Source organism: Apteryx rowi, unplaced genomic scaffold (assembly GCF_003343035.1).
Source record: "Apteryx rowi isolate R43461 unplaced genomic scaffold, aptRow1 scaffold_200, whole genome shotgun sequence".
NCBI classification, from domain to species: domain Eukaryota; kingdom Metazoa; phylum Chordata; class Aves; order Apterygiformes; family Apterygidae; genus Apteryx; species Apteryx rowi.
The window spans coordinates 536,713-605,279 of NW_020448309.1; the positions used below are offsets into that span (position 1 = coordinate 536,713).

The window sequence follows — 68,567 nt, forward strand, 5'->3', positions numbered from 1 at the left end:
GTTCCTAATACCGCAGTCTGAACTGATGCGATTGTGTTGAAACAGCTGTGCTAAATTCCAGAGGAGGAGGCTCTCTACCCCAGGTTGGCAGGAGCTTCTGGAGCTTCAAGGTGCATTGCAGCTTGCCAGGCAGCATCACTCTGGGGAGGGCAGAGGCCTCCTGCACTACACCATGTGCTGGAGAATGCAAGCCCAGCTTTGCACCCACTGGCACTCCACACCTCACCACAGCTCCTGCCAATGCCGCTGTATAGCAACACTGTCCTGGAGTCCCATATTGCACTGGCTGCATGGATACAACCTGGAACCTGTAGGGTGCTTTGGCTGAGGCAGCAGAAGGGCACCCTAGAGGACACTGGTTTCCTATGTTGTGTTCGAGAGCAGTGCTGCACAAGGAAATGTTCCTCAAAGGACCACAGCATGTTTGCAAGACACTGGTCCCCTGTGCACTGGCTAGATCCTGGGAAGGGACAGGAAGCCCCCACTAGGGAAGAACAGAGCTCTCTACCCCTCTCGTACCATACTCCAGAGGATGCTGGTGCTTTGACTCAGCATCTGGAGGCCCTGTAGCAAATGTAGGCATTGGGACCACACAACAGCATTGCAGGAAACCTCCCCAATGGCACGGCCTCGAGAGGCTGTTTGTGCCCTGCCCAGCCCTCTGAAGGTTGCAGTCATGGGATCCCTCACTCTGCAGTGCATGGCGGTGTGGCAGGCCCCGGCCCACTGCGCTACCCTGGGAGCCCCAATGGCATCATCCCCACGCAAAACTCCTGGCGGTCTCCATGCATGCCAAGGATGGGGACAGTTAGACAGGACATGAGAGATGCTCAGCAGCATGCAGCACCCCGCACCACGCTCCAGCGAAACTTGACACAACGTACTGCAGCCATGCAACCATACAACACTGTGGAAGATGCCAGCACCCTATAACACCCTGAAGGAGATGCAGTGGGCTCTTCTGTGTCCCGCAAGATACCTGCATCCGGCACTCTGCCGTGCCTGAGTACGGCAGCCAGCTTGCTCAGGGAGGAAGGCCACAGATGCTGGCGGGAGCCGGAGAATGGGAAGGGGTCCATGGCAAGATGCCCCGCACACGCTGACTCAGCTGCTGCCGTGCGGCTCAGCGACGAAGCGCTCCGCACAGGTAGGGAGGTGCTGGGTGGGGAGGGGCACGCAGGTGTGTCAGCCCCAGCACGAATGGAGCCAGGCCTGGCGGGGGGCCAGCCGTGCTGCCGAGACAGGCCACGTTGTGGGAAGCAGGGAGTGCCTCCGTACCCCCACCCTGGGCGCAGCCGCGCCGCGGGAGCAGAGAGAGCAGCTGCAGCGCCTCTGTGCGGCAACATGCACCGGCATTTGCAGCGCCCTGCCTTCGCCTGCCAAAAATGGGGATGGTTTTCAGGAAGAACCACCCAAGCCCCGGAGAAGGGTATTTTCCCAGGCCAGACATACCTTTCTTCATTGAGTGCTCCTCTCTCCTAGGGGCCATATACCAAGGAAGAGTGGAAATGTCACTCTCTGGCCCTTCACTTAGTCACCATCTGGGGATTTAGTGCCCTTAGCATTGCCATTCACTCCAGCCCAGCTTTCCCCTTTCTCCCCACTAAGGGCTCAGACCAATCCCTCCACCTTGGGTTTTGATGAGGCTAGTGCTGGGGGTGAGGGTTTCTCTCCACTTGCTGCCTCCCTGAAGCTGAGGCCTCCCAGATATTTGCTCCCCCAAAACTGATGGCTCTTCTTGAAGCAGGCAAAATAAGTCCTCATCCAACAGGCAGCACAAGGGAGAAATCTGCAGGATGCCCTATCACTCAGCCTGGGATGGGGGAGGACAGGCAGCCATGGCAATAAGGGAGAGGGAATTTCTTGCCAAGATACAAAAAGCTCTTCAAGATTCACCATTCTGGGTGTCCATCCCTCCTCTGCTACTCTGAGGACAGCCTCGCTGCCTGGACATTGCTGACCTAGAACAAGGGACAGCTTGCACTAGGAAATAGTCATGCAACCTTGGTGTCTTCTGCTGGTCCAGGGCCAGACCTATGTGCCAGGAACACTTAGGATTATGCAGCAAATGTGCTTGCAAGGGCACCATGTGGTGGAGTGTGTTACAGAGATGCCGACAGCTAGAAGAAAGATGCAGGCTATCTGCATCCTTGAAAGGACAGATGGTTGGTCACTCCACACTGGCTCCTTCTCACATCTTCATTGCAAGCTGTCAGAAACATGCAGAGGAGGCAAACAAAGTCTCCCTGGGCCCTTCAGGCAGATGTGGAAATAGGGACAAAAGTGGCCTGACTTCCAACTAATCCAGGGAGCAGGGGGCTTGAAAAAGACTCGCCAGACACTGCCCCTATCCATGCTGCACCACAGGGCAGGCCCTGACATGGAGAGGAGTGAGGGGGCTCTAATACAGTACAGCAGGAACAGAAGTGGCCATAACTAGGATTACCCCAGACTGCCGCAGGAAAAGCAGGTCAGACCACTGAGGTCTGTTACAGAAACCTCCCAAGGAATTCAGGTGTGAGAGGCTGCAAGGCAAGGGGACATGTTATTCAGGAAGTCTGCTGAGATACCCTAATGGTCACTGAATCCCCTTGTACCCCAGCACTGGGAGGGGGTTCTGCAATTGTGCTTGCTCAGTAGAGCACTGCTAGGACTGTCTGGTGCCTGTTTCCTCTGCTCTCAGAGCTTCAACATGGAGACAACACCCGCACCCCCTCACCGTTCTCTTTATTTACAGACACAACATCATCTGGGGGTGTAGAAATGAGAAACAGCACCTCACAAAGGATCTGTCCACCCAGACAGTGGTGCGTCTGCAGCAAGGTCCTTGTAAGCACTATGCAGTTTTACGGCAGGGGAGAGATGGATGCAGGCTCCATGACCTAGGGAAACCAGCTGGTTGACCAAAAGGTAATATGCCTCTCCATGGCTGAGCCTCACCTTTGCCTTCTAAGCCATCTATTTCCACCGGCCACCCACCATGGTCTTCCCACGGGCAGCCTTTGACCTGGAAGGGAAGCAGAAATGCATGTGCAGAAAGGCATTAGTGAATGTGAAAGGAGAGAAGAAGTGGGCTCCATCTGAGGAGAACTGGAGTCCCTGCAAAGGGTCTCATGGGACCAGTCTGTCTCTGGCTGATGCTCACTGCCCATCAGGGAAGGAGGTCCTCAGTAGCATCTTCCTCAGGTCAGACCTTGGGACTCAAATCGGACTGTGCTTTGGGACTGTATGGGAGCAAACTCATGCATTCCACCAGGTGTTTCTAAATATCCCTGATTCCCTTCCCATGTTCCTCCCTCTCAAGGATCCTTCAGAGAAGAAATGAAGGATTCAGATCTCTGGCTACATAGGGCTAATAACAACTGCACAATCTCTCTCTCAAGAACCAGAAGCTGTGGGAGTGTGTTAGCCAAGACCCACTGCACCACTCTCCTTAACCAGCATCAGGGGAACAGCTGCTGCTTTGCACATAGGTTAGCAGAGAGGAGGAGGAGGAGGAGGAGGAGGAGGAGGCTCAGATGGTTGGTGAAGAATGTTTCTGGCCAGACATTTTATCCCAAGAGTCACCGACCCTGCTCTGTCTGCCAGTCACCAGAATTGCCTCCTCCCCTCAGCCCTACTTCTAACTTCATTTCAGCCCTGCGTGTCCATGCAGCTCACTTGCAGTGGGAGACACACAGCACTCAGGAAATGCCTGTACTCACCCTTTACTGCAGGAACAGGCCATGTTAGGGCAGAAAAGAAGAGAGACTTGGTGTAAGCAAGAGGGAAACGGCTAACTGGCACACAGTGCAGACTAAGCACATCTCATCTGAGAGGACAGGGCAGGATGGGGTTGTGAGAGCAGCATGGTGCTCCCGAGGGTGGGGTGTTAAATAACAACCCCTGCCCTGCGAATGTTATGAAGGGTCCRCGAATCCTGTGCAAGGGACACAGAGACAGGCTCCCTCTCCTTGCAGAGCTGCACTGCTCTGACAGCCCAAGAGATTTCCCTTCCCATACAAGGCAGGATCTCCAGTGTCTTCTCTGAGGTACTGGGCAGAGACATCACCCATTCAGGTACTGAGACCGCTGCAGGCTGGTAAGTCCTCTAAAGGACACGAGGCTCCATGCCAGAGCCTCATGCAGAGACTCAGAGATCTCTGCGTGGGATTCATCCCTAGCCAAGACCTGGAGGGAGAAGCTGATGGAAGTGGGAGGCAACGGGGGCCTCAAAGGGAACAGAGCAGCATGGACCAAGGCTGCTGGACCAGACCTGCAGGTATCAGTGAGACCAGGGGCAGGAGCAGGAAGAAAAGCAGGAGGGTCTGCAAGAGTGATAGACACCAGGAGAAACACAGGGAGGGAATTGTGATAAGCAGAGCAGGGCACCTGGAAGGGCAGGAAGAGGGGAGGAAGGATGCTTGGCCTGCCCAGTTACTTACACCTTCTGGTGATCACTAACGCGGTTTCGGAGAACGTTGATCTGCAAGAGAAACACAGGTGGATGGTGAGGCTTGGGAGGATGCCTCATGTCTGGCTGGGGACAGGGATTGGGGTGAAGGTGGACCACTGCTCTTTCCCTTCCCTAGGGGTTCTTGTTTGGCTGCATAGGGTTTAGCAGGGGCAGCCACAAGCCCCATCCACTACTGCTGGGTCGAAGCCAGGACATGGAGCCTCAGGCACTGCCATGGATGAAGCTGGGCCTGAAGCAGAGCTGAGTACTAGACTACTAGACTACTAGAGTACTGCTTGTTTAAGGTAAATGCAGTACAGTGAATCAGTGCAGTGGGAAGCCCATCATGGCGTGAGGGCATGTGTCCCCAGGAGCTGGGAACCCACCAGGCCACCATGCAGCCCATCTCTCAAGCTATAAGCCCTGGCTTTACAGGGCAGGGGTTGAACGGAGGTCATTTTCTCACCCCCGAGGCTCCCAGACATCCTCCAGCATTTCATAGCTTTGTGCTCAGCCTTGCCAGGATGTCGGGGCACATGGCTGGCAACTGTTGGGGTTGAATTTTGGGAAGGCTGGGTTCAGTCCTGGGTCATGTCCAAAAGAGAGGCCAGTGTGGCTCACTTCTTGATGGTGCAGAGCCTCTCAGGCATTTGCTACCCTCTTCCCAAGGAAAGTACAGGCCTTTTTTCTAATGCAGTCAGCTTTCCTGCAACAGCACCATCAGCCAAACGACCCACCTTGTCTCCCAAATGGGGAAGCAAACAGATGGACAAGACAGGCATAGAAAGGGCAAGCTCGGATGGCTTTGCAGCTCACCTCATATTTCTGCCGCTTGAACTTTTCCTGCAGGTCAAATTTCTCAGCCTCCAGATCACGGATGCTTTGCCACAGCTCCTTGGCCTTGTCTCTGTGGGAAGAGATGGCTGGCATGAGTGCAAAAAGGGCACATGGCACATAGGAGGTCACTGCAGGAGGACAGGACAGGGACGCCACCCCCTCCAGGGCATGAACCATCTCACCTCCTCCCCCAGGATGGGTCTTTCTGCAGACCACCTGACCAGCCAGGGGGATGTTGGCAAGGAGGTAATGCCAGTCCCACGCATGTGCTGAGCCATGGGTGAGGTCAGGACACACAGGGGACACACATGTCCCACGCATGTGAGTGTGGCTCCCTCTGACGACCAGCACTGGCAGTAGCAGCCCAGCAGCGGTGGCCCTGCAGAGCCACAGGTGCCGATGCCCTGGTTGGGATTTTGTGGCCCATCGCCCAGCCGTGCCATCACCCTGTGGTCCAAACTGCAAGCTCAGGGCAGCCCACCCAGGCCCCTGGGTGGTGCTCCAGGAGGTGGGAGTTGGAGCAGGTGGGCCCTCTCTTGGATGCCCCTCCTGCAGTCCATCCTCACCTTAGCTTGTCTTCATTGAGGTGGTCAATGTTGAGGGGCTTCCGCCGTTCACTGAGGATCTTTTTCTTCTTCTCCCGCTCTGTTTGCTTCTTCCCACCCTTTTTCTCTGTCTGAGGAAACCAGCAGTTGATCACAAGGAAGGAAATCTGCCCAGCCATTCCTTCTCCTGCCCTGCCTGGCCCCAGCTTCCCCTGCCCATCCCTGGCTCTACCCCAATGTCCATCACTTGCTTTGCCCTCCAGTGCCCTCTGCTTTGGGGACATGAGAAGCACATGAGTTCTTCAAGGAAATTTTGGCAACACTGGACAAGACAACCCCCCACAACACATCTGGACCTTTAACAAGTCACCTTTCTCCCCACTCTTGCTCTCCCATGCCCCTTTTGCACCTCTTCCCTATCCCTGGGGAAAGGGCTGGACTCCCCTAGCATGTGGGCTTGGCTGGCATGTGCAAAGCAGGGATATAAACTCAATTTGGCCTTCTGACCACTGCTGTGACCTCACTGCAGTAGCTTGCCTTGTTCAGCTTGTAGAAACCACTGTCCACCAGGAGTGAGAAAGCTGAGTATGCGCAGCACTGTGTGGCCAGCCCACAGTCGAGCCCTTCCTGAGGGCACCAGCAACTTCATATAAAGCCCCCCTGGGGCAGAATCAAACCTTCTGCATGTAGCCTCCAAAATGCAGCATGTTGGAGAAAGCTTTCTTCTTCCGGGCTTCCTCTTCAGCCCTCTTTCTGGCCTCCTCTTCCTCTTTGCGAGCTTTCTCTTCCTGCCAGGGTTAGAAGTGGATTAGGAGAGGATGGGCAGAGACCTCGGAGACAGGGGTACTGGCTTGCAAGCAACCTTACAGCTTGTGCTCCTGTGCGCTCCATGGCTGGACTTGTGCTACTAGGCCAGCCGTGGGGAGGAAGGCTTGAGCAGGCTGCATGCATTGGCAGACTAATAACACTGTCCAAAACTGCAGGATGCCAGACCCCAAGCCAAGGAGCCCATTCCTGTGGTCAGAGACCACTGCTGCAGCTGGAGCAGCCCTTGTGGGACCCCACTCCTGAACCTCTGACTCAGAGGGATGCTGGCACACTGCTGCTGCTTCAGTGGATTTCAGTCTCCCTCATGGTTGCTTATACAGTCCCACTCTCCTCAGCACAGGCCAGGGCTATGCAAAGCAGCTGGCCAGGCCAAGCCCTGGGGATGCTGGAGGAGCTGCTGCAGCGGGGCTGGATGCACAGAGACGCTCAGCGAGGGAGCATTGCCACAGCACAGGAACAGGGAACGGCAGCTGCTCCAGAGAGGTCTGGTGAAGGGCAAAGTCAGCCTTGGGGGTACAGTCAATCCTCCCTGGCCCCAGGAGAGAAACTCACAGCCATGCGGGCTTGGCGCTCCTTCTCCCTCTCACTGCGAATCCGCTGCTGCTCTGCTCTCTCTGCTCGTCGTTGTTCCTGGGGAAGGAGAGGACATTGGCCTGGACATGTCAGGGAATTTGCATCCTCTTTGTCCCTAGGAACACATCTCTGACCCTAAAAGCCAGGGCTCTTTGAGCTCCAAGGACAGATCTCCTGCTCCCACTTCTTCCAGGGGAGTGCGTGGACTGGAGTCCACCATGGAAGGTGCCTCTGGGGTAGGCCTGCAGCATTGCATTGGCCAGACAAGGGAATTTCCAGGCACCAGGACACAAAGACCTGGCTCAGACCTCAGGCCATCTCTTGCAGGGACACAGGATGCCTCAGGTCCTGCTGTCAGGACTGTGGGGAAAAGATCGTGCCTCTTTGCCCACTGGGGAGAGGGTGGCAATAGTGATAAAGGGACAGGGCTGCAAACATACAATCCTGTCTTTGAGGGAGATCAGCTCCTCTTCCTCCTTCTTCCTGCTCTCAAAGTGGGCTTCGATGAGGGCCTGCAGTTCATTCAGGTCCTTCTCCATGCGCTTGCGGTGGATATCCTGTACCAGAGAGAGAAAAGTGGTGGTTGTGACATTCACACAAGTAAAACCCTCTGGGAGCCGCAAGAGCTGCTGGGCATGGTGTGGAGGAGGGATAGCAGGGGAACACCCCATGGGATGGACGCAGGGTGTACTACTCACATCAAAATCCACTCTCTCCCCATCTGGGATTTTAGGGGGCACCAAGTTTGTCATGAAGAGCCTGCAATCGAAGGTTAGCAGGAGGACAGTGAGCCAGATGACCTGGGGCAGGATGGACCTATCATCTGTGCACTGATCCAATCAGCCCATGTCTCTGAGCTTCACAGTCCCCAGGGATGCAGAATGAGCATGTTTTGAGGACAGTGAAGTACAATGCTGCTAGCTAGAGGCTGCCAGCTGGACAGCCTGAGAGGAAGACCTCTGTCATTCCTGGGAAGCACTCCAAGGTGCCTGCATGGCTGGAATAACTCCGCAAGCAGCAGGGAAGTTCATTGGCCATGTCCCTTTGCTAGGCACCCCAGGGCTGGCAGCCACCCATATCGCTCATTCGTAAGAGTATGGAAGAGCTGTATGCTCCAGCATAACCTGACACACAACACTGGTACCCATCCTCTCATCCCCTACGGGATTGAGGAAGGGCAGGAGACCCTCAGTAGGGACACATAAAGACGCCAAGGTATGAGGAGATCACAGCTGAGGACAGATCTTCCTCCCAAACCGCAGCATCCAGATGCTCTGTGAGGACATCCTAGGTTCCTGGGAATGGCTCACGGTCCCTTTTCTTCAGGCAGGTGGTCCTGTCTCAGGGATGCCCGTGCTTCTGCAAAGCCCTGCCCCACTCCAACCATGGCTGGAAGTATAACGGGGAGGAGAGACCCTAGCTATTCCAAGGAGTATGTACCCCAGGCTGCATGGAGGAGCACACAAATGTTTTCCAGCTGCAAAACCAAATGATGGCTGTACCTCCTCCAACAAACACATAAAATGCTTCAAAACTGCCAGTCATGACCCAGTCTCAGGATTCCCTTCATATTCCCTGTTCGTCTATCTGTTCCTCTCCCTTTTTCTACCTATGTCCCAGTTCCTCTCTGCTTTCAGGCTTCTGAGGCCTCAGTATCCCACGTCCTTTACAGATCTCAACTACATGGTACTAAGCACTTCACACGGAGCCTCTAGCCTGGCACCAGACAACTCATAATTCACACCTGGAACCGGAAAAAATGCACCAACACTTACTTGGGCTTTGGCTTCAATTCACCTGCAAGTCCACAGGAACCAGACAGAAAGAGAACATTAGTGGAACAGAGGCATTTGCTTTCTCACCTCAACCCAAAGCCCATAAAACTGAGCCAAGCTGCCTCTTTCCTGGCAGCACAGGCTGTGTGACAGATTGCTCTCCAGTGGAGAGGCACATACAGAGGTATCCAGCTATGAGTCTTGTTCAGACTCCCAACTGCCTGCTCCATCCAGGTAAGCCAGCCTACTGCGAGCATGGGCCCAGCTTGAGGCAATGTGCATGAGCATCCCAGCAAGCCAGTGGCTTGCTCAGTCTCTCTGCCAGCCTCCTTGCCTGGACGTGGCTGTCCCCACCGCAAGTGAAAACCGCAGTGATCCTGGGACTCATGATCTGTCAGGGATCAGCCCCAGGCAGGAAMGCAACAGTGACATCAGCCTGTGTTTGGTTGCTCCTGTCCTGTTCCAGTTGAGCTCTCCTTGCTCAGCTGCCCTCCAGGGGAGGTGCCAGACCAAAGGGAGGACCTAGGTGATGGATGGGGAGCCTGACGGTGGCCGGTACCTCCTTACGTAGGTGTAGGGACACTCCCTCTCCCCCCTCCCCCCAGGAATGAGGATGGATACTTCACCTTCCCCAGGCTCCTGCTCTCTGTCCCCCTCTTCACCTGTGGAAAACATGCTGCTTTGGCTCCAGGATGCCAGCCCTGCTGTCCATCCAGCCCAAGCATGGCAGCAGGGTGGTTCAGCCAGGCTGTTCCCTCCCCTCTGCCCCATGACCATACTTATTCCCACCGGAAAACCCATCAAGGAGTCCAGGGCCTTGGAGAAGATCTGCATGGTTGCTGTGGGAGGCAATCCAGGTGCCAGGACCACAAATTGAGGTGCCAGGGCAGAGCTGGCCTCACCAAGGCCCTGAGGAGGCTGGGCAGGAGGGCTGAGGGGCTCCAGGATGAGTGGGGCTAGAGCAGATCCCTTATGGATGCTGCTTTCCCCCAAACAGGCTGAGAGCACCCCAAAACCCCTCAGAAGGAAAATAGACACATCTTGCAAGAACTCGGGCTGGGAAAGTAGGAACACTGCCCTTTCCTTCTTCATTTTGGGTGAATTTCTTACCTAGGCAGCACAAAGCTATCACTCTTGCCTCCTGCAGGCCTCCTGTTGCCCTCCAGCACTGGCAAAAGAAGGGGCCAAAGGCAGCTCTACCGCATTTACTTCACTTTCTCTATCATCATCAGCAGCTGAATTTGACACTGAAAATCCCCATGATAAGGGGCTAGCATCTTGTGGGTTTGGGATCAGGACTGAAATGACCAAAAGTGGACCCTTCTCCACTCCTGTTTTACCTTCTCCTGGTGCTTTATTTTCATCTTCTTGTTCTGTTTCAAAAGCAACAAAGAGAATACAAYCAGAGCATCCGCAGACAAGTACATCCCCATCCAGCATGGAGTGGTCCCAGCACCCTGCGTTCCCCACCATGTTTTCCACATCAGATCTGGTCCTGCCCCACCAGAATTTTCAGAYCAGGGACATACATGAGACAATCCAGTCTACCCCAAAGAGGTCTCACGAAGTCCAGAGCTCTTTGGATGGTGAGACACATCAAAGCATGACACCACCAGTGGATTCCCCAGTTTGAGGCAAAAGTGACCTCTTGGTGGAACAGGCTTAACTCTTTTTGGGCACTATTTCAGTGTGCCAGAAACGAACGTTTTGGAAACAGGTCAACAACCAGCAGAAAATACTGTTATCCTCTTGCTTGCACACCCAAAGGTCTCAGCATGTGGTAAGATCAGGAAAGGGCAGCTCAGTTTTGCCACCCATTCATGGAAAGCCACAGATAAGGGGGAAAGAAGCTGGGTCTGATGTTGACCTGCTGTCACAAGCAACACTGGGGCATCTCAACCCATGTTCTGCAGCACAAGAGGGAGAGCCTGCACCCCATCAAAGCGGAGCAGCCGGTTTGAGCCAGCTGAGCCATGAAAACCACCACACACCTTCTGCCTTGGTTTCTTCAGTTTCCTCTTCCACTTCCTCTACCTGTTCTTCCTGATCTGTGGGATAATAGGCAGCGTGAGTCCAACGGCTGGAGCTCCCTCTGACTCCCTACAGACCCAAATAACAGGACAACCTGCTGCACTGAGCCAGCCACCGGCAAACCCAGGAGAGAGGCTCAGAAGGAGAGGTAGCCACAGGAGAAAAAGAAAAAGCAGTTCAGAAAGCAAAGGATTTCACTCTAACATTTACTCATGGGCTGGTCTATGTGCTTAGGTAGGGGGAAAAAAAGGTATTTATATCCACCTTCCGGTTAGCCCCTCACTCCCTCTCCTACCCTATGTGCGCCTCTGCACTGCAGAGGCAATGCAGGCAACTCTCAGGCAATGCAGAATGAAAGGACCAGGCACATCCAGGGCTGTTCTTGCAGAAATCTCCACTATACAGAGATACTAAGTCAAAATACCCTCCTCCTTAGACCCCGGGGCAAGGTGGGAGTGATTTCTATTGCTCTCCTGTACCCAGCAAAGGACAAGCCTGGCTGACATTAGAGAAGGTGCCTTCAGCTATTCTCAGTCTTATTTATGATGCCGATGGAGTATCTTTTCCACTGGAGGGAGCAGTATCCCCACAAGAGTCCTCCATCAGAGTCAGAGTGATGCTGGGACCCACAGGTCCTGGAAGGCCCTGAAGGACTTGTAGTCCCATAACCCAAGAGAAAGAAAAAGAAAGAAGGCAACAAACCATGGGCACATTTGCTCCATGGATGAAAGTAGAAATCACAGAAACTGAAGCAGATATGCATAGCACAGCATGGCATGAAGGGGGGAGTGCAACAAGCAACACAGAGAAGTRGAAGAATGAAAGAAAACCATTTCCCAACCAGGGAAAGACAAAAGGACATGACAACTCACAACATATTTATAACAGCAGCAGAGAGATGAAATAAAGAAAGGTGTAATAACTACCGTCTTCTTCCTCTATCCATTCTTCCTCTTCTCAGCCATGGAGGAGTGAAAGGAATAAGCGGAGAGGTTAGTCAGATGCCATAAAGCCGTGGGGTCTAGCTATGGTGTGCAATGAGATGAGGACTGTAGTACTGCATTGATTTCTCTCTTGTGCTGCTTTTTTGCTTTTAACATTCAGGATATTTTGCTGTGCAGTAGCCCAGGCCATCTTGCAGGGCTCTGAAGCAGTAAGAGCTTTCCTCAGCAAGGCCCACAATGCAAACCCAGCTCAGCATGCACAGCCCAGCTGAAGTGCCAGAGCTGCTGAATGCACAGTGAGGTTTGCTTCTTCATTAGACTGAAGCAGTTGGAAGTTTATGCTTGAGCATAATTAATATAAATTCAGCTGAGGYTCCAGCTTTAGGTGGGTTACTGTGCTTTCATCGTTGTTGCATTCAGGAGTGAGCTGCAAAAATCTGAGTCCAGCATTTCCACCCCCTCTTCCCTGTTTGGATCTGGGTTTTGAGTCAAGGGCTTTCTCTGATAAAAGAGGTCCTGAGAAAACTTGGGCTGGTTTTTCTCCACCTGAAACATCAGTGGGAACCATCTGGAGCATGGTTTCATAGGCCTTTTCTGGTCATAATTTACCCATTGCAGTCAAGGAACTTACCACCACAAACCACTCAAGCAAAAGACTGAACCAACAGCAACAGTCTCTTTGTCCTTGTAACTGCCAGTGAAACACCTACCTTCTTCAACATATTCCTCTTCACAGAGCACATGTGCGCAGGGGAGAGAGAAGGGAAAGAAGGCGCAAGTTATTGAAGTTGCTCTGATCATTTCTTGGCTTCAGTCTCCATGTGACTGCAGGTGCTCCACATCCTCTTACCTTCCTGCTCCCTGCAAAGCACAATGCAAAGTTAAATTGATCCACCGAGTTAAACTGATCAGCTGCAATGAGATGTACATGTCAGTCAGCAGTCCAAAGGGGAATTTGAGATTCCCACAAGGGTGTCTCCCCTTTTTCACAGAAACAGACAATGAAAATGTGGCAGATTGGTGTGTTGCATGCAGTAATGTCACAGTGGCGACAGGAAAAGACCCAGATCATCCTGCAGGCTAGGATGTTAGGAGCTGAAGTGCTCGACTTTACACTTCTATGCTGGTCAGAACACCACACTGTTTTGCAGCATTAACTTCTTGAGAAGATTGAGTGACCATGGCCTGCAACTCTAGACACAGGTATCTCATGTCCTGCCTTTGCCCCAGACTCCTTTCCTGACTTTGGGTGAGTTGCACAGTCTGTCCTTGGGTGTGCACAAGGAATGCCAGACATGGGGGACAGACCCATTGCTGAGATATGGGAGGCTGTGGGGGCATTCCAACGCAGGCAAAGGATTCAAATCTACTTTTTAGGCTGGCAAATGAGAAAATCAGGAGCTTTGTTCAGGCTGGCCCCTATAGCCACACAGCGCAGGTACGGAGCTCCTTCTCCCCATGGTGCGCGCAGTGCCCTCTCGTGCTTTGTGTCCCAGCAGCCCTCACTGCTCTCAGACCCCTCATGGCGGGATGCTCTGGGGTGGCACTAGGACCCCCATCAGCAACAGAATGAMGAACCTGTCCTTTTCTCAGCTTTGCCTCACCAATTTAGACGGCATCATTTTTAGTGCATGGACTGTCCCCTTGCCATGTAGGTGTTCACACAGCTCCTAATGCAAAACAACCCTGCCACTGCTGGGGATCTCAACACTATCACAGCAGTGGTGCAGATGGGCACAGGAAAGGCTCCCAAAGTGCTTTCACAATGGATGCCTGCTCCAAGGGAGATGGAGTAAAAACCAGAGCCGATGCACTGTGAACAGCACCTACAAGGAATGCTGCAACCCTGTGGAAAGGCAGGAATAAGGAGGAAAAAAAAGTTTTTAAAAACATGGCACTTACTGTTCATATTCTTCGACAATCTCTTCAGAATCCGACATGCTTGGTTATCTAGCAGAATTCAAGGCAGATTGGAAAGAGCAAATGTTAGGAGCTGAGAGAAGGACAATCACAGCCTGTCCTTCAGCAACAGAGGCACGGACACAGAGATGCTGTGCCTCTCCAAAGCATTTCCTGCTGCCAGCCGCGAGCTGCCCCCAGCCAGGCTGTGGGCTGCGTATCTCAGCTGAGATAAGGCCCCCCTTCCCTCCCCTCCTGTCCTAGGATCACAGCTCACCTCAAATAAGAACCAGGAGATTAGGCACAGCCTCATGCAACACTGATAACTCTGGTCAGAAGCTGTGTCCAGGACATGTAGCTCCCCTCACCAGAGTGATCTCAGGGTGTTGTGTTTGCTCAGGGCATGGGAAAAGAACCCAGTTATAAAGTTCAGCTTGTTTTGCTTCCTGGATATTCTTAGCTTTGTTGGGATACAGAGACTTGCAGGGATGTCCTGTTATCTCAAATTTACAGCCCTGCAAAAGCAACAACATGAGACCTCAGTAAAACCTCCTGATCCAGCCCTCCAAGAGCAGAGAGTGCTCTGGAAAGAGTGATCTGGGCTCTGCAGTAGCATCTTTATCCTGTTCTTGGCTCTGATGCTGAGCTGCTGCAGGCCACTGGATTAGTTACGACTTCCTCCCATACCTTTACTTCCTCTTCTGCAAGGACAGGAAAGCACCTTGCAGGCTCCTCAGCCACAAAATGCCACAGAAATGACAGTCACGGCTTTTAGTAAGATCTCAATCACCTTAAATCCTCTTTCCTCCATTCCGTCTGGGCTTTGTATTAAGCAAGGGCGCACCTGAATCTACTCAGAATTTAATTCTTTCCAAATCCTAGGATCCAGCATGGCATTTACTAAAGATGAGGTCCAACCTTACAATAGCATCACAAAATATCCAGGAAAAGAGTCAGATCAGGTAACAGAAGCTGATTTAACAGAAGGTGTTAAATCATCCCAGATTTAGATAAAGTGGGAATCACTCACAGCCTGATTTAGCAGTAGGGCTAATAATTCTTTTTAGGAGTGCAGCTAGAAAGGTAGAAATGGCCATGCTCCTCTTTCCAGCACCTCTGTGTCCTTCCCAGACATGTTCAGGTGGATTCCAGCATGATGTCTGCTCATCATCCCACCTCTGTCCAGCTTCCACCTGATGCTGCATCACCAGCTTTGTGCAGACCAACCCTCCCATCAACTCCCAGTTGCTGGCTGAGCAGATCATTTCTGAGCATTGACCAAAGCCTCTGCACAGTCTCACCACTGCTTACATTCATGCCAAACCTAGGCAAAGTTGAGATGCAGCAGGACAGTTTAAGGCAGTTCTAGAAATAACTTCCATGTGCTAAACCACCTGTTCCCAGAGCAGCTCTGCTTCACATCTCCTCTTATCGGATGTCTGGGAGCAACTGGTCCTGGCTTCATCTGTTCAGCATTTATTACTCGTGATGGGTGGGACAGGCTTCATGATCACTTACTAAAGATGCTGAATGCCTGGATCCACAACAGGAATCCGCAGGCACAGAAAAGATGCATTACAGTATTAGTGCCTTTGCACACTGTGTAGCTCACAGAGCTTTGTCAAATCTCACTTCAGAGCAATGACTCAGACAATGCTTTCTGGAGACAAATGATGTCAGGATTCATTCTCGTCTGCCTTGGGTTCTCCACCTGAATTTGCCAGCATTGTTCCAGACTTTCCCTTCCCTGTAACAGATCTGAGTCTTGGTCCTAAGCACCCAAGACTTGATGTGATACTGTCATGGCACAAGAGTGGAGATTCCCTCCTAGCCAGCATAGCACGAACATGCATTTGTGAAAACATATTTCTACACTTCCCTTCACATCCCCTTTCATATATCACCAGATTTCCACAGAGCAATTACTGACAAACAGCAGCAAAAACAGGACTGTTAAGGAGATACATGAGAAAAGCTAATGTTATACCGGAAAGTGGTTCTAAGAATTATTTATCCATCATAGAAACAGGCTAAATATTCTGGTTAAAGCTTTGAAAACTTGTTCTGAAGGAAGTAAGAGAACTGAGCGGATATATTACAGAGTTACAGAGCAAACATTACTGATGGCAAGTAATCTCCCATTATCAGCTGTGGGTTAAATAATGTAAATATTCCTCCCCCTCCTCCAAATCTCCTGCTCTGCTAGCACAGGGCTGGCTGCTCACACCTCTGGGGATGAGTTAATCCTTCACAGTTTACAGTCCCTGCTTTCCTCCAGGCTACCCAGATCTTAAACTCCAGTGTCACAGCATTCACTCCAACGCTGGTCACGTCACTGCTCTCATGTGTGGCTGGGTCAGGTCGTGCACGCAAGCCTCCTGCCTCTAATCCACCCTGCTGGCTGCCAGGGAGCCAAGGGCCAGGCTGGCCACCAACCGCTGACACAGTCGTCACATCCATCTTATCCCACCCAAAGATGTAGGGAATAGGGACCTTTATCAGGTGTCCCCAGCACCACGGCCGCCAGGATCCTTCTCAGCCACCTTGGCATGAACCAGGGGTAACTCAAATGGAGCCAGACACATTGCAAACACAAACCCACTGAAGAGGGACCTGATGCTTTATCTGCAGAAACGCCTTTGTGGCAGAAAGACAGTCATCCAAGTGGAAGCAGCTGGACAGGGCCGGTAACTCCAAGCCAAATCCCTTTCAGGTGTTTAGTGACTGCACTTTTATAGCAGAGACCGAGCATCTTTTGGCACAAGCTTACACGCTTCCCCAGCCTGGTGCCTTACCTCTCCCACGGGGTGCAGGTGAGATCCCACGGAGCCCAGTGGAAGCTGGCAGGCGTCTGAGAAATGCTCTTTGGAGGCAGGAGGCTTTAAGGGGGCTCCAGAGCCCACCCCCGGGCGGGCAGCGCCGGGAGGAATGCGCCCGGCGCCCAGCGAGGAATGCAACACTTGTGAGCTGCTATTTTGGCAGCCACAGCCACGGTCCCCTCCGCAGCTCCCTCTTCCCCCCCAGGAGCCCATATAAGCCCAAGCTATTGTGTGGCCTCAGAGATTTGCTATTTTAAACCTGCCGGACTGAGATACGCAAGTGCCTGAGGGACTGACACAAGCCAGACAGCTGTCACTTTCGAGGGCCGGGGACGCTGATAAGCAAGTGCTCCCACAAGTGGAGGTCTGGACCCTCTGCCCCAGCCCAGCCACCAGCTAAGTCCTGACCTGGGCTCACTCAGCATCCACACCGGGCCCAAGAAGCTGTAACACGAAGGCGTGGGTCGCATAAAGCTGGATGCTCAGCCAGGCTGGTTTTCTCAGGAGCCCCCAGGACACATCTGTCTTGGGTTTGCCGGACAGACCGCTGAAACATCCTCCTGCTGCTTGGTCTGTGCAGCACTGAAACCAGCACAGGTGGGTTTTGCCTTTGCCTCTTTCCAGAGGAAGGGAGGCAAACCATTCCTGTTCCCAAACCTGGAGCACCCCAGCCAGGAGCATCTTAAAAAGAGTCATTTTTATTAGAAAAAAAAAGGAACGGAGAGAACCAGGAACAGAGAAAACCTCTCCAAAGCCTAACAAGCAAGATCAGATTTAGGGTGAGCAGTAGAGTCCCACACCAAGTTCGGACACTGCAGTGGTTGTTAAAGGCATGGCCCCAGCCCATGGCCTGGCCCTCTCACAAGGACCTGGGCATCATTTCATGGTCTCCTCACAGCATCCTAAAGCTGGCCTCAAGAGAGCACCTCGTGTCCCCTGCAGGTGGGTGTCCCAGGCGGGCTCAGCAGGCCAGAGAGCGCAGAGGCAGGAACCAGGTAACTTTGGGTCTCTGTAGCCAAGGATAAACGGTTCACAAGGAGTGGCAAGAGGGCAGATGAGGTTTGCAGGGGTCCTGCACCAGACTGGGCCCAGGACAGGACCTGTAAATAGGGTCATGGCCATTCCACCCTCCCCGTAGCACTAAGTGAAAGGGTTCACTGCTTGTAGGGAGCAGGAAACGAAAGGGGTAGGGCGGAGGAGGGCAAGCCTCCCTCTCCTGCTGAACTGCTGCTGGAGGGAAGCACCAGGGCCCTCAGGTCTACCTCTCCTCCATGAGGCATCTTCAAACTAAGCCAGTGCATTTGCGGCTTTCCAAACAGAGTTCGTCTGTGGCTGCGTCCCCTCCAGCAGTCACAGCCTGGGAGGGAGGTTTCATCTGGCTGTTCCCCCCACCTCACCCCCCATGAGCCTGTCACTGGGCAGGGACAGGCAGCAGGAGTCGACACGGTCTGCAGACAGGCAGCCTTAACTCCCCTGGCCAGGCAGCCTCTCACCCACCATCATGACCTAGCTGCAAGGGAGATACATAGTTCACACTTTGCAAGCCCAGTTATGGGGCACACTCAAGGACTAGGAGAAAAATACCAAAGTGTTGTGGGGAAATGAGACAGGACTCTGCCTTCAGCATCTGTAAGGGGGCTCAAGGCCTGGATATTCCCAGACAGACAGCAGGTGAAGATTGGGGGCACAGGAATAGTCTTCTAGCCTTCTTCCTTCCCAGCCCACAAGCAGAGGACCCTCGCCACCCCTGGGATCCACCCCACATATGGCGTGCAGGGGACTCTCATGGAAGTGGGCTGCTGGATGATTAGGAAGGGCCAGGCTTCGTTCTTCAGAGAAAAAGACATTTTCCCAGATCGTCTTATATTGTTACAGCTGGAAAAGAAAACAAAAAAATCAGTGAGCCTGGGCCTGAAGCTGCAATCCCCAAAAGGCAGCTGCTTTAACCAGGTCTGTATATGCCCCAAACAAGAATTGGGGCAGACAGGCATCCCTTAAATCACAGCACATGCCATTTCCTTTCCTCTCCCAGACCAGACCCCTTCTCACCCTTACAGCTGCCTCCAGTTCCCTCCCTCCCGTTGACTCTCCCACAAGATGTGGGATCCTGGATATGCTGGGTCACATCATCCCACACAACCCACCTCCCTCCTGTACCCAGGTGAGCTCAGTACTCCCACGTCTGCCCTGCAGGTTATGCACTGATGAGCAGGTCCTGGCTCTGCCCCTAGCTCAATGGATGCACCAGTTTTCAGAGCAGCTTCACGTGTACCTTGGTGTCCCCAGAGGAGTCTCTCGGCTGCTTTACCCACACATCACGCCTTGTCAGGCTGTTTATTTTCCTGGTGTCCTGCAAGTAGGAGAGTCATAAGTGGCACAAGCRGGTTTTCCCATGCATCATGTGCAGGATTGCCTTAGTCTGACCTGAACCAGACGTCTGGACCTCTGCACCCTTGAAACATATGTGCTCCAGATAAAGTCAGGCAGCCACGAGCTCCTGCCCCTGGTAGATCTGTTTCCTCAAAACCAAAGCACAGCTTCAACCCATAGAGATGGATGGTGGCAGGGCATTACTGTAGGAAGAACCCATAAAGGAGATGCAAACTTTACCCAGGAGTGACCCTGGGAGTGAACAATTTCCTAGCAGACACGGAGCCAGCACAGCTTCCTAGTACGGACATGTCTGGGCAGTCCTAATCTCTGCAGTTCAGCACTGGGGGTGCCTGGGCTTGCCTTCACCAGTCGCAGGGCTGGGCTGGAGCTGCCCCTCCTGGAATCTGTACCCAGATGCCTGCAGGACACACTGTGCTATGACAGATGGCAAAAACACCGTATCCTTGTAAGGGGTGACCTCTGCCCTGTACTGCGAGGGCTGGAGCCCATGCTGAATCTCTCCTTTCCAAGTACAGAAAATTACCTTGAGTCCAAAGGGTCTCCCTCATGCTGAGAGTCCATGTGCCTGGAACAGCCSTAGCAGCACTGACTCCTCTCAGTTGAGCACTTTGCACCCCCCAGATGCTGGACACACTACTTTTGGGGGCTGGGATCTGCACAGGGAGGCTTTGCAGATCATTCCAGGCCCCTTACACCTCAGGGCCTCTCGATGCACACACAAGTCTCTGGGTCTTGCTGAGTCCAGCACCAAAGTGCCGAGCATACAGCTCATCTCTCTCAGTTCCAGGGGCCTCCAGGTTGGAGCTAGTCCTCCAGTCACCGGCAGAGTAGGGCTCTCACTGGGGTGATTTCTCTCGCTTCCCCATCCCCTGGGAGATGAACACGGACGGTGCCTGGACCGTGGCATGTTCCCTCCTTTCCCTACTGAGGGCTGGGGGCAGCTACCTCAGGTGCTTCTGGCTCAGGATTAGAGCACAGCAACAAGCAGAACCCTGACATCTCCCTGTGGTGGTCCTGCAACACCTGAACCAGCTGAGTAACAGGCAGAACCTGCCCTGCTCTAAGGAGTAGGCTGCGACCCTGGCAAAGCTCTCCTCAAACCTTTCAATGAGGATGACTCTGCRCAGCATAACCAGGCCAACTTCCCCATGGTCTGGGCTGTCCCCGCTGCTCCCAGATACAGGGACCTGTCCTGCCAGGGCTCTACCCCAAGATCTCAGCACAAGCTGGTACCTTGCTTTTTTCCTCCTTGCTGGGCTCCTGAGTTCGGCTGATCCACAGATTAATGCGGGATGTCACCGATCCTGGAATCTTCATGTTGTCCTGTGGCACAGAGAGGAACCAAGGCTACAGCACCAGGTCTCCATTTGCACGAACACAGCCCAGGACAGTGCCCAGGGCACAAAGAGTCTGAGCAAAACTGCAACAGGCGGAGACCAACCTACACCTTGGCTAGATACCAGCTTCTCAAATACCAGCGTATCGGCACTAACCCACACGCTGCCAAAACGCAGTTTCAGTGGCAGTGCCTGAGCCCAGCCTTTGCTGKCACTGTGTAAAAGGCTCCTAACTCCCATCCCTGGCTGCATCCGGACAGCCCTAGACAGCAGTCTGCTGGTCTGTGCATTGGTTATCCAAACAGGGGAGGATTTGCCAAAAGAGCTGGTGCTTGCAATGACATAGGACTCTGCTGTGGCGAGGACATGTAGCTCCTGGCCTTACCTTCCTGACAGTGAGGGGCTCAGCCTTGGCAGGAGCACTTGTTTCAAAGAAGTTGCGCTTGCTGGCCACCCCCTCTGAGGACAGCATGAGGTTCTTCTGAACAGTCAGAGAAGATTTCACCACCTCCGATCGCTAGGAGGAGAGACAGATGTTAGCAGGAGTTGTGCTGCACCCAAGCAGTCTCCCCTGGGGAGTCTCATACTCCTATCAAAAAGCAAAGTCCTGCATTTCGCTCACTCCCCAAGCCTGTTGGGGTAGCATGGGGTCTCCTCCCTGCACATCAACATATTCATGGGATTGCCCTACTGCTCCCCGCAGCAGGACCACGCAGCATCCTCACTACCCTCTCCAAGTGATACCTGCCTCCTGCTCCTAAAACCCTGAGGCAGATCCCTTTTTTTGGCTGGGACAGTTTTCCTCAGCTCCATCAGCTCTGGTTCTTTGCCTCAGCTCAGTCCCCAGCTCTCTCTTTACCTGCTTGGCTCCAGGCAACCCCTCTTCCTCTCCTCATGCATTCCTCCCACATCAGTCCAGCTGTAAGGAGAGTTTTCGGTACCTGCACAGCTGAGGAGTACTTTTCCAGTTTCTCCTCAATAGTGGTGCTGCTTCCTGGGATCCTCAGACTCGCACTAAAAAAAAAAGAGGGGGGAGAGTTAAATATAGCCCCCAAGGTCCCCTGTGACTCAGTCCATGGTCCTGGGGGACTTAGCTTGTCAGGAGAAGACCTAGTCCAACCCAGGCTCTCATCACGTGCGCATTTCCCAAGTGAGCCAAGGCAGCTCCTTCCCTGCCAGTGACAGAGATCTCTGGGTCTCACCACCTTACTAGGACCACACTGTACTCTGCAAAATAGTTGTTAGCTTCCCAGTTTACCCAGTCTTCACCACCACCAGGTCAGAGCTGTATCCTCAGTCTCACACAGATTGGGAGAGTTTTGCTCACAGCCAGTAAAGCCTCGCTCACCTGCCACACACTTTGAGGTGGGAGAGAGCATCCTACTTACTCACAGCATTCAGACCTGAACTCTCAGTTCTTCAAGAGGTTTTAAGCCAGCAGTCCAAACTTTGCCAMAGAGATGTGGAGGATCACTTGATCTGGGCTCCAGGATCAGAGAAAGGTTTAGGCTGGAAGCAACCTCCAAGGGTGTCTGGTCCAACCTCCTGCTCAATGCATGGCCAATTCCAAAGCCAGATCAGGTTGCTTTGGGCCTTGTACAGTTGAGTTTTAAATATCTACAAGGATGGGACCCTGTTGTGGTGCTGCACTACTCTCAACACTCAATTGCTCCTAACAGTGCAGATGCAAGCACCAATCAGAAACTATATCAACCAAGAGACCTCGAGTACAAGCTGGGGGATCCTCTATGGTTGCAGTCTGTACGGTGAACATTGGTCTGTGCTCTGCTCTCACACCAAGCATCATTGCCTGGTCAGCCAGGCACCATGGGGGCCGATGTTCAGCAGACCTTCTCTGGGGCACTCACTAGGATGGTACCCAGTCGCGTCCCCTCCTCCTCCCTTTGAAAACAAGGGATGACAATCCCTGCCCAGGAAGGCCAGAGCAATCTGAACAGAGGTGCTGACCTCCTTGTGAGAGGGCTTTGGTTTTCTTCTCTCTCTTTTCTTGAGATTATCTGGAAGACACAAGAAAAGGAGATACTGAAGTAGCTCTTGGTCACAGAAGAAAAACATGGGAGAAAGTGGGTCAGCTCCCCTATTTCCAGGCAAGCTCCATTTTCATCCACACCAAAACTCATATTAAAGCTGTCCAGGCTGAAGATATTTTGTGGTGCTAACAGTTTTATGCCCAAAAGAGTACCATAAAAGTCAGTTAAGCCATAAAAGAGAGGAGCTCAACAACACAGTTGCTCTTTCCAGCCTCTCCAAGCAGTTAATTCCAGAGACATTTTGGTTGACTAGAAGTGAAGATATTCTCAGGGATGTAACAAGGAACAGGAAGAATGATGGATTTTATTTTCATCCTGCATTCTCAGAGAAGATAGAAACACCAGAGGGCAGATGATGGTTCTTGCAATTCTTTGGGAAGTCTGAGGACAAGAGGAGCCCTGTTTTCTCAGCATTTCCCACAAGCTTCCATGGCAGCACAACATGTATGAACATGAGCTTTTTCATAGTCACACGCATTTGAGTCAGACAAGAAGAGAGGAAACAGAGGAAAGACTGAAGCAGAGCTGCAATGCCCAGATCCAGGATGGACTGTGTATTCACTTTTGGGAACAAGCTCTGCAAGATCTTTGCCAGAGATCAAAGCAACCCTTCCTTGCTGATAAGAGCTGAAGGCTGTCACTATTCTCTGATATAATGGAAGTCTTTCCCCCACTTGCTTTAGCTCTTACCCGAAAGGAGACAGTTCTTGGGCTGTTTCGTCTGATGGAGCTACTATAGGTGATACGAGTTGGAGAAGCATCTGACTTTTCTTCAGGTTCATCTTGGCTGAGAGTCAGCTGTGTTACTTCCTTTGGAGTACTCCTGGGTGGATGCTAAGCAAAAAGCAGACATGTGATGTACCCATGCAGAGTTTGCAAAGAAGGTTCAGGCCCAGGGATCTGAGCAGCCAGGGTAGGAACTGGTTTGGAGGCAGGAATATGAGATCCTGATCCTCCAAACCTTGGCTGTCTCAGTCGGATATGTGAAACCCCAACCCCCTCTTCAGCCAAACCCTGAGGGAAACTGATAGAGGCTTCCCTGAGAAGGTCATCTAAATAGCACATGCAACAGGGAAAGGAGGTAGGCAGGGGAACCCTGTCCCTGACACCACCTCGTCTTTCTCCCAGATCAAGTGTGGTGGGAGGACGGACATACTCTGGCTATCCACACAGGCAATGCACACCTTTCCCCTGCCCTGTAGTGGTGTTGTTTGGCCCGTGACACCATGAAGCCATCCAGTGCTCAGATATCAAGAACTCATTCCCCAAAAGCCCGCAGATTGGTTTTCCTTCCTGGTACTTTGGACTCTCCTTTCTGTTCTTCCAGCACCTGGGACTTCACACCAGAGTCACCTCTTTCTCTCCCCCTGCTAGGGCTGGAAAGCAGGAAAGGGTTCACTCATGGTGGGGAGCCACAAGTGCCAACTGCTTTCCAAGTCCTGCTCACCTGCTGGCCAGGAGGCAAGGTCACCAGCGAGACTGTCTTCTCCTCTATGCTACGGCTTCCTCCTCCAGGCAGGATCTTCACTTCACGGAGCCTGCAGCCCCTCTGCTCCTGCACTGCTTGCTGCTGCTGCTCCCCCACCTCACTCCTCTGGTCCCCCTGCGGAGTCCCCATGCCCCGTCTCTCTTTGTCCTGGAGCCGTCCCCTTGCTACCACCTTCCTCTCTGAGGCAGGCTCCGGGTGCTGCTCTCCTGATGGGGCCTCTCTGCCCTTGTCTGCATCCTGACCCTGCTCTCCAGCCAGGGTGCTCTCCTGCCCCTCATGCTGCTGCAACCCTGCCTCTGCATGGCTCACTCCTGCCTCCGGCTCCTGTTGTTCCTTCTCCTGTCTCAGCTTTTCAGAGATTGCCACTGCGGGTCTTGTCTGCCTCCCCTCTTGGGTCTTCAGCACCTCCGAGAGCTTATGCTCTTCCACTTCTTCTGGAGACACTGCCTTCACCAGGGTCTGAGGCCTACAGAACAGAGACAAGGCACAGACCAAACCTCAGCATCCTGGGGTGCCAAAGAGTGGTCTGTTATCCTGCAGGTTAGGTTAAGCCAGGTGAAAGGCCCCAGGGGACAGGAAGGTCCACAAACATCTCTGAAGTCATCCCAGCACTCCGTGGAGACCAGGACTTGAAGCCACACTCATGCCTGTCACCCCAGCTAGGCTCTCCAAATTTGACAGAAAAGTTTTTTTTTTTTTTTTTTTTCCCAGACAAGGATTAAGCATTTCCACAGCCTCAACCTAGAGCAGCAGCATGTTGTCTGGGAAAGCAGCAAACATAGGCACTGAAGTTGGGACAGGGCAAATAATTCATTTGTCCAGGGCCACACAGGCTATATTATATCTATGCAGTCCCCAAAACCTAGGCAGGAGATGCGATAATATTCATCTTCCCCCTGAATCCCCACATTGCAATCACCACATAGCTGGCCTGTGCTGGCTCCAGGGAAGGGGGACACCTCCTACCTCGCTTGTCCATGTCAGCCATGTCTAACCCCTGTCCAACCCAAGCATCCTAACTCCATCCGGTCTGCCGAAACACCTCTAGAGCATGATTCTCACTGCACAGCAAAAACCATCTAAATATTAGATACTTCCAATGTCAATTTAGAGAGTGTGTTAGGCTGTGTAAGGGGATCCTGATCTTAGGATACCTCTAAATCCCAGCACACTGCAGCAAGGGACTTCGGGAGCATAACTGGAAACCGCTTGGGTCACCTTCCCCCTTCAGCACAAGTTGTGTAACATCACTGCAAGGTTTATAGGAGACAGGAGGTCAACCGGCCAGGCATTACAGGCTCAGCCCACCTGCTCTGCGGAGACGGGAGTTTGTCTGCTCTTACCTGTTCACCCTGCCTCTGGCATGGCCAACACCACACCTGAGCTCAGCCTCAGCACTGACTCACCTTGGCATGCTATGGGATGTGATTGTATGTGAGGCCCATGCTTGAGCCTACCAGAAACATACCCCTCTTCTTCTGTTCTACCTGTGAAGTCTGTCTGTCTGCCCCAAAAGCCTCCTTGTATCCCCTGGTCTTCCCACTACTCAGCCTACTCACACTGAGGATAGACTCTCACTGACTGCAGTAACTTTGGCCAAGAAAAACAAGGCAGCAAGCTGCATGCAGGCAGCATCACGCGCAAGGCTGATGCTAACAGGACCCCACGCACCTGCTGGGAGCTGGACTGACATCTTTTGAAGGGCTAGGAGGATCTTCGTCCATTGATGTGGAGGACAGCAAGCTCCGATGTCTTCGCCGGCGTTCCCTTTGCTGCTCTTCTTCATCCTCGAGGGTTCTCTGCCTGGCCAGGCTGTTTGGGATGAAACATAACATCATGGTGAGGGTCAGTGTCCTGGACACTGGAGCTTGCAGCCCTGATGCCAGGCAATCACAGAGAAAGGAGACTGCTGTGTCCTGGGCAGCAGCACACCATCAGGCAAGGGGCCAGGCATTGAGGGAGGTTGCCCTGCCCCAGCAGGGTTGCAGTGCTGCACAGGGCTGGAAAAGAGAGACAGATCACCATGTCAACACAAGCTAGGTGTTGCAAAGCTCCCTCACTCCACCCAGCTGAGACAGGCATTTCCCACACAAGCACTTGACTTTACAACTCCTAATTTCTTCTGTTAGAAGGAGCATTCATTTAAAAGGAATGCCTGCATTAAGCAAGCCTTTCTGTGGAAGGATATTTAACCTGTAACTCAGCAAGGCCGGGACTGTAGAGCCATCACACAGATCTCAGTCATACGAACTGGAGAGGTAACTGCTAGCAGCAGAGGATTTTAACCCCACTGCGRGTCACAGGGAAGGTGTTTTCCGAGCCAGGAGTGGCAGTTCCCTAGTGCCTGGCTCCAGAGCAGGTCCTTGGAGTGAGGCATGACTGGGCACAGACCCTTCCTCAGCACTTGTCATCCCTTCTGTTCCCGGCACTGGATTCCCACCATCCACCCTGCTCCAGCCATTCCATCTGGAGGTGCCAGCTGGAAGCAGAAATACTTCTGGGTGCAGCAGCACAAATTTGGGGGTTTCTTAATGTAAGAGCCACACAGCAATTTTTACTGTGCAAAAAGCCTCAGATGCAAAAGCATCAGGGGCCAACAAGGTAAGCATCACCAACGAGCTCTGCCTAGACACAGACATGGCCAGAGCCCCCCTTACTCCCCATGTGGCTTCCCAGTCAAAAGGATGTCTTTGATTAACAGACTATTTAATCACAAATTGTACCAAAAAGACAGCTTTGGTCTTCATTTTTAAAGAGTCATCTTTAAATATTTTGTTTTGCACAAGCCAAACTTTTTCCAGATAAAATGTCAAAGTAAATAAAAAGCTATTTGGAAAACACCAGCTTTCCCTTCCTTTCGCTGTGCAAGACACACCCACACTTTCTGCTGGTGCATGAACTATGTTGGACACTATTTTTACTGAGTGGATTGAGCTTTTCACCACAGGTGCTATTCATTTATCTATGGCACTACTCCTGAATGAGCTGCAAACACATGCAGGGGCCCCAGCATAGCTCTCAGCACCCTGAACAGCCTGAGTGGCCAGAGTCCTCTTGTGAACTCTTGGACCGCAGGCCCTTTCTGCACGGGATCTGACCCATCATGGTGTCTTAGGTCTGGAGGTGGCACTCCAGTTTCATACAGGCTCAAGGTTTACTTTGAATTTGACTTTTAAGAACGTGAAAGTCAGAGCAGGCCCAGGCCTGTGGTATCACTAATGTCACTGCAGATACGGTGACTCKCAGCATGGTTACAAGTTACTGTGTAATGAAGTCTCAGTCATAAATTAAACCACATTACCTCCTGCAGCAGTTCACGGCTTCTATTCTTCCTGGTCTATGGAGGCGGGGAAGAGTGAAAGGATAAGGAAATCAGAGCAAAAAGCAAAGGGGGAAAGTTGCACATCCCAGCTGAAAGTTCAGCTCTTATCTGCAGGGCGTCTCGTGATTCCTCGGAAAAGGGAAAGGGCAATGACACGGAGTGTCCTCCCTTCTCCTCCTGCTGCTTCCTGGGGAGCCTCCATCCCCTTTGCTGCCATTCACCCAAGCAGCCCTTGCTCCCTGACAGTGACCAGACCCACCGCCCTCGGCTGCCAGAGCGTCTCCATCCTCAACGTCAGTTCTTGCATCGAGGAGACCATGATGCAGAAGGCTGGACTGGGGACCTGTCCCAGAGCCTGGGCGAGTCAGTGGACTTTGTTAGCACCCCAGGCCTGCTCTCGCCCTGCCAGCAGACACGTCCCCATTCAGCTCCTTTATTGACAACTGCTTGCGTCTGTGGGCCTTAGCCTGTAAATATTTATATATGGCTTAGCTGCATTTGAAATGCAGCATGGCTTCATTTGCATGGCACACCGTGATGTCCCAGCAAGACACACTGCAGCAATCACGCCACACACAAATTCCCACTGGGAAGGATTAGCACATGCATGTGGATGTACACATACAGGTGCCTCCGCTAAGTGCTGTTTGCATGTCTCATACAATGACAGTACAGAGCATTAACACTCTGGTTTATGTGGGAGCCAGTTACTTTTTTGTTTTGCATGAGTAGGCTTCTTGCAAAATGAAAATGAGATTTTCCTGCCTTGAATTCATTTGGCTCCTTCAGAGGCAGCGTGTAACCTGGCATTATCAGCATGCAGTTTCTCATTATTGGTAATTAGTTAATCCACACATTAGTCTAYGGATTTTTTTTGCCAATGTTACCCTCCTCTTTTCCAAGAGGGATTTATTTTTCACTGTCTTATCTTTTTTAACATCAAAGAAATTAATAAAAAAAGATTTGTAAGTAAGTCCCCCCCCATGTTGTCCTCTCCTGCCCTGTCAATTATTAGTGCTCAGATGTTTGACATTTATACCGTTTTAGTTAATGTTGTCCCATCTAATGACAGAACAGAAACTGCCTTCCTGGGTTGTAAAACAACCTGAGTGCTGGACCCTGTTCGACCTGCATTCAGGCAAGTCCAGGGTTAGAGCATGGCTCGGACAACACGGATCTGAAAGGCTTTTGGATCTCTTTGGATTTCTCCCAGACAGCCTGTGACAACGACAAAGGTATGAACTGGGCAGTCTCTGTGCAATGGGGTCTCACTTAATTCCCATTTTCTAGCTGACCATGGTGAGCGGCTTACCAGCATGGTGACAACTAAGATGAGCAATTAAACTGGCTGAAACTACAGCTGTTTTGGGGGTCCTTATGGCCATCCTGTATCACAGACAAGCCAGGACACTCAGTCTCTAAGCCACTGCGTCCACTCAAAGCATGATTTTGGTTTTGTTTTGTGTAAGAACATGGCTGCGTTTGACTCCCCATTCCCTGTCTGCGCAGACACGAACCAAGGTCAAAGTTGCTTTCCCCAGCTCTGCGACAGGTTGGGAAAGAACCCCAGATCATGGAGGCTTCCTGGTAGCCACCAACACTTCTGAATCAGTCAGCAATGCCCAGGAGCCTCACCTGCCCCGACTCTGACCTGAGCTCTGTCACCCAAAACCTCTTTTTAGGAAAGGCCAAGTAGAGTGGACAATGACAAGTGGTTACAGGGATCATTCAGTGATTGCAGATGAATCAGGGCTTACTCAGCATCAGATGGACAGAGGCTGCAACCTTCCCACACAGACGTGGAGCAGTCCCAGTCAAACCACACAACCACAGCACTGAGGGCTGTATGGACACAGATCGAGCGCAAAACCCTGCAGCCAGCTCCAGAGCAAGCCTGGAGGCAAAATGCAGGCAGAGAGAGCCTGACTTGCCTCTCCTACCCCAGAGAGAGGGGGACAAGCCCCAAAGACCAGAAACGCATCCAATGCAGAGGGCAAGGACATGTTTCCACAGTGGTTTTCCTATGCAGGCATGAGCATTCAGCTTCCCCAGGCAGCAGAAACAAGACTGTCTCTGGTCTTGCCCAGGCACGAGAAACTCCAGCAGCGAGGAGCGCTCAGTGGGGCTGGCACCACGTCCACCTTTGCAAGCAACCCTCCTGACACTACAGCTGCCCCTGGCTCCCATCTTCCCCGACACCTCTCGCCCTCCCTTGCCCGAGGCTTGCTGTGCCTGGAGCTCACCTCTAGTCAGTAGAAAGGGTTAAGCATTAAACCGCAGCACCTACCTGGAGAGATCAGACCAGTTCTTTCTGTTAAAAGACATTCCTCCTTTCCGTGAGTTTCAGAAAGCTCCAAAAACTTGCGCAGGCATCAAGACCAACTCATGCACAAATCCACAGGGACCTGCACTGCCCAGAGACTCTGCGCCCCAAGGAAGGAGGAACTCCCTGCAAGGTTATTTCCCTGTGCACCTTTACCCTGCCTGCAACCCGTTTACCACCCGGCTGCATCACATGGTCTCTTATCTACCTTGACAGAGGCAAGGCTGTAATTTGTCTACTAGCAGCGCCGGGCAAAAGATGCCCTGCCCAGGAGTGCCACGCAAAAGCAAATCACTCTTCGCTGCCTGGTGTGCCRGGGTTCGAATGTAGACCCAGGCTCAGGGTTTGATCCATCCAGGTCTCCCAGGGTTTCAGAGACAACTCCCTGCTGAGAACCTGTTTTACCAGCCACTCTCCGCCTGTCAACAACTCCTCCAGCACTGGCCTGTGGAGGAGGTGAATTACCTTGGGCTGAGTGGGAGGCGGCAGAGAGTTGATCCAACACTGGCTTCCAGGGATCCAAAACAGTCATTAAAACACCTCCATCTGGGCGCAGTCCAGGCGTTTCCAAAGACTATGGGAGGGTGCACTGGTCTTTTCAGCCTTCTCTAGACGTCTGGGTTTTAACAGTCACAGCCTCCCCTTAGTTATGACTTTTGCTGCAGTAAAAAGCACACACAAATTTCAGAGGAAGCGACTAAAGGCCTCCCCTGAAAGGACCTGGGTCCTGAGGTGCCAGGTCTGGGGGTGGCGGATTTTTGAGTGCTGAAGCTCTGTGCCAGATGGGGACTGTGTGCCCTGGCTCATCCTGTGCCTGGCCCAGTCCCTCACCCCCATCCTCCCCCTAAGCTAGGTACTGAGGATCCGTCTTCCCACACTCACACAAGGCAGCACTCTCCTTTCAAAGGGCAAGCGTAAAAGCAGTGGGGGGACTGGCTCATGGGGGTGATGGGGGTACCCCAGATAAAGCACATCTGGGTTTGAGCCTGTTCTTTGCCTGGGTGACTGCAACTTCTCTCAGATGTGTCCAACACGCTCAGATATGTTGGAGGAGCTGAGGGTGAGACCACTTCCAGGCCTCCTGCAAACCCAAGATCCCTTTTGCACGGCTGCTGAAGAGATGTGGGCTGGCCCTGATGTGCAGCACATCTGGGATCTCAAGGCTACCACATGCACTGGATGGGGCCTGGGCCAACCAGGCAATTTTCACAGTGGAGGCCTGCAAAAGAAGGCATCTGAGACTGCTTGAGTATGATGAACTAAGTCCCTGATTCCTTTGAGATCCATCCAGTCTTCTGCCATCTTCTTCCTCTTTCCCATCTGTACAATAGACCTTTTCTGCTCTCCAGCTGTTGTCCACCTTGGGTGCTCAGGGAACACTCAAGGGTAACATTAGCAATTGTCCAGGTGCGATCTCAAGGACTTTTTGCTGGCCATGGCTGGTCAAAGGAGCTGCATGGTCTTGCAGGACCTGCCTCAGGCAGGTATGTCCCTCCACCCATTCCTGTTGGGCTCTCCCACTGCCACCACTGTCTCCCCAGGTCTCATTCCCTGCTGTGCTAGACCTGAGGGGTTGGTTATATTACTAGGTTTGCCACGCATGCTGCAGGCCTCCAGCTCACAGGTGAGTGCCTGGGACCTTAACAATCTAATGAGCTATTTTAATCAAAGGTTCCTGACTAAAATCCCATTTCTAAAAGACAGCCCTGTCAAATGAGCCACCTACTCTGAGCAAGACTCCTTCTCTGGTTTTCTTCCTTTTTGCGGTCGCCAACTGTCTTTCAAATGATTTCATACACACAGAAAATCCAGCAAGCTCTGAGATAAGAGAAACAAATTTACTTAAATAACCTTGTAAGTGTCCTGCTAGTTGCTGACAACCTATATATAGCAGTCCAGCATCAGCAAGGAACTGTAAAGCAATAAACCTTTCTGATTAATGCACAGTGAGCACTTCACTTGCAAAACTCATTGCCAAAGGATATCACTGAAGTAAAGGACTTAGCAGGATTGTAAAAAGGATTAGACTTAATGTAGTGAAAGAACACCCCCAGCTAGGAGCTACACAGCAAATGAATATAAAACCTCACACTTTGTGATTCCTCTTACTATTAAGAAGAAATTCTAGATAGTCATTTAACAGCCTGGGATTAAGAAGAGGACAAGCATCTATGATACTCACCCCTTACACTCCTCCAGTCTTTATTTTCAGCTCAGAGGCCTTTTGAGTTGAACATGGTTTCCTACATATTTCAGAACCCTTAGTGGGTTTCTCTTTCATGAATTTGCTGGGTTTCCTTCAAACAGGAAAACTGTTTGTATAAAACAACATCCTTCAGCAAGGAGTTCCCCAGGTATCTTCTTCTGCAGGAAAAGCTCCCAACTGTTCTTTGGCTTGCACTGACTCCTACTGATCTTTCTGATAATTTTGGTGCCGAGGAGTGCAAAGCGTTGATTTGCAACCACTTTCTCCAGAACACCCCTGATTTTAGAGACCTCTCCACCCCACCCCACCTCTTTCCCAGACTGAAGAGCCATAGGTGACGTAGTCATCTCATACAAATTCCCTTATATACCTCTGATCACCATAGCTGATCTCTCTGGACTTTTTCCAGCTTGACTATATCCTTTTTGAGATGACGAGACCAGAAAGTGTACGGTATTCTAGGTGTGAGCGAGATCTGGATTCATGCAGTGGCATAGTGGTATTCTTTGTTTTGATTTTCCTTCCTTACCTTAATTCCAAACATTTGATTAAGATTTTGTCTTGGTTTTTTTTGTTGCCACAGAGTGGTTAGCTCGTGTTTTCCTGGAACAATTGACCTCATGGTAATCCCAAGGTGTAACTCCCAAGTAGGTAATGGCCTACCTAGAGCCCAGCATTTTACATGTGAAGCCATGATAGATTTTCTCCCGTGTGTATCACTTTATACTCCACTGAAGTTCATCTGCCATTTTGTTGCCTGCATCCCAAGTCCTGCAAGACCCTTCTGAATGTCTTCACTGTCATCCTTCATCTTTGTACACTGAAGAAACCAGGATTATCAGCAGACTTTGTTATCTCACTACCACTCCTTTCCCCAGGTCATTCAGCGATATGTTGAGCACCAGATGTGCAGCACAGACCCTGGTGAAACTCCACTGGTGACCATGCAAGACTGATCACTTACTCMTTCCTCTGTTTCCTCTCTGTTAACTGATTATTTATCTATCCTTGGAGTTTTCCTATTATCCATGGCTGCCTAAAGACCTTTTATAAAAGCATTCTGTAAATCCAGAAAGACTGTATCTGCCAGGTCACCCTTATCCACATACTTGTTGATACCTTCAGAAAACTCCAGCAGCTTTGTGAAACTGGACTTCCCTTTATGAAAGCCCTGTTGGCTGTTCCTGAGCTCATCACCAAAGGGATGTTCACCAGCCCAGACCATAATGCAGCTCCAGAAAACTGGAGGTGATGGAATTAGGCAGAGGCATGAGTCCCACAGGGATGCCAGCTCAGGGAAACCAGTCTATCATTTATCTAGATCTGGTTTAAAAACCAGGATGCCAAATCTGCTGTTCTAGATCTACAACCAGAAGAGGAAAGTTACGTGATCCTTGGCTGAGGGAGTTGCGCTGCAGGAACCTGTTGTGTATAAACAAGGTTGTAATGTAAAACTGCACTTCTCTTCTGGTACCTCTCTGCCCACGTGTAGCTTTCCTGCTGATTCACAGGAGGGCTTTGCAAGCAGACCTGCATCTGCCTGAGGAGCTCAGGGAGGCCAGATCTTCATCTGATGCAGATCAGAAAACCCCTGCTGGAGAGAGACACCCATCTGCACCCGCTAAGGAGCTACACCAGTATCGGTTGGGTTTTTTTTCCCTTGGGAACAGTGTCCTGTGTCTCATTCCTATGCAGAGCCTGTTTCTTTGGCTACAGGGGAGTGGAGATCTTCCAGTTTCCATAACTGTAATTAGGACATTCCTCAACCTTGCACAAGGCCCCAGGGGTGAATCCTACACTTCCACCCTCTTTGCCCATGCTGTCCCCTGGCGTTGGGCCCAGCTCTGCTCCTCCTTTAGCTCCACAGGGTCATTCCTGCGTTGCTGCCGGTGATGGACTGGCGGGGTCAGCACTGCCTGCACTTCCCCAGGAAGCAAGGACATGAGGCCTGACATCAAGCAGAAGGGGCTTTTCACCCTTGCTCAAACAGCTGTAATCCTGTCACTGCTGCAGTGCAATGGCTCACATGGGGCTAGGAGCTTAAAAGAGCATCCCTCTGCCATGCACATGGAGGTGTCCCTGCCTCCCCAAAGTGGCAGTCTGCAGGTGCTGGGATGGTCTAGGCCTGTAATTTCCAGGCTAAAATTCCTTCAGCTTTTGGACAGACATGTGCGATGCACTGAAAACTGATAATACAGAGATACATCCCACTGTGCAAAGAAAGCCAGGTGGGAAAGTGTGTGTGATTAGTGTGTGTTTGCTTCAGAAGCCAAACCAAACCACAAACTAAGGTTTTCTATAGGAAGGGAATAATCATTGTCCAAACTGCCTTGCACCTAACTAGCAAGGGTTTGGATTTTTTTTCTTCCATTGATAATTTAATTTAAAAGGTTAAAAATAAACATATTTGATTACATTAGACAAATACTAGAATACCTTGTTTCAAAAATACCACCACGGCACCCCATGGATGCCAGCGTCCTTCAGATTTCCATTTTCCTCTGCAGATTGGATGAGATGCCATCTCCTGTGATGCCCCAAGATCTTGGCTTATGACAGAGAAGCAGGGACAAAAGTGAAAAATTATTTCAGTGGAAATTCTTCAGGTCACCTGTTACATGGCTAGACTAAGTGTAACCTATTTTGCCAACTAGAAAGCGGTTGTATGGCAGATCACAYCCCTCATAGCGCATGAATTTTGTTATCTACCCACAGAGAGCAAGTCCTGGGGGGGCTGCAGGGACCGGAGCCTGGAGGGATGCAAGTGAAGATGTGAGTGGGCTAGCAGAGGGGAAAAGGGGTTAAGAAACCTGTTTCACCCTGCTTTATATGGCAGAGGAAGGAAAGGGCCCACAGAGCTGGCAGGACTCCCAGGATGACCAGGTTTTTATGACAGTGTGGATCTGGTGCAGCTGAGACAGCAGCCAGGCGGGTTTCTTCCCATGCAGTTCCATGTGCTGTGCTGCTTGACAGCATGCCGCAAGGTTTAATCACCTCCCAGCTCTGGGCAGACACCGTGGAGGCTGCAGGGGGCCGTTCAGAGGTAATGTTTAACTTTCCTCTCCAGGGAGTGTAGCCTGGYGTTAACCCCTGCAAAGAGCAGGGCACTGCAGACGGGCTGAGTGTGGTCTTCAGAGGCGGTGGGATAAATTTACCCCTTCCTTCCCTGGTGTTGCTGGAGCTAATCCTCCTCCCACGGCCAGCAACTACAGTGAGCTCCAGCCACCAGCTGAGCTGCAAATACTCTCAGACAAATATTTGGGCATGGTTCAAATGTCTCTAGGCACTGGCTGATTGGCAAGGAGGACACGGAGCATCCTAGAAAAGGAATGGACCATTTTACAAACAACTAGGAGTGATATTTTTGAAAGGCCGTGTCAGGCCAGGCCCTTTGCCATATCCCTCATTGCTAACACACAGCTGCAGTCTTGACAGCAAAACCTTTTCAGCGGAAAATCATTTTGTTGATTAAATTGATTTTTTCTATTGTTACCTTTAAATAATTTCTGCAACTTCAAGCTTCCAGTGCTTTGGTTTGCGCTGGTTTGCTTTGGGGGCGCTTGATTGCTGAAAGTTGCAATGGCCTTGCTCACAGGGCTTGTTGAACAAACTCACAAAAAAAAGCTTAGGGAATAGGCTCAGGGGTGTATAGAACAACTGAAACATTGATAACGAGCTGAGGAAGTCAAGATTCAAGCAAGAGCTACACTTGTCACTGAACTTGAGGAAAGTCAAAGAAGAAGAGAGCTGTTGGGTAAAATGGAGGATGACTTAATAAACTTCTTTTGGAAATAAATACAATTAATTAGAGACTGCTTCGGCATCATCTTCTCTTTCTAGGGAGAGGACCTTCCAAGTCCCTGCATTTTGACTGAATTTAAGTAAAAAGGGGCCACCAAAAGGTTCCCTTCTAGTTGAGAGAAAAGAAATTGAGAGCTGGCAATGCCGTCTGGGAGGGATCCGAAAGTGGGATTGCTTGCAGAAATCAAAGCTGGTCTGGTGCAATTAAAGCATAGTGCATCCTGGGATGAAAAGCATGACAGCTCGACTTACTTCCCCATACCGATGGGGAAAGCTGGGCTCCCATCTGGCGCAGAGCCACAAAAACAGCTCCAGAGCAGAGTAGGAGGAGAAGTCTTGGCTCCGAGCCCCTGCTCCAACCAGAAGTGCAAAGCACTCAAAGTGGACTGCTGCATGTTCCCCTGGAGACTTCATCCCTGTAAAGAACTGGGCTTTTTCTGTGTTTCTAATAAAGCTGAAATCTGTCAGACTGTGTGTTCCAGTGACTGATCGAGGTGCTTTTGACCAGCCAGTGATAAAAGCAGGACATGGTGAGTGGGCGACGTTTTATCCCAGTTGACATATTTGAAAAAATAGGTGTACTTATAGAGTAAAGAGTTTTTTTTTTTTTCCCTCCCCTTAATCTAAAACACAAGGCAGCTGTATAAAGTCAGCTGTATCCTAAGATAATTGTGTCTGGGCTCTGGGGACCTTGCTGAGTGTATCCTTGCTGCCTCTCTCACAGTGGCTGCAGAGACACGCTGGAGAGACCTGTGGGTTTTGCTCTGTGGCAGTTTTGGGTGTTTTGGTGCACGGAGATCCGCAGGATCCAGAATCTGACGATGAGCTGGGCACAGGTACAGGCTGGGTGAGGGGTGTAACTGGGACCTTATCCCACAGCGGCCATCAGCCGTATTGCCTTTCATGTCACTGCCATCCCTCCCTGCTCCAAAAATGCCAGCCACCCCTTTCTTTCAAACTGCCAAATTAACATAATTAAACTAAGCTCAGAGCAATTGTTCTCGACCTGTACTTGGCTTGCCATTTTCTGCTTGTTTCTGGTCTGAAGAAGGCTTTGTTTCCATGAAACCTCTTTGCATTTTCCAGCTATACCAGTTGGTCAAGTAAAAGATATTACCTTTCCCTCCACACCTTTCTTCCTGTGCCAGAATCGCTGCAGAGTGTGTGAGTTCCCTCTGGGGATAGCGTGTGCAGTGAGATCTCAGGACACTGCTTTGGCGTGGATCCCACTGGAACAACAAGCTTGGAGGGGTGAAATTGTAGCCGAAACCCTTTGCCTCAAGCCATGGGGCAGGTCAGTCCGTGACGGCAGCTCTCGCACCCTGACCCCACATTGCGGTTCTCAAGATCCCAAATATAGCTGCTTGCCCCATGGAGCACTCTGCAGCCTGTGCATTTCCAAAGCAGCTGTTTGATGTGGGGTTGTAATCTCTGATTGCCTCTGAGAGCAGAACTTGGGAAGTCAGCCTGCACCTTGCTTACAAAGGTTGTGCTCGCTGACTATATGTCCTGAGATGTCTAGGGTGAGGACAAGTGGTTGCATGCTGCCTACAGCAAGGGTAGCATGTCCTGACACCATGTTAGGCTGCGGCTGCTCTGTAGAATTAAGCTTGGAAAGGAAAAAACATGTTGAAAAGCCCTTGTGCCCCATGCAATTGCTCTGGTCATGCAGAGGGTGGTCCTGCCCCCAAGCTAGCAGGATGCTTATGGGGATGGAGGGAGAGGAGTCCATGTCAGGTGAAAATGGGGAGGTTGAGCCTCTATGTTTGCTAAGGGAAGAGAGCGAATGTGGATCTTCTAGTAACGTCCACCTCTGATTTAACCCTACAGGTAGATTTGGGGATGTTTCTCATATCAGGTCTCAAATTCACTGCCACTTGCCCTAACTCCAGCAGAGCCCCCAGTGGTTCAGTTCAGTACCCCTGAATGGGGCAAAGGAGAGCATGTGATGCCCAGAGCAATACAGCTGCCCTCCTGTTTTGGAGCACAAACCCAAAACCACTTCTCTGGCCTGGCTCTCCCTCAGTTGCACTGCCTGGCCACTGTGCTAACCTGAGTCTGCTGCAGGAAGTCCCAATAGAGCCAGCTGAGCGGTGACACGTTTCTCTGTCCAGAGGAAAATGCAGTGCTTTCCCCAGAAGTTCGAGATGTGTTGGAAATCACGCACCTTTTGATGCTGTTTTTTTTCCAGTCCTGGTGCCTGTTTGGAGACCTGCACTTTGCTCTGAGTTCATAGTGCCCTGTATACTTTACAAGCTGCACTAAACAGGGATGGGGGTGTGCAGCAAAACGCCTAAGGTGTGGCCCAGGTTTGAAATCGTGCATGCTGCTACTGCTCTGAAGACCTTGGGGACACAGACAAGGCACTGCTACAACACACCAAGAGCCCCCTGTGAGGGCTGAGCCTGTTCCCACTCAGCATTTCTCACAGTGCAACCAGGCAGAAACCCCTATTCAGTCCAAATTCACACCAGTTCTCACCTCTCCTCCTTCCATCCCTCCTCCTGGGATGGGACAGTGCATTCCCAGCCTGGCTGCACAGAGGTTCCCTCCCTGGTTGTAGGCTTGTGATTAGGAAATCATAGGCCTAGTGCGGAATCATGAGCTATTTGGTCTGAAAGGTGGATTCAGCTCATGCTCTCCTGAACCACGGCTTGGATACACTCAGTCCTGAAACCTTGCTGCACCTCTTCCCCCAGTGCTGGTGCTTGAGACAGGGCAGCTGGCAGGAGAGTCAGTGCAGCAGTGCACAGAGAGGGACCGTCTGGGTGAGCAAGTTCGCAAGGCATTTCCAAAAACAGAGAAGAAAGCAGGGTGGAGGAAGCCTGCAGACAGCTGTCTCCACGCTAAGGATACCCAAGCCTCACTGACTTTGCTTGGGAAGTCGATGCATTTTCAGAGCCCGGTAAGTGCTGTGGTGCATTGGAAAGGGAGAAGGTGGCTGTGCATTGGGCCAAGGGGTCTCAACAGAGCTGGTGGGGCACCAGGAACAGGGCGGTTGCAGCCTTGCTGGGAGCCGGGAAAAAAGAGCCCAGTGAAAGTCAGATGTCAGGGAGCACTGTCGGTCTGAGCACTAGCATGGGGACATCATGGGGGGTGGAAGGAAAGGACTGATGTATCTTCCCCACCAGGGCTGTGGACCGGCATTGCATGCTCCCAGCCCTGGCCAATGCTCCCGCATTGCTTCAGYGAAGAGCACACGCCACGCTCTGCCCGGGAGACTGTCCTTTAATACATGTACAATTGCGTGGGAACATCTCAGGCTGCACACGTCAGAGGATGGGGGAGTGGGAAGACCAGCAGCCGTCTCCCGGGCCTCTCTGCAGCAGAGGGAAGAGAGGGATGGCTAGCAGCCCCTTAGAGCTGCGTGCCCAGCACAGACACACGGAAGCTGCCCATGAGAAGACATGCCCTGTGTTGTGCCAGCTGGCAGAGGAGCACCAGCAACCCCCTGGCCATGCTGGTGACACCTGTGGCACCTGAGAGCCATTGTGCCGGGGCCACCCTGGAGCAGGGCCGATTGCACAATTGTAAGGTGAGACCTGCACACAACTGCAGGCCAGGGTTGATGGAAAGGAAGAGGCTCAGATCTCCTTCCCAAGTAGTCGTCCACACGCTTCAGCTCAGTGGTGAATTCAGGGTACGGTCATAAGGAGCAAGGAGGGACAGCAAGGGAAAGGGAGGCAGACAGCAGGATCGGGGAGGCTCTTCTTCCTGGCCTGACGCTCCTGCAGGAAAGAAACAGAGCAGAGCAATGGGGCAAAAGAGGCGTTTGGCTTGAAGCAGCCACGCTGCAGGCCCAAAGCTGATGCCAGCAATGCCTGTGCTGTGCAGGATGACTGTGGCGTGGCTGCACAGACCCCAGAAAGCCGGGGAGGATGAGCTGGGTGAGGGGGATAACTGTTGACAGGGGCTCCACTTTGGGGACATGTGGGCCTGAGACCCGTCCCATGTGCTGGGAGAGGGACAGGCCAGGAAGCCAGGTGTGAAAACCCCGGGGTGAGGAGCAGGTGCCTTTTCTGCGTTCTCTCAGGTACAAGCACCACTCAGGGATGGTTACAAGGAGCGTGGGGCATGGCAGGGGAAGGTGGACTAGTTGCCATACCTCTCACTGGCCCGTAGGGGACTTGGCAGCATCGAACATCTTCTTTCGGCCCTCCATACCCGACATGGCTTCCACGTTCTTGCGCCAGTCACCCACTTCCACAGGGCGCTCCTGCAGGGAGAGACAGGGCCAGGGGCTGCAATGGCTCTGTGACGGACCAGCTGGAGGCCCTGTGCTTTCTCACCCACATGCCCTGGCGCAAAGGCAGCACAGGGAAGGCATGCATGTGGGAATTATTCCAGATTTATACCAGCATACTGGGGCAAATGCAAGCAAATACACTTTCTGCAGAGAGGTCCCAGCCCACATAAAACCCATCTCCACCTTGTCTCAGCTTTTGGAGAGGACCAGGATTGCAATGAGAGCTGGGAGGCTACTTCCAGAACAGAAAGGGTAGGCGATGGCTGCTCTGGGAGCATGCCCAGTTGTCTGCTTTGCCAACCCACAAGCGTTCATAGAATACAAGCCATGCCCCAAAATCATCTCACAAGATCTAAAATAAACTCAGATCTATTCACTACCTGGCACTGAAGCCTGTAAACACATTTTTTTTCAATCCAAAGGATGAAAAATCTACCCTACTAGTAACAGTGAAAAAAAAAAGGAAAAAATGAGATTCTCATCCAATCTGCTGAGCTGGAACCTGGGGTTAAAACACAGTGCCCAGTGAGGAAACTGGGAAAGCAGCAGAACTCTTCTGGGGGGAATCTCAACATCTCAAAACCTGCTGCTGTTCCAAATCAGAGCAAAAAATTGCAATTCCTGAATGCAGCATAGAGCAAAATCCCCCATGTTCTCTTTGGGAATGTCAAAGCAGTCTCCTGCGATGCTGTCAGGATGGCCTAATCTGAAAAGCAACATCACGGACTGCGTCTGACATTGTCTGTATCACAGGAGCTGTATCTCATTGCTGTTTAACACATGATGGAATTAAATCTATGAGTCAAAACAAGAATGTCAAAATCCAGTACTGGGACTTCTTCCCCTTGACAGTGCTCTTGCTGTTGGGGTGTTCCTGCCTGGCCTTTTCCAAACTGTAATTTCTGATCTGAAAGAAGACTAAATCCTTGTGGGCAGATCTGGTGCAGGAGGAGCGGCTGACATCATTGCCTGTGTCCTCATGGTGGGGCACTTGCCCCTATGCCTGCCTACACACCATGGGCAGGCTTGGGAATTGCACTACCTCTCCGGTACTGAGATAGATTTTTCCCTCTTCCATCTCTGCAAAGTCAGTGTGATCTGCGCCATTTGTCTCAGGCTGGGTATGCTTGCTGGGCTTGCATTGTCTTATCTAATCTGCTCCTGGGAGTTTCCTGGGTGCTTTCTGGGTGTGATTGTACCTAACAGGAGCTCTTCTTATTCCCAGGAAGATTGAAGACCAAACTCTCAAGAAAGTGCAGCTCAACAAACATGTCAAGGGGTCTGTGCCACTTTACTCCAGCTGAAAGTACCCCTAGGCTCTGGGAGGGAAGATCATGGACACAGCCCTGAATCTCACCTGTCATCATCCACCAGTTACCTGGCCCAGCCAAACAGCTCCCTCGTGGTCCTACAGTGTCCTGCAATGGGCAATGCCTCACAAGGACTACACCCCTTGCTATTTCTGAGGCACAGGGCTTACAAAGGTTGAGCATAACCCATGCATGCTTCACAGGGATGTTGGAGAAGGACAGGTGCAGCCCTAGGATGTCTCTCCACCTCCAGCCTCTGAAAGAGATACCCACCTTCTCTGTGTCCTCCTTCTTTACAGACTTCAGGTTGGCTCTCAGATCCATGGAAACCTTGTGTTTGGAGCCCAGCAGAGCCCTCAGCATGGCATCAGCAGAGACACGGACTCGCCGCAGGGGGGGTCGCTTGAACTTTCCCCGGAGGTCCATCACTTTCAGTTTCAGGTCTTTAATCTGCAGGTTGAGGAAACAAGGTGGAGTGGGAGTCGTTGTATGGCTGCTTTGCACAAAATGCTTCTGCGTGAAGCAGGAGTCTCTGCCTATTCCTACCCTCAGAGGGGTCCCAGCCCCTCCTGCAGCAGGTAGGACCACCTCCACTGAGGGACTGTCCACCTGAGCCCAGACCCACAGTGATGGCCTTGTCCTAGCCTGCTTGGTTGGTGGCCATGCCACATGAAAGACCTCTCAGACCCTCAGAGGATGACCAGGAGATCAAGGAGGTTGCCTGTAGAGCCAGGTGACACTGAGCTTTCTGAGGCAGGGATGATTCCTGTACTGAGTGGTGAACGTCTGCTCTGAGATAAGCCTAGTGGATGTCCCACACTCAAGCTCAGTCCAGTCCATGAAAGACCCCCCATCAAGGCCCAAGTCACCACCCAGGAGGGAATTAATATAGACACAAACAGCCCCTCCTGCTCCTACCTCCCGGGTGTTATGGTTGCATTTTGCTTCAATGTCGTATCTCTCTTCATCCACAATTTCAACTTTCGCATGCAGCTCCCTGCACAGATCCTGGGGGTCAAGCACAACAAGAGAGCAGTAAGCAATGGCCCCTAGTGCTCCCAAGGAGCTCACTTCATCCTCACACCAGAGAAATACCTGGAGTTGGCTCAAGGAAAGCCCACTGGTATACAGTGGTGTGACCCGCTCAGACAGGTATCTTTCCTTCTCTGACTGTTTGTCAATCTGCTCCTGATCCCACTCCTCCTTTGCCTTTGCCAGCATCAAGCTCTAGGGAACAAGCAGAAAATAGAGGCCTGAATGGACAGGCTCCTCAGTTAGTCCCTGAGCCTCCCTGCACAAGGTCTGTAGGATGAGAGAGAGTCCCAACTCCTTATCAACCCCCCTTGCTGTGGTTATCCTCCAAAAATCACTGTGATGCTGCAACACACATCAAAAAAATCCCTACATCCTTTGTGTGGTGACACTGAAGGCASGGGAAACAGGGCCAGAGATAACACTGTGGTGGTGGTGTTCCTGATGGATGCTGACGTGGGCACTTTCTTTGCACTGGTTTGCTCTGTTGTTGCATTAAACGATTTCCCTAAGCGACAACAAACCCTAGGGAGTTTCCAACCCTTAGGACTCACCTTCAACAAGAGTTTGCGTGAGGCTGTGATCTTGGACTTTCTCTAGGGGAAAAGAGGACAAAAAGTATCTTTGAAAACAAACTTGCAGCAAATGCAGAATAACATCTATATCACTCAGGAAAGGAAAGGCACTTACCTCCCTGCAGGGAGGCATTCATTCAGGAACGAGCAATAAGGAAGACAAAAACAGAATAGGGCATAAGTGGATAGGAATCAAGAAGAGAGTGAATGTCAAGAAAAGTATTTGGTATGATTACAGCTGGTTTCCCTATTTCCGTATACAATAGTTGCAACCTCTAAGTGAGCCAGGTCTGCAGCCAGGCTGAGGTAAAGGTGCTCTCTTGAAATGCAGCAGAAGTTGAGAGCCACCTTGTAGAAAGTCAAAATGCCACTCAAATGCTGCACACAAGCTGTCTTTATGCCCTCTTGCAAGCCCCAGCTGGGTCCCTACATTTTGGGTCACAACACTGATTCATGCATTCCCCATTCAGTCTGCAGGCTGCTTTGATCCTTTTCAGGTTTCCAGGATTTAGACATCTCCGTGACATTGCTTGATGAAAGCTTTGCAGAGTGATTTTTTTCCCTGCTGTTCACAGCTGGGAATATGCTGTATTATACGACATGCTATAAAGAAGAGCCTCACAGCAAAGAGTGGCATTGCCCATTCGGGGATGGCCTATATCAGGGTCTCTGATCTAGGAAAGCTCCAACGTTTGAATCAGGACATTCAAATGACTAACCGTTTTTGTTTAAAGAAAGACATTTTTTTACAAAGGGAACAACAGAGGGGTCTTGAGCATGGAACATTCTTCAAGCCAAATCCCCTAAAGAATGACTAAACTCTGTTGGCACAAGCAGCTCCGTGGCCAGGGGAGGAATTTAGCCAAAGCCAAGGGGAACACATGCTACTTACGGCTCTGGCATTGTGGCGTCACGCTGTTCACCTGCAAAGAAGGGAAAGAAGCTAAAATAAAGAAGCAAATCCCAAAGCAGTCCAAGCTCAGAAACTGGCAGAGCCCAAGGGTCCGAGTGGGGCTGGGTGCCACGGCCGGCATGGGGAGCGCAGGGGCAGTGGGCRCCTAGTGCGGGAGTGAGTCGGGCAGAATGGCTGTGTGATGGGGCAACACGGAGGCTGCACAGCGGGAGTGAGAAGCATTGCTGTCCCCAAGCTGGCACTGCACCTTCTGCCAAGCCGTGTGGCCATCTCAGCACCCTCCTCAGTGGGGGACTGGCCTAAATGCACCATCTGGATAACTCCCTCTTGCAGCTAGGCAAGATGCAGCCTGAGACAAGAGAAAGAAGCGCCTGGAAAGGCAGGACCTGGAGAAGGGGCTGCCTTTCCTGTCTTCCATTCCTGCCGCTTCTCTGCCCACAGAGGATGGGCCACAGCATGTTCAGCCGTGACTACAGGGCACTTCTGAGGTCTGGTGCTGCCCCGTGCTGTTGGTGGAGGGAAGCAACTCCGCAGCCAGCTTTGCCATCCGGATGTGAAACGCGAGGACAAACTGTACAGCTCCAAGGAAATCATATTTCGAACAAGCTCCAGCCTGTTTCCAGCCAGCCCTGTGGCACTCAGTCAGGAGRAAACCACTCTCCTGCTCCTCAGGGTTTTTCCCAAATATCTGAGTTGCTCTGCCACCACTGCTGGCTATATCACCCACTCCAGCTCCAGGCAAACAGCTGGAGGCAAGAGAGGCTAGAAAGCTAACAAGAAATGCAGCATCTCGAGGCTCCCCATGCTGCGTCAGCTGGAGGAACTGGACTGGTTTAGTCTGTCCAAGAGAAGGCCAGAGGGAATGCAATAGCATCCTGCAGCTCCTCATGTGCAATTGCAAAAATGTTAGAGCCAAACACTTATGAGGAGCAACAGATAATATACCAAGGGGCAACAGTCACAAACTGCAGCAGATTGGCTGAATGTATTCCATTAGGGTTCATGTCCCTGGTGAAATACTCATGATTTCATATTTTACATTCACTTGGTAATCCTATTCCCTGGCAGCTGCTTAAAAATGTACTGCCTCTGCTAACTTCCTCCTGCGCTGCCTCTACTGCTCCCCATTCTTGCCAAGAAGCTGGAGCACCACATGAATCTGAGCCATAGGAAAATCTGTGGGAAAATGCCAATCAATTTTTTTTCCCCTTTCCAATCAGGAATAACAAATATTTCCAAAACAAATAGCTTTTTTTTTTTTCAGTGGTGGATCTAATCCTTTTTCTCTGAATTGAAATGGCCAAACTGTCTGAGATTTTTACTTCACCCTCTTCATGTCCCCATGAAAATCATTTTAACACCCCCCCCCCCAAAAAAAAATTTCTGCTGAAAAAAAGGAAAAATTCTGGTATCAAATAGTTCGCTTCCCAGGCTTGCATGGAGCCTGTACTGAACAAATCTCAGAGTGTCGTAAGTTCACCTCCCAGTTCCCAGCTCTGTCTTCTTGTCCCTCTCCCTTCCTCAGCTTCCTCACCATAATTGTGTCCTAAAGGACTGTAGATAGTTTGGAAGAAAATGCCATTTGGGCAAATAGCCCAGGAGGAATCATCTTTCCTAGAGCCTGCCAGATCCCAGTGCTCAGCACTGAATAACCCCAAGTATGTTTTTTATCAAAAAACATGTCAGTCAGATGTAACCAGAGCCACCAATTCCACGCCTTTTTAGAATTTTTTTGGTGATATAGCAAACCACTCAGAGGACATGCAGGGAAGCCAGCTCCTCTTGGCTGACACCAGCATATTGAGAGTGTTGGGTCCTGGCTGCCTTCTCCTGATTTATTTCAGGCAAGGCAGAAAAGCATTTGGCTCTCCACAGGAGAGCAAGGGTTGGGCAAAGCCTCTCAGCACCTCCCTCTGCCCCATGGGGGAAACACACTAGAAGGTGGGACCCATACTGGACCTTGGGGCAGCTGCCTCTGCCAATGTCAATCAACTTTTAGGGCCAGATTTTTCTAAACTGGTTTCCCAGAGGGCAGCTGGGGCTCAGCTTTGCCAGTAAGACATGTCCTGCAATCTTGCGTCCTTGCAGGGATTTACTCAGGGACTTTGGGGCTCCAGATAGATCTGGAGCATCTGAGAGGGACTTCGCCTCTCTGACAGGGACAAGAGGATTTGGATATATTAATTCTGAAATATGCTTGTATGCCGCCAGTCATGAAAAGCTTAAAAAGCTTCAGAAACTATCAAACCACAGAAATCTTTAGAAGAACTAATCCCTAATGCAGTCAATCCTGACAATCTCTCCCATCCTAGGTGGCTGGGGACATACCGTGATCATGCAAACGCGATGCCACACACACTGCTAATAGCCCCACACTGCACATCCCCGGTCCTGCTCTCAGGGGAAAAGAACAGGAGTGATAGTGAGGAGTCAGACACCAGCCAGGACACAAGGGCAAACGCCTCCCAAGATAGTCCTATTTACCAGTTTTTAGGAGCTGCATGGAAAATCAACCAAATCCCAGCTCCAAAGCCATGGTGGTGTTTTAGAAAGTATTTCTCTTCATTGCAGTCTCACCAATCATTTCTCCAAGACTGGAGAAAATGGTGACAGCCAGCAAATTTCATAGGGGATCCTCTGCCAGGCCTAACAGCTAGCTCTGTGTCTTACTCTGAGGAAGGAGGAGAAATTCAGGAAAAAATCATAAGCTGAGGGCATCTCTCTGCGATGCCTCAACATGCAAATACTGTTGGCCTCACACTAGCATCTGTGTCACCTGCTCCACAAAAGCACGCTCAGGGCTAACCCGACACCCCTTAGTGGACCCAGAAGTCACACATGGGGGGACAGTCTGGGCCTGGGGCAGTTTCTTACCTCTGGGCYGGGCAGGAGGGGAGGTGATGCCTGATGTCCGGAGAGCCGCACAATGCCAGGGTTTGGCGAAGGAGGGAGAGTATTAAATCGCAGCCTGCCTGCAAGTGGTCAGTAAAAATAGCCCAAGCACATACCCCCTACTCTGCATACATGCTTGCTGCAAGCATGAGCACCCCCCCAACACTTTGCATACACCTGGGGCACTATCTCAAACACGGAGCGACAAGTGCACATTGCACACGTGCATTATGCGCCCATGTGCAACGTTAGCTCTGGATACATCCACAAGAGCCTCACGTGTGTTGGTGAATTCCCGTCCCGTGCTGTGTGCAAATGAATTACTCCAGCTTTGCTGACATTTGCTGCTTGACACACTCACTACTCACACGTATGTTGCATGTGTGTGCACACAGGTGTCAGGCTGACCATGGTGCCAGCCCATCAGCAAGGCAGTGTCCGTGAAGGGTAGGTGGATTCTTCCCAGCACATCTGCTGTGCTTTTCTCCCACACAAGAATGCATATGTTGATACTGAAAAGACCACAAGCCTGCAAGGAGGCAGAAGTCTTGAGCTAAAGCACTGTAATGATTTTTTCCCCCAGAAAATATCCCAAGGGCGATGGAGGGGGATATCCAAGGTTGCTCAACATCTGACACAGTGATGACACCCATGCACAATGATTCACATGTGCTGTGCAGTGCTGCATCAGAGACGATACATGAATAGACTGATGTCCCCCACAGGACTGCCGGCCAAGAGGCCTCGCTGGTGCTGCAGGAGCAGGAGGGCAGAATCTGTCCAGGGCCAGGACAGGGCACGTTGATGAGAGYGTACAGGCTGGAAAAGCAGAGCAGGGGGAAGCAGATGGAGCCAAGATACAGGTGGAGCTGACTTCTAGCTGGAGGGTTTGTCATGACTGAAGATGGGGCAGTCCCCTCCTTGGGGAGCAAGACCGGCAGGATTGGCACCGCCCAACATCATGGGCTGAGATAAAGCACAACTCAAGCAGTTCCCCRCTATCTTTCAGCAACTTGAGTCCTGATGTTTTCCCATGAAATCACYGAAAAGCAGAGAAAATGCTGCTGTCTCACCACCCTTGCCTCCATATCTCGCATGGAGGGAGGCTTCAAGCAGGAGAGGACCGCTGGGGCAGGGGGGCAGGCAACACCTGTTCCCTGGGATATTTTTAGGGGCAAGTTTAGGCACAAACAATTCCCAGCGTGCAGCCCTGCAGGAACAATGCCTGGTATTTTAATTCCTGAGACTATTATGGTCGTGGAGGGACCCACAGTCACAAGTCCCATTGTGGAGAGTAAAGACAACCCCCATGTCCCGCTGAGCRCAGGATGCATGGCTGCCTTCCCACCTCCCTGGCCAAGCACCCAATCTCCCTTGCTTCTTGGGCCACTCAGTGCCTGCCCTGGGCTCCTTCCCCCTGCCTGGATGTCGAGTGGGGCATCTGTGTCCTCGGGGTTGACAACTCAGCAGCCCCCAAGCTGATGTGATCTCAGCAGCCTGGGGCCAAGTTTCTCCCCATCCTTTTTTCAAAGCCAGTGACAGTGACAGTGGCAATGGCAGTGGCAGTGGCAGTCCCATCCTTGTAGGACCTGCACTGAGCAAGTGCCTGCAAACACAGGAGAAACCCCGTTGAGCCCTGCCCTCCCTGGGGACCCCTCCAAGGGCATTTCTCCTTCCGCATCTCCAAGCGCCTCTCACTCAAAGCCATGGTGTGGGCCTGTGCAGCAAATCTACCACCCAGCTGGCGTGCGTGGCTGACAAGGAGCAGGCTTTATACCAGCCCTGTTAGACCTTTATAAGGCAAAAGGCCCAGCAGGGCCATGCCTCCAGCATCTGGCTGATATCAGATGCTGCCACTTTCCTCCCATCTGCCTTGGGATTGTTTTCAGAGCACAGAGGAGCCAAAATTAGCCGGTGACAAAGGCGAGCTGCATTCCCCACAGCTGTGCCCTCCCTGTCTCTCACCAGAGGGGATCCAGCCAGCTCCCGCTACCCAAAGGACAGACGCTGCTTTGGATGCCATTTGCTCCAGTCTCAGGTTTCCTCCTCCGCTGGGACCCTGCACGAGGAGTAACAAAACGGTGGGGAAGCCAGCAGGACAAGGGATGAGGTGACAACAGCACCCCTTGGTTTGAGGCTTCGGGCATCAATTTCAAAGCCCAAACACTGTCACGTGAGGTCAGCAGTGGGGAAGGGAAGGCAGGAGCCCAGGCTCTCCTCATCTCTCCTCTCCAGCTGATGTGAGGAAGATGTTTTTGGGTCTCCATCCCCAGTTCACAGACAGGCCACTTCCACCCCAACCTGCAGGCTTCTGTATCCCTGCACAGCCCCACACTCTCCCCTGGGAGGGCAGAGGGCTATCTGGAGGGCCACCTGGAGCAGATGGGCTCTGAGATGGACCCAAGCCTCCCATTTCCCTGAGACTGCAGCTACATCTGGGTAGAACTGCTTCTTCAAAGCAAAATAACATTCTCCTGCTCTTGACATCCATTGATTCAAATGGGGGGGGGGGTGGTCCCCTAGGGTGCTACGTATAGGATGGATGCCAACAGCAAATTCCCCAAGAGCTGTATAGAGAGTCTGAGTCACCCAGGACCTGAGCCCACAGGGACAGCCAGTTTGTCTGTAAAAGTCCCAGCCACACGCCCAGATTGTTCTGCAGGTCACCACGGTATCTGTGTTCGGTCTCATATCTGCGAGCAACTTGCATGTGAAACTCATTCCTCCCATTTTAGATGGATGCCAGTGGTTTATCTCTCCCTCTGAACAGCCCCTGGATACCCTGTGCCAGCATCCTGCTCAGCAGAAGACATCTGCAGGGCTGAGCCTGCAGAGTGTTCGTGCTTCCTCATCTTTTGGCATTGGCCCCACAAGCATGGCAGAGGCTACCAGAACTGCTCTTCAGCTTTGGGATTACCAGCTTTGGGGCTGTAATGGTCTCTGGCTCCTTAAGATGTTGGACACCCAAATTCAAAGCAATCTGATGCATTATCAGCTGTCTGGCCTTACCAGGCGAAGCCTTTGTTACCTGAAGCAGACTTGCAGTTTGATTGAGTGAACCCTTTCCCCCTCAAGGCCCCCCAGCCATCCCACCCATCCTGTCCTTCCCCTCTTCCAAGCACTGTGCTTGCTTCATCAATGTCAGTGGCATTTACAAAGACAATGGACTTCCCAGGGCATCTGGGACAGACTTAGAAACAACAGCTGAGCTTTTGTTGTCCTTCGGGACAGCACTCTCCAAACACGTCCGTCTCCACCCCTCAGCTGCCATGCTCAGAGCCAGCCTAAAATGCTGGGGCAGACCGCAGGAGCCTACCAGCTGCCTCAGGCTCCTCACGGGGCTGCAAAGGAGGAGGCTCCACAAGCTCGCAGTGCAGAGGGAGCAGGTTTTCCCTCTGTGAAATTGCTCCGGGATTCAGGAACATTTAAGCCAGAGAGTCATCTCCTACAATCAAGGTCACTGCAAGATCGGAGAGGAGAAAGGAGAACTGCAGTTTCATGCTGAAATAAAATTGTAAGGATCCATGTGATTTGTCCTGGTAAAAAGGTCCAGCACTGGGWGTTTGTTCTGCAGATCATCTGGTGGTGCTTGCACCTCATGAGCTGCCAGAAGGGACCCAGCGAGTCCCAGTCGCTCTGGCTATTCATGACACCAGAGGGTGAGAGCCATATAGGGTTACTCTCCAACTGGGCTGATTTCAAGGCAATGCTTTTTTGTAGCCCTGTAAAGGATTCCCTCGGCCTGCTAGGTCTGTGGGTCTTTCCAAGTTCAGGTGATGCTACCAGGTGTTACCAGATRCAAGCAGAGCAGGCCATGGGGATGGCCGTGGAAATGAAAATCAGAGCAGCATTTGGGCGATCATCACAGCCAGACCTGGGAATCAGCAAGGGCCTGGGCCAGACCCCAGTCATGCCCCGTGGGGCTCAGAGATCTCTCACATCTCAGATCTCTGCCCTGCCAAGCTTCATCCTGTTGCATTAGCCCCACCAGGACACCCAGGTGTCCCATCCCACGGGGCTGCAGCCCCTCGCCCATTTGGGATCCCAGGGTCTATGTCCCATTAGTGACCACTGCCTAGAGCATGTTTCTCTGGCGAACACGGCTGTTCCTGCAACCAGGAAGCTGTGTCTTCTCCAGCCACAGCCTCTTGCCGTGGACCTGCTCTGTCACGTGGCCCAGCATGGTGAAGGCCCCACCTGGTTGGAAAAACATYGTCCATGGTGCACACAGACCTCCGTGGGACAGCCCAGGCCTATGATTAGCCTCTTTAGGTATGGGCAACCTTGCACATGAGACTTTTTCTTCCCATTTTGGGTGGATACAGGCATGAATCCAGGTGGAAGCAGCCACAGGGCTGGGTCCAAAGTCCAGATGATTTTCATAAAATGGGAAAAACATCCTCCACCTTCCAAGGCATGGCTTGGCCCTTGGCAATACTGTCATCAAGAGCCCAAGACACTGCTCTGTGTCCTGGTACCCCTTCCATGTGAAGAGGGATCATATCAGCCTTTAGGGAAAGCCAGCAATAATCACCAAACACGGAGAGGTTGGTTACCCCAGCAGGATCTTGAGCAGCAGACCTTTCCCCAGGGCAAAGCTTCCTTCTCTCCCCTGTGCCGTACATCATCTCATTTCAATAGAGATCAGTACAGGTTCCCAGCCAGCCCATCCTCAGCTCAAAGGGAGAGAAACCGCCCCTCCATTCATACAAAGAGATGTCACTCTTCTGGAATTATTGAGGGTCAGTTTTTTTTTTTCTTTTTTTTTTCTCGGCTTGAATTTTTGGGAAGACATGAAGTGTTTGCAGAAGTTACCAAAACTAAGAAAGGAATTTTCAAAGGTAATTGGTTCTTTAAGAACAGCAAATGTGCTGTGCTTCATTTGATTAGCACATATAGAATCACAGAATCACAGAATGGTGAAAATATAGAAAAACATAGAAAAAGCTTTATTAAATAAGGGGGAATTATCTACGCTGAGATAATGAAGAGATATTATTAAAATGGAGCTGAGCCACCTACTGAAGACCATAAGGTTTCCATTGTTTTGCCAAGCGACGTAAAATCGGGAGGAAAACTGAAACCTTGCCCCTGTCGATCTTGTCAATTCTTACAAACAAAAGGAAGGATATTCGCTGTTCTGTTTTAATGGGCTGACATGGTTCAAATGTGATGCCAGTTTAAATATCCTGAAAAAACTGTTCCATTTTTCAGTTAGTCTCAATAATTCCAAAATTTGGGGTGGGGTGGGGAGGGGTCAGGCCTAACACACTTTTTTAACATTACCAGGGTATTTTCCAGGCCCTCCCTTCTGTCTCCGAGACACTCAGCACCTCTCAACATCCCCTTTTCCTGCAAGGCTGATATAAGCCTGGTGACTCCTGCTTGGGGACACTGGGTGACAGGCCGGGTGCTGACGTTTATTCAACTCTGTTGCTGCCCTCTGCAGCTCCAGCAATGCCTGACTGCTATTTTTGTTTCTTCTTGCAGTGCCAGACTGGGATGTGAACCCTGTCCCTTGCCTCCCATGGGCTCGAGCGAGTGGATGAAACGGGTTGCTCATGACAGAACGTTCATCACTTACTGCCTTCTCCATCTCCCTGAGACACCATTTCCAGGATCCAAAATCAGGACATTTAGGAAGGGGAACTCCCCGAACAACCCTTACTCTGTGCCTATACCCCATGTAGTATCCCTAGGTGTATGTTATGGACAACACCATTTCTTCCTACACACAAAGTCAGGAGGAATTTATCCARAATGGCCAAACCAGTCACAGTGATGGTATGGATAGTTTGCTCCCCTGGAGTGTGGATGTGCAGATGTAGCAGTAGAGGTAGGGCATGGGAAATTTCCCCGGTCTGGTGCGTTTTGAAACAGGTTTGGGATTCCAAACTGAAATTTAATGATTTAAGAATCATAATTAAGGATGGTCAACAATGAAATAATTTGGGAAGCATCTAAAGGAAGCCAGGCACTTGACCCAAAGCAAAAAAAAAAAACAGGGAAGATTTTCTGTGTGCTATAATTGTGATCTTTTTCATCTTATCTCAGGAGAAAACACCCACAAACTACACAAATGTTCCTAGGAGGAGTGAGGCACTGCCAGCCTCCCCTTGGGGCATGCGACGGCGGAGGAGGTACGCCCAGCCTTGCCTGCCAAGAAGCATTGGCAGCACTATGCTCTCCAAAGCTCCATCGTGCTGATGCACCCCCACCGCCTCTGCTGGCTGCCAGGAGAGTCCTGCCAGCCTAGGTCCTTCCGAACCGACCCTGATGCCACTCAGCATTGATGTCTGAGGAGCACAGCGTGGACCTCCAACCGTTGCCCACCACCCCTTCAGCCTGGTGGCTCAGCCAGCTTTTCACCTCCCCAGCCYCTCTCTCTCTGATTTGGTTACCCAGATGCTGCAAGAGCCCAGGCAAATGTGTCTCTCACCTCCTCTGTGGGGCCAGTTATCTCATCCTGAAGACAATCGATTGCTGATCCCCCCCCCACCACCACCACCACTCTCAGCAATCCTTCCTGGACAGCCAGATCTGGGTGCTGGGATTTCATCTGGCATAAAAAATGGACCCGAACATCCCCCTTCCACTTCCCCACCAAACAATCTAACCCTTGGGCACCATGCAAAAGTGCCAGCCCTGGGTACCCACAGAGCGCTTAGCACCTGCAGGGGCTCTCATGCCAGCTRGGTGGGCGTTGCAGGCCTGGAGCAGCCCCCAGCCTGCATGGAGGAGCTCCGGCACCTGGGCATCCTCCAAGTTGCACGGGGAGGGTCTACAGAGCTGGGGCACCTCAGGGCTGGGAGCAGCTGAGCAGGCTTTTCAGGCTCCTGCTTTTGAAGTCAGGCAGCTCCGGTGCACCCAGCTCCCTTTTGGGGCCCAGTGCTTGTCCACAGCTCTGCCTGGTGTTCCCCACCACCCCAAAGCAGGGGATGGCCAGGAGCCAGCCCCTCCTTGCAGCCACTGGTGCCTGCATGCTGTGGGGGGCTGTGAGACCAGGATGCAAGCCACCCAGCTCCTGATACACTGCCGTGCCTCTTTTTCCCCACCTCTGGGGCAATGCCCCTGCTGAGCACTCGCCTCATGCCATTGTGGCCACAAAGACGGCAGGATCCCAATGTGAAGACTGCCGTGAAGCTGCCCTCACGCTCCTGCTCCAGCATTGCCTGCAGGCAACACCCAGTTGGGGGAGAAGGAGGGCAGCTGCCTCTGCCCCATGCCTGTTGCCAGCTGGGGGTAGCAAATCTCCTGGTGAGATCCCAGTGCCCATTGTAGGTGGAGACAGTGGCAGTAGCCTGCGTGGGAGCCCCTTCCTTGCAACACCTGAGCCCCAGGATGCCACACACAGGGGACTCTGCAGGAAGGGCTAACGGGCCATGCTCCCCACTGGGGGAGAATGGACRTGATCAGGAGCAAAAGTTTATCAGTATTTTCCCCCAATGGGGGTGTCTGGGGAGCACACTGCTCCCTGCTTGCTGCCCTGTCTTTCAAGAATCTTTGCTTCCTCCTTGGGCTCTCCCCAGATCTGTGAGGGGACCAGGAGGGAGAAAGATGTGGGGATTAGAGAAGCTTCCCATGTGTTCTTGCTCTGCTGTTTGGGCTGGCTGAAAGCATCCTGCAACCTCCCTTGCATCTCTGTTTCTGTGCAAACAGYCAGCTGAAAACCTTTTCTCAGTGCTTGGGCTACCGTGGTGCCCCAAAGACCCTTTTGCACCCACACAAGGACCAGCGCTTGCTTTCCCTTGCAAACCACGGAGCTCTCTRAGCCACTGCCTCTGGCTTTCCAGACATTTACCCAGCTTCAAGGCAGCTGGCTTCACCCAGCAATGTTGAGCCCAGTTCGAGTCAGAAATGGGCACAGAGATCCCAGCTCTGCACCTCCTGGGTGATGGGGGCTGTGTCAGCTGCCAGGCCCCATCTAGCTGAGTGTCTTGGTTGGCTGGTTGTTTTTCATTCTCTGCGTGACCTTTTCCTCTGGAGTGCTGCATGAAAACTTCAACTCTCCAAGCTTGAGAGTAAAATGATCCCATCTCCCACCCACTCCCACAGCACGCTGGTTTGCTAAGCTCTCACCTCCCAGGCCCCTGTTGCCAGATTTAGCCTGTGAATGCACTCTTGGAAGGCATTTGCCTCCACACAGCCAGATCTGACAGATTTGGGTCTCTGCTCAAAAGAAACCCCAAAATCCAGGTTGGGTATGGAATATGGGCAGGGGCACTGGCTGCGTGTTGGCTGTGCAAGGTGATGAGCAGCTCAGGATGGGAATGGAAAAGGGCTACAGCATGGCCTTCCCCATGCCCGGACCTGAAACTCTGACGTAGCTATTTGCGTTGCTCCTTTTGTGCCTTTACCTTCATTAATCTTCTAAATTTCCTCCAAGCTCCTGGCTATCATGGCCTCCACTGCTACCTCATTCATCAGTGTGGGGGGTGTATGTCCACAGGCAGGGCAAACCCATATGCACACCCAGTTTGCTCCCCAGCTCCTTCTATTGCTTTGGCACTAGGAAAACAAAAATATCTCTTTGCAGGGAGTGAGAGAGCAGGAAAGCCAAAACCCAGGAGACAGGCTGACCAAAACTGGCACAAAATTTGGAAGACTTTAGAAAACCTCATGCTGGGTGCTGCTCCTTCGCTATGTGTGCTCAGCACTTGGAGGGGCTCCCATCTCAGCTCTCATCCAGAATGGATGCTGGTAAGATTTTAAATACGTCCCCCACAGATGCAGGAATGACATGGGATATGGCCTCCCTGCCCCAAGGTGACCATGAGCAGGCACAGAGCTCACCGCCTTGGGGTTTCAGTTCGGACAGACCCCCCTGTCCTGGCTGACGCACTAAAGCGAGGAGGAACTGGGATGCCCTAACTTCCAAGTGAGCCAGAATGACCTTGAGCCCCAGCTGGGACCATGCATGAGTGGCATCAAGTTCAGAGCTGCTGGTATCCAGCACCTTCTTGTAACCCACCATGTTTCGCTATCTCTGTACCCAGCAAGGAGAAGGGATGATGGACAAGGGTCAGGCCTTGTGCGGGGTTTGGATCTGGCTTCTAGTTTAAGCCTATCTGCAACCAAATGAGGGAGGCTGCAACCAAACGGGGGAGGATAAGACCCCAATTTGGACCCCTCCAGCTCATGTCCCCACACAAGCAGAGGGTCTTCTCAGCAAACAAAGACAATGTGCTCTGACTAGGGATGGTCAGGTAGTCCTTCTTGAGCAGAAAAACATCAAGCAAAGTGCTTATTCCTGATCTTGGCTGCTCAGAAAGAGCCAATATGAGCCTGGCCCTGGCACGGGGTGAGTGGGTTTGGGCCATGCCAGGGGACCGTGCCACCGTCCCTCAGTAAAGCCATGCCACAGCTGGCCTTGGCACGGGGCTTCAGAACAGCTCAAGCTGAAACAAGACCCTCATGGGCTCCAGCCCTGCCGTGGGGCCAGGCAGAGGCCCCCAGCACACAGGCTCAGGCTGGCTGCCGCAGCCCAGGGGGACAGCATGCCGCGATCCCAAATTCCCACGCAGCTGGGCAATCTCCGAGACGATCTGCAGTGCCTCTGGTAGCCGGGCTTCGGCTCAGGCTCTGGCTTGCGGAGCCCGGTGGCTCGAGGCACTTGTGTCTGCACTGCCTGTCGGGGCAGAGCCCCATCAGGAGCTCTCCTTTCCCGTTCCTGCCGTTGCCACCTGCAAACCCAGGCAGCTTTGCTTCCAGGTCGCCAGCACGGGAGCCGCCATGGGAACACCTGGGGGCACGGGCTGAGCGTGATGGGTGACCAGAAAGGCTCGGGATGGGAGCAGGGGGCTTCAGACCCCAGCTGTGGGATACTGGCAGATTTAGGGGGATACCAAAGACAGGATTAACAGAGGCTGAAGCTCTGTGCAGGGTTTGTGCTCTCCTATACCCTGTGGGGCCCCCACAGAACAAAGCGACAACAGGGTAAGCAGCAAAAAGGCTTGTTTGATACAACATAAGGAATCCATTGGGTACAGGGAGGTGGGATGCCCATTGCCTTCTCCAGCTCGCCCATTGGCCTGAGGCACTAACAGCGAGGATGGCCTGGGGCAGAAGGACGTCCGGCAGCACAGTCGCAACAGCCCACGTCACCAGGGCATCCGGAAAAAATAACTGGAGGGGTCCCATCTGCAGCAGCGTGGGGCAGCCCCCCGGCCCCTTTGAAAGGTGAGGGCTCAGGGCGAAACGTGTCTCTGGCCGCATCAATCCATCCCGGCGCCACCTCACATACAAACCAGAGCTCACTGTTGCGATGCTCTCTTCGAGCTCAGCCTCATCCATCCCTGTCCTGTCCTGCAGGACAGGCCTGGGCCCAGGAAGTCCCCACAGTCCATCAAGGTCCAGGCCCCCGGGGAGAGATGTCACCTCCGCCACGTCTGGACCCTCCTGGTGGTGGCCCTGGCTGTGTCCTCTTTCCCCTTCAGCTCTTGTGCTGACAGGCCGAGGGGGGATGTGGCTTGATGCTGCAGCCGTGCCAGCTCGGCTCCTCCGGTGCCTCTCCATCCTGCCCCGGGCAGTGCGGCTGTGGGTTGGCTGGCGGTGTGACAGTCCCCCACTGAGGAAGCACAGCGGGCCGCGGGAAGCCAGCGCCTGCGTTGGCCTCCCTGGGGGCTGCCACCCGTGTCCCCAGGCCAGAGAGAGCGCTGGCCTCATTTGCCCACCGGGATTCCGTTCTCCCTACCGCCCGCTGAGCCGAGGGCCGTCTCCATCCTGTCCTTCAGACGCTGCGTGTTCGTGGGCTGGCCCGCCGGGGCTGCGTCATACTGCACTACTGCGGAGAGAATGCGGTCGTTACCTCGGTGCTGGGACGTGGGGCAGGATCAGGCCCCGAGCGGAGCTGAGGAGCAGGGCCAAGAGCCCACGGTGTCCATAGGACCCCCCCTGCGATGCCAGTCTGGGCTGGGTTCAGCTCTGTTGCGATGAGCCTGCACCCAGGGCCAGGACTGCCCTGAAGCTGGGCAGGCTCAGCACCTCCATCCATACCACATGCAGAGTAGGACAGCACGGCGTCCTTGGGGACCACTCACCACCCAGCAGAGCAGAACACTGGTTGGGGAGATCCCAGCAAGGTCCCACATCAGGGTCATCGCCCAGAGGGCAGGGTGACACGGGGCTGCCCTGCTCATGGCTGCTCCTCAGCCCATGGCCACCAGCCAGCACGAGGAACGGAAGCTCAGTGAGGTCAGGAGTGAGCTTGGCCTCCTGTAGAAACCACACCAGCCCAACCCTGACCACGCAAATGGGTGGAAGGGCCAGGCCACCCCAGCCAGAGGAAAGGGCATGAGAAAGCCCCATCTCAAGGAACGTGAGGTGGTTAAAACCCAGCAAGGGGAAGCTTCAGCAGCTTCGGGGGGAGACGGAGGGCAGAGCAAAGCGCCCAGAGCCATAGCCCTGGCCAGGGACACAGGGCCCAGTGCCACCACGCAGACCCCAGCTGGGGGTGTCCCTGTCCACAGGGCTCCCCATGCTCCCGGGCCAACGGCTCCTGCTCGTGTGCTGAGATTCCTGCTGCACCTCTCCCGTGGGGAAGACAAACCGCCCCGGGATGGCAGCAGAGCGCCGAGGTGGTGGTCAGCGAGCTCATCCTATGGCGGGTCCCCGCACCCAGGGAGGCCCCGAGCCTTGCCCCGGGCACCAGCCGCACCGCGGCGCAGAGCCACCGGCCCCCAGCCCTCTTGCAGCGTGCCGCGGGGAGCTGCTTACCTGCTCTGCAGCTGTGCCGGGCCCGCACGATCTGGATCGCCTGCTGGTTCTTGAAGCGGACGAGGCCCATGGTGATCGTGGCGTTCCAGCCCGGGTCCTCCTGAGCACAGCGGAAGTCGATCTCGTGGCTGTCCTCCATCACCACGGTGAAGTAGATGTGCCGCTCCTTCCACTCCACGCACTCCACCGCCTTCATGCGCGAGAAGCTCAGCTCCTTGCGGCGCGAGCCCTTGGGCTCGAAGAGCTGCAGCCCCTTCTCCGTCAGGAGGCAACGCTTCTTCTTCCAGAGCTGCAGCAGCCCCCCGCTGCGTTTCTCCAGCAGCCCCTCTCTCAGCACCTTCTCGGGGGTCATAGCAGCTCCTCGGCCGGCTGGCAGCCCCACGGGATCCTCAGCTCCTTCCGCTGGCCTGGCCGGGCATCACCCACCGGGGATTTCCAGCCCCTCCACGACCGAGCCGAGCTCCCCGGGGCCAGGACCCACCGTGGCAGCCGCGCCGCCGGGGCTCGCCACCCCCGGGGAATTAACCCCCCCCTTCCCTGTCCGCTCGCCGACGGCTTTCAAAGGGTGGAAGCAATTAGGTGCCACATGCTGGCTGCGATTCCTATCGCCGGGGCTCTGCYGCCTGCCCCGCGCTGCGTGTGGGATCCCCGGCTCCGCGCTCCCCAGGATCTGTCGCTACATGCCCGGCCGCTCTCCCACTTGCATTCCTTCCCCGCCTCGCCTGGCCCCTCCTGCCTCGCAGACACCCTTCACGCCCAGGCGAAGCCCGGCYGGGCCTGGCGCAGCCCCGGCTCAGCCCCGGGCCAGCTAGCGGGCAGCAGGCGCGTCGGGGGTGCCTGCAGGCAGGCTCGGCTCCCCGGGCAGCCGTGCAAACGAGCCGGGGCGGCCAGCAGCTGCGTGTGGGGCTGGTGGGGTGCAGCACAGGCAAAGATGTGGCGGGGACGGCTGGCGGGGATGACAGGGGCACCACACTGATCCGTGGGCACAGCGGCAGTGCCGGGGCGGACGTGGGTAGGGCTTTGGGACCTTTGCACCGCTGCAGTGCTGGCCTGGACATGGGGTGCAATGCCAGCTGGGGCAGGGGGCTGTGGGGTGCAATGCCAGCTGGGCACAGGGCTGTGGGGTGCAGTGCCAGCTGGGGCAGGGGGCTGTGGGGTGCAATGCCAGCTGGGGCAGGGGGCTGTGGGGGTGCACTGCTGGGCAGGCACGGGGCTATGGAGTGCAGTGCCACAGCAGGAGACTATGGAGGCCTCGGTTCCTCTGATCCAGGAGGAGGGACATGGAGACCGGAGATGCTGGGCTGCCCTGCGAGGGACCAGTCCTCGAGACCCCACTGCCCGCCCAGCCCTGCGACAGGCCGGGTGCTGGCCCAGCCCTCGGCACAGTGGCACCCAGCAGAGAGCTCCCAGCGCCCGGCGAGCATCCTCCAGCCTTGCAGGACCTGCGAGGGAGGGGACGGATGCCCTGGCTGGGTCCGTGGTAGTATGGCACCGCCAGGTCCCGACCGAGTCCGCCCTGCCTCGTGGCGAAACACCCGTCTCCTTTCCAGCCTGTCTCGTTCCTGGCCACCGCAGGTTCGTCTGTTCTTCTGCCAGGGCCGTCTCTGTCTGGCAGACGAGCTCGCCCTGCTGTGCCAGCTGCCGGCAGGGATGTTCGGGGGCTCTGGCACTGGCCGTGGGCTGCCAAGGTGGGTGAAGGCCACAGTCCCCCCGGGCAGCTGGCTTGATGTGCTCCTGGAGATGCTGAGGGTGCAGGTACCTTCACAAATGCAGGATGTGGAAGGGAAGAAAATCCACCTGGGAGACGCCTGGGATGCTCCAAGGTTGCCATCTGGGGCTGGCAGCCCACAGGCTCCCTGGCACGTGGCCCAGCTCATCAGCTGCCCTGGCACTCACCGCCCGAGCAGCCCTGCTTATCCCCCCGCAGACCCCGGCCATCCTGGCCTGAAGGCCCCCCTGCACCCCACCTCAAGCCCTGCTCCTCCTGGCCCCTTCGTGGTCCCCACCGTCCTCCCGCACGGTGACGGGTCCCGGCCACAGCACCCYGGGGTGAAGCCTGCAGCGGGCTATGGCCAGGGGGCAAGTCTGCAGCGCCGATGAGATGCACCTAATTATCCCTCATTACGAGGGCAGGGCAGCGACTGCYGGAGCCAGGAACTGGTTCGTGCTCCCTGGGGCCACCCTCGCCACGCTGGCAGAAATCCCGTGTGTCCCAGGAGCCTTGGTTTCACTACGTAACACAGCCCGGGCTCCCAGAGCCCTGAGCATCCCTGCAGCCAACTTCAGGGCCTGGGTCAGGCACAGCCAGGAGGGCGAGTGTATCCGGAGAGGTCACCTGAAGCCCAGCAGCACATTTGGGAGGAAGAGTACAAACATGGGGGCCCTTCCCAGGAGCATCCGGGGCTGTTTTCCAAGGCAGGGTCCTGGTAAAGCTCAGCTCCAGGGATGCTGAGCCCAGGAAATTTGGGGTTATCTGCCTGTGAGTCCTGCCAGGATGGTTGCTCCTGGCTCTGGTCCAACCAGCCAGGATGTCCACGGGCACTTCTGGGCACAGGTCCTTGTGCAGGATGGGCAGAGCTGCCCCAGCATGGCAGATACCAGCCACCCCAGCCTCCTTCCTCACCGCCCTGGGGAGAGCCGAAGGCTACCACCAAACCTCCCCAAGGTCTCAGCTCTACTGCTCACTGTCTCTCCCACCTTCCAGCTGCCAAGGAAAGCTCATTTTTCCTTAGCCGTGGAAATAAGAGTTTCAACAGAGTTTTTCTCTGCTCCTCCTTCTCTGACTGTCCATTTCCAGACTCTCGGAGAAGTGCAGGAGGCTCGCTCTGCCAGGCTGCCCGGGAGGCTGACGCTGTATCTCCGTGCCCTCGAGCAAACCAAACAGGATGCGCTGCATTTTGGCAGCTGGCAAGCAGAAGGCATTGCTCCGTGGGCCGCCCACAGTCCCCATGCATGTCTCATCCGCACAGAGCCCTTACGGGCAGGTAATGGGGACTGCTGGGAGGGCAGGCTCAGGCAGGGGACATCTTGTCCTGGGACAGCTCAGCAGCCACTGGGGTGACATTCCCACAAAGTGCTTGACCGCTGTGGCTGAGATGGGGTGGTGGCAGCATGGCATCCCCGGCACGATGGCACAGGGCAGGGACTTGTTGTGCAGCCAACTGAGGGGCTCAGAGGGCTTCAGTCCACCCTCCCGCTCGGAGCAGCATTAGCCCCAACACCAGCTCTTCCAGGCTGCAGAGAGCTTGGCTGTGAGTCCACCTTCTGGTTCCTCTTGAGACACAGGTTCAGGTCCCACAGCCCCTTTCCCAAGGGCTAGCAGCTCCCTCCATGCAGGCAGCAGGGAGGGATGGGTGCTGCTGGGTGCAACACACTTCTGCTGCCTCTAAAGGGAGTTGGGTGACACTCAGGAACAGATGTCCAGATGTCTGTGTCTGTCCAGCATGGGCGCTGTGCCTGTGCATGGGGAGCAGTAACCAGCAGAGGGTAGCAGACRGTCGCAGCATTCCTGCTACAGTTTGGGCAGAGGATGCCCTGAAAGCACCCCTAAACCCGGCCACGCTTCTCCCAGACCTTGCCTCTCAGCCTCCCCCACCCCACCTCCTACCCTCTTTAAGTGCATAGCCCCAGTGATGCCCATCCTGGTCTCTCCATGCCGACACAACTCTGCTAACACCACAGATGTTGGTCCCCATCACCCTCCAGGCTTGTGGTGCCCTCAAACCAACCCAGAGCTGTTCTCAAGAGGATGATGCAACTTCAGCAGGCATGCAGCACCAGATTGCAAATCCTCAGAGCAAGGTCACTGTCCCAGGACACTGCCCACACTGTCAACTGGGACCTTTGGGGCTGAAAGGTCAGCAGGGACCCGCTATGCAGCTCTCCCAGTGAGCTGCAGGATCTCAGTGGGTTTTTGCTACCGTGCTGCACCCAGCAGAGTCACTGGTGCCCAGCTTGGCACAAGAACCTCCTATCTTGGCCAGGAGATCTGCTGCAGGGGAAATACAGACCCTGTGCACCTAGCTGAGCTCCCCTCCTGCTTGCCGCTTAGAGCAAGCATCTGGATTTGCTGCCCAGCAGGTATGGCCAAAGTGGCCCACTTGTAGAGCTGTTAGGGAATGGAATGACACCATGTATCAGGGCAGGCTGGGAGAGACTGATGGGGAGCAGCTCTGCAAAAAAGGTCCTGGGGGTTCTGGTGGACAAGCTGCCCAGGAGCCAGCAGCATACCCTGGCAGCAATGAAGGTCAACCATGTGCTGGGCTGCATTACCAGGATTAGAGCCAGCAGGTTAGGGGAAGTGATTAGTCCTCTCTGTTCAGCATTCATGAGGCCACATCTGGACACTGTCCAGTTTTGGGCCCTTCAGTACAAGAAGAAATCAACAAAGAAGAGAGGCCAATGAACAGTGACCAAGATGATGAAGGGGCTGGAGCACATGAGATAGAGGAGAGGCTGAAGGAGCTGGTTTTGTTCAGCTTGGAGAAAAAAGGCTGTGGGGGGATTGAATTTCAGTTTTCCACTACCTACAGAAGGCAGAGACAGACTCCTCTCAGAGGTGCACAGCAAAAGGATATGACACAACAGATAGAGGCACCACAAGGGAAATTCTGATGGACATAAAGAAAAAGAAATCTTCTCCCTGAGCATGGTGCAGCCCTGTGACAGGGATCACAGTTGTGGGGGACCTTCATCCTTGAAGGGTTTCCAAACTCAACCAGATGCCAGAAGCTCTGATCAATCTGACCTTTGGAGTTAGCCCTGCTTTCAGCAGGAGGTTTGATTCAAGAGCTCCAAAGGGCCCTTCCACCCCACATCTTTCTATAATCCCGAGAAACCCAAACCCAGAGCTTTGTCCTGGCTTTGACCTGGTCTCCAGGAGTGAGTGCCCTCTGTGGGATCCACCATGCTCCAGTCTGTCCGTAACTCTCTCCTCTCTGACACAACCTCTACAAGTAGGAGGGAAAAGAGACTAAAGAAAGGCTCGTTCTAGGAGTTTTATTGCATAAACAGCTTTGCTTGGATGCAACCCTTGCATGTGGCGCATCCAATTGATCTGCTGCAATATAGCATCCACCCCACGCTCACAGAGAAAGCATGCGGATTCCTAACCACTCCCCCCCCCGCCAAACACACACCTCCTGTGGGGAGCAGGGCTTCTGCCAAGCAAGTTAGCTGAGTTTCAGTCTCCACAAAGAGGGTGGTACACGAGCCCGCTGTGCTACAGTGTTTTTGATCTGCTACGGCACCTTTGCGGCCAGGCTTTCTGCTTCACAAACCTAAGCAGCTATCACAAGCACAGTGCCTCACCCAAACCCCCAACCACACACACCAGAGCAACTTGGTCAGCTAGAATTTGGGTCCCGGACTGAGCGATGGGGAAAGTAGGGGGAGGATTTTTGGAGATGCTTAAAAGGGTTATTCTCCTCACTCAGCTTGCAAAACCTCATGCAAAAGTTGTGCTGAACAGGAGACCAATCTAAAGGCTTTCAGGATCTAAAATGAAATTAGAACTATACAACTAAGCCTGACTCTGGGTTAAAAAAATAAATAAAAGTGTGCTAAAATAAAAGGAGCTGAAGTCCTACTTCCCCAAAGGATTTCTGCTATTATTGGGCTTCTGAAAGTGTTTTCCTGATCTCATTTACGCAACTGCAATGTTTAAAACCATCGTGCTTTAAAAGGACAAAATTTCCCTGTGGAGTTTGCAAGCCAAAGCATGATATCAACTCTAAGCAACAGTGAGGCTGGTCTTGTGAGTATCCCACACTGGTTATACAAGAGAATCACAGAAAGAAAGTAAAGAAGGTAGATGAAGAAGAGTTAAGCTGGGATGTTTCTAAGCTCATGGGTTAACGGTGCTGATAAACAAGGGAGTAGGTGAAAAGTTCCTAAGTTATTCAGCAGTGTTCGGCATGCCTGTTTCGAGGAGCGCCATGTAATAGCACTGATATGAATTTCGATATGGTGTGCACAAGTGTTGTGTCACTGACRCACACAAGGTCTGTTCTGGGCCTCCCAGAACCAGGCTGCTTTTGCAATGGTGACCCAGCATTGGGATGGGGGAGAGCCAGGCCCAGCTGGTGCAAACTAGCAGAGCTCGACTGACCACAGCTGGGCTATGACAAATCATCCTGGGCAGTCCCTGCATTTGTGCTTGAATTACAAGCCATGATTATGAACATTCCTGTTCTCACTCTCATCTGTGCCTCCTGCTCAGGACAGTCAGTGGATCTCCTCAGCCCCAGACAGGGAATAATTCCTCCGGCAAGGCCAGGCTTTGGTCAGCTTTGATGTTTATTACTTGCTCTGTGACACAGCACTGCATGGCTGGATGCACATCCTGGCAGGATGAGGTGCCTTCATGGATAATGTGGAGCAGAACATTTTTGGAGGATGGCCCTCACTGTGTGTGTGTGAGCTGTGTCCCCCGTCTGTATTTATACCAGCAGGGCCTGCTGAGGCCAAAGGAGGGACMCCCACGGCTTCAGAGCGCGCTGGGTCAGGTCAGAGCGGAATGAATTCATGCTGTGAAGTAGCAGGCGGTTATTGATTACTATAAGGGTGCTCACTGCGAGTGCGGAAAAGGTCAAGCGGTAAAGACTGGTCCAGACAAGCCCAGTGTGAGCGGAGTGCCAGTCCCTGGGTGCCTCACTGCGAATGGACGAGCGCCCCGGCTCCTTGACCGAAGCCAAAGCCCTTGGGCCCGAAGTTCTTGGCGTAGCAGCCTGCAGAGGAAGACAAGGAAGAATCAGGTAAGGCCAGTAGCACAGAGGGAGCACCTGAACATCAGCAGGTCCTTCTCTTGAGGCAAGTACTGCCCAAACAGAGCAGGGTTTGCTAYATTTGCTGGTGAAACAGAGGCTCCAGGTGTAGAGGGGAAATCGCCCAGCAAGTGCCAAGTCAGCCCCCGTACACCACTGCTGGAGGTCACCGCCTCCCCATACTTCGCTCCCATCCCAGTTCCCTGCACAGTTATTTAAAGCAAGGTCTCCACCCTTCGGATTCCAGGACGAACCACCCTGGATTTTGGTAGGACCTACAACCAGGAGCCTCTCCGCACCGGCTGGGAGGCAGCAGGGAAGGTGGTGCTCACCTTTGCAATAGATCTCCCCATCTTTGTCTGCCAGGGTGGTGGATTCCAGGCTTTTGCCACACTTGGCACAACGGAAGCAGGACTTGTGCCAGGACTGTGGGGACAGGATTAGAGCCCGGTCAGAGAATACACAGCGACAGGGCAGCAACGCTTTGACTATCACATGGGGTCCCAGCCCTCCACAGCAGCAGCAGCAGCAGTGTCCTTCTTTGGAGGCCCTGTTCCTGACCCATCCCCATAAACCAACCAGCTTAGATGGTCCCAGCCATCAGCAAGACTGACTCTCTGATGAGTCAGTCCCCTCACCAAGCAGTGTTTTCCTCTGAGAAATGTAGTCCTTTGCCTTACACCCAAAAATCATTAAACGTAAAACGTAGAATTAGTAAACTCCCCCAAATTAGTAAAGGTACTGTTGCTGTACCCTAGCCAGTGGTGACATCAGGACCGGGACACCTGCCCCTATGCTACTACAGCTCCAAGGAAGGCAACAAGCAAATATTAAGAATGCAGGAATCGGTGTTTAAAAATAAAACTCCCCCATGGCTCTGCCAGTACTTAAGGGATAAATCAACTCACAGCTTCTGAGCAGACCGTAGAGAAGCCAGAGCTACTCATGGAGGAATTTTAAAAAAAGTAGTTTGAAAAACATGAAACCTTTTTTGGAAGAAAATGTGAAATTGGGGCTGGAGGAGGAGGTAGCGGATGGAGTCATCCAGCAAACATTAGCACATGAAATATACGCTCTGGAATCCTCTCTGGTTTGCTTGAATGTAATTGCTTTGCCAGCTCTGGTTCCTCATAAACATTGAACACGGAAACCTACCAGGAGGCCAAGCACCCAGATCATGACTTTAAGAGTAAGTTTGTTTTCTCACCCTGGGCTGACCCTCAAGGCATCTATCAAGAATTMCTCCACTGCCAGCCTGAGTATGATGCTGCTGGGAGCCTAGTTCTTTCAACTAAATTCCTCCCCTCTTTGCTCCAGGGAGAGAGGACAAACACAGAAATCCTGGAGAGGACAGAATGCAGCAGAGGTCAGCGAGTGTCTTGGATTCATGCAGCACCAGAGTCCTGGCAACACGTCATGGTAAGGATGCAGTAAGGTGGGTGAGGCTTTCCCAGCATGGCTGCTCAGGCCTCTCTGGCACTAAGGCAAGTGGCCTGACCCAGCTGCCTTTGCAAGCTCTGCACAAGTACCCTTCTCTGGAGGGAGGTTTGCTTCGGGACTCGGATGTCACTCTGGGTCCCACAACTCACGCAGCAGGAAGCATCCCCATGCCATACAGGGGGCTGGCCTACGGGCAGCGCTGACCACTGAAATTCATTCCTGTGCCTCAGATTTGGACTGATGCCATTGCTCATTCAATTAGTGATGGCAGTAGCCACGTCCCGCATCAGCGTTCATCCTCCCAACACTTCTAGCTGCAGGGACCTCCACTCTGACCTCCACGGAGCAGTAGTCCAGTTATTTATTATAAAATGTACTTCAATCCATGTGTCTGGAAGAGTGAGGTGGCTTGGAAAACCTGGTTTTCAGGTGTGCTGAGGTCTCATTTAGGCACCAGGCTTCCATATGACCTTCGCACATGGGACTCCAAGCCTAGCCGCAGCTGGAGGTGCTGGCAGTCTGGCCTGTAATTGCCTGTAGGCCTGGTCAAGACCTTCTTTGCAGATCTCCCTGCTACACAGCAACTCATGGTCCATGCATGTCCCCAATCACTACATCCTTCTTCTTACCTTTCCAGCTCCAATCACCTTCTCAGCTGCATACACTGCTTGGCCACAGCGAGGGCACCCATCAGAACCTCCTACTTTCTGGGCTGTTCCGGAGAAGTTAGGATTGTTGGTGGGTCGGTGGGCCTGGCCCCTGTGGAAGGGAGGGAGGTCATTCTCAGCACTGCCAAACATGAAGGAGGAGGGAAGAGCTGTGGGATCACAAATCCCAATCCAGGTTTGGTGGGCCTAGAGCTTAGGGCATGATGGTGTTGAGCCCCATAGAAGCTTCAGCCCCACACCTGCGTGCCAGGTGGTGAGCGGCAACATGGTCAGCGGGGGCAGGGGGACATGACCTACCAACTGAGAACTTCAGGGCAGATGTGGGCCTCCTGCCACAGCTACATGGCATGCTCAGGACTCAGCAAGTTCCCCAGCAACTGGCAAGCAGCTCCCTCTGCCCTATTAGTGCTATGCAAAGCTGTTTCTTCAGCCATGTAAACTTGTAGAAGGATGACCCGTCCAGCCCTGCAGAAATTCATCTGAGTCAAGTTCCCTGTGAGCTACCTATATCACGAGACAGGATGGGGTTGATTCTTCAACTTCTCTATGCAACCAAGAGAGCTGGTTTAAGCCAGGCTCTACCCTCCTCCCTGAGCACATGGACTGGCCTGAAGCTTGGCATTTGTGACTCTCAGGTAGCTCCAGGACACTTTCAGTCCCAAAAGCAAGGGAGGAAAATGGCTATGCGCCGCAGGGTGGGCAAGTAGGGCTCAGTGGGTTTTCTCAGAGGAGCAGAAAAGCAATGTAGGCCATGGCACACTCTAGATTAAGAAATACTGGAAGTTTAGCATGGTTTGCTGGGCTACACAGCTAAGTATCACAAGCAGAAGGATGTGAGGGAGGAGATGCCAGCAACAGCCCTAGTTTAAAAAAAAGAAAAAAAACAAAAAACAAAACAAAACATTTAAACTCACTCTTCATATTTGATTCCCAGAGACTCGCCCTTGTCAGTGCTCAGGGTCCCTGCTCCCTGTCCGTATCCATAGCCCTTGGGACCGTACTTCTTGCCGTAGCAGGACTTGCAGTAGATCTCTTCTCCATGCACAGCAACAGTGGTGCTGTCCAAGTTCTTCTTACAGACCACTAGAAAAGAGGGGAAAGTCATCCCATTAGCCCTGTGCACCAAGAGCTCACTAATTAGTTGGAGAAAACAAGTCCACACAAGGAACAGTATAGCTCAGCTTTCAAGGAGCAAGGAAACCCTAGACAAGATCATTGTTAAAATGGAGTGCATGCAAAACAGCTGGAGATAAGGATCACAACAAGAACATTGTCTGGCTTTAAAAGGAAGCAACCAAAGCCACAAGGTTGCTAATAAAGAAAAAGCTATGTTAACCCTGTTGATGCCAGTATTCTTGGTGGAAGCAGTTTAGAAAAATGAGAGTTGCGCTTAAGCCAGGACA

At 52.8% G+C, this 68,567-nt stretch overlaps 5 protein-coding genes across 6 annotated transcripts in view; all 5 read right to left on the minus strand.

Moving 5' to 3' along the window:
- Positions 1–2,958: 2,958 nt before the first annotated feature.
- Positions 2,959–13,914, minus strand: TNNT2 (troponin T2, cardiac type). Its single transcript, XM_026063770.1, has 17 exons — positions 13,871–13,914; positions 12,819–12,829; positions 12,679–12,696; positions 11,951–11,980; positions 10,985–11,041; positions 10,334–10,366; positions 9,620–9,655; positions 8,994–9,015; positions 7,917–7,977; positions 7,659–7,775; positions 7,198–7,275; positions 6,495–6,605; positions 5,839–5,948; positions 5,252–5,342; positions 4,425–4,465; positions 3,705–3,710; positions 2,959–3,007 (listed from the first exon to the last, which is right to left on the minus strand). Exons 1-17 carry the CDS (start codon positions 13,906–13,908, stop codon positions 2,959–2,961), a joined length of 909 nt encoding a protein of 302 aa, XP_025919555.1. The 5' UTR covers positions 13,909–13,914.
- Positions 13,915–18,937: 5,023 nt separating this feature from the next.
- LAD1 (ladinin 1) lies at positions 18,938–29,604 on the minus strand. Its single transcript, XM_026063794.1, has 9 exons — positions 29,567–29,604; positions 25,629–25,769; positions 23,916–24,423; positions 23,159–23,302; positions 22,386–22,435; positions 21,359–21,431; positions 20,803–20,934; positions 20,314–20,403; positions 18,938–19,036 (listed from the first exon to the last, which is right to left on the minus strand). Exons 1-9 carry the CDS (start codon positions 29,602–29,604, stop codon positions 18,938–18,940), a joined length of 1,275 nt encoding a protein of 424 aa, XP_025919579.1.
- Positions 29,605–39,717: 10,113 nt separating this feature from the next.
- TNNI1 (troponin I1, slow skeletal type) lies at positions 39,718–45,607 on the minus strand. The gene is made up of 6 exons (XM_026063782.1): positions 45,593–45,607; positions 42,752–42,793; positions 42,261–42,392; positions 42,084–42,173; positions 41,439–41,615; positions 39,718–39,825 (listed from the first exon to the last, which is right to left on the minus strand). The coding sequence occupies exons 1-6, from the start codon at positions 45,605–45,607 to the stop codon at positions 39,718–39,720; spliced, it is 564 nt and encodes a 187-aa protein (XP_025919567.1).
- Positions 45,608–56,585: 10,978 nt separating this feature from the next.
- Positions 56,586–58,710, minus strand: PHLDA3 (pleckstrin homology like domain family A member 3). 2 transcript variants are annotated; one of them, XM_026063804.1, is made up of 2 exons: positions 58,293–58,710; positions 56,586–57,357 (listed from the first exon to the last, which is right to left on the minus strand). In XM_026063804.1, the coding sequence occupies exons 1-2, from the start codon at positions 58,642–58,644 to the stop codon at positions 57,239–57,241; spliced, it is 471 nt and encodes a 156-aa protein (XP_025919589.1). In that variant the 5' UTR covers positions 58,645–58,710; the 3' UTR covers positions 56,586–57,238. The 2 variants fall into 2 exon arrangements, with proteins under 2 accessions (XP_025919589.1, XP_025919588.1); XM_026063803.1 differs by having other exon boundaries at positions 56,586–57,360.
- A 4,565-nt stretch (positions 58,711–63,275) lies between these two features.
- Positions 63,276–68,567, minus strand: part of CSRP1 (cysteine and glycine rich protein 1) — a 9,242-nt gene continuing 3,950 nt past the window's right edge. The window contains exons 2-5 of the mRNA XM_026063805.1: positions 68,079–68,247; positions 67,126–67,255; positions 65,389–65,482; positions 63,276–65,020 (exon numbers count right to left, since the gene is read on the minus strand). Coding sequence (XP_025919590.1) covers positions 64,944–65,020; positions 65,389–65,482; positions 67,126–67,255; positions 68,079–68,247 — 470 coding nt within the window. The 3' untranslated portion in view covers positions 63,276–64,943. The remainder of the gene's footprint in view (positions 65,021–65,388; positions 65,483–67,125; positions 67,256–68,078; positions 68,248–68,567) is intronic.

Coding starts and splice junctions, on each gene's coding strand:
- PHLDA3 (XM_026063803.1), bottom strand. CDS start 58,644: ATGACCCCCGAGAAGGTGCTGAGAGAGGGGCTGCTGGAGAAACGCAGC. Junction 57,361..58,292: donor CCGGCACAGCTGCAGAGCAG/GTAAGCAGCTCC, acceptor TTCTCTCCGCAG/TAGTGCAGTATGACGCAGCC.
- TNNT2 (XM_026063770.1), bottom strand. CDS start 13,908: ATGTCGGATTCTGAAGAGATTGTCGAAGAATATGAACA. Junction 11,042..11,950: donor ATGGATAGAGGAAGAAGACG/GTAGTTATTACA, acceptor ATTATCCCACAG/ATCAGGAAGAACAGGTAGAG. Junction 9,656..10,333: donor AAATAAAGCACCAGGAGAAG/GTAAAACAGGAG, acceptor TGTTTTCCACAG/GTGAAGAGGGGGACAGAGAG.
- LAD1 (XM_026063794.1), bottom strand. CDS start 29,604: ATGTCTTTTAACAGAAAGAACTGGTCTGATCTCTCCAG. Junction 24,424..25,628: donor GTCAGTCCAGCTCCCAGCAG/GTGCGTGGGGTC, acceptor TCTGTTCTGTAG/GCCTCAGACCCTGGTGAAGG. Junction 19,037..20,313: donor GCAAGGAGGAAAAAAGCAAG/GTACCAGCTTGT, acceptor TCCTACTTGCAG/GACACCAGGAAAATAAACAG.
- TNNI1 (XM_026063782.1), bottom strand. Junction 42,393..42,751: donor CACGCAAACTCTTGTTGAAG/GTGAGTCCTAAG, acceptor CTTGTTCCCTAG/AGCTTGATGCTGGCAAAGGC. Junction 41,616..42,083: donor GCAACCATAACACCCGGGAG/GTAGGAGCAGGA, acceptor CTCAACCTGCAG/ATTAAAGACCTGAAACTGAA.